At 36.0% G+C, this 72089-nt stretch overlaps 2 protein-coding genes and 2 pseudogenes across 2 annotated transcripts in view; 3 read left to right on the forward strand and 1 right to left on the reverse strand.

The window, feature by feature from the left end:
• Positions 1-15735: 15735 nt before the first annotated feature.
• On the forward strand, positions 15736-16623 carry LOC149175812 (uncharacterized). The gene has a single exon (XM_089421252.1). The coding sequence runs from the start codon at positions 15736-15738 to the stop codon at positions 16621-16623; it is 888 nt and encodes a 295-aa protein (XP_089277378.1).
• A 9871-nt stretch (positions 16624-26494) lies between these two features.
• LOC149175813 (putative xyloglucan endotransglucosylase/hydrolase protein 6) lies at positions 26495-41572 on the forward strand (annotated as a pseudogene).
• Positions 41573-42178: 606 nt separating this feature from the next.
• Positions 42179-44206, forward strand: LOC149175814 (putative xyloglucan endotransglucosylase/hydrolase protein 6; annotated as a pseudogene).
• Positions 44207-71761: 27555 nt separating this feature from the next.
• Positions 71762-72089, reverse strand: part of LOC149175815 (putative flavin-containing monooxygenase 1) — a 3475-nt gene continuing 3147 nt past the window's right edge. Inside the window, exon 5 of the mRNA XM_089421254.1 lies at positions 71762-72089. This exon is cut by the window's right edge and continues 62 nt beyond it. Within this exon, the coding sequence (XP_089277380.1) occupies positions 71812-72089 (278 nt within the window). The 3' untranslated portion in view covers positions 71762-71811.

Below are 72089 nucleotides of genomic sequence, written 5' to 3' on the forward strand. Positions count from 1 at the left end.
GATGGCTTCTTTTGTCCTATGTCTTCAATTCCAAAAACATCATCAAATAAAAAGGAAACAATATATTTGTCTTCCCTTCCATGTAAATCAACAAAAACATCCATACATTCTTGAACATCTTCAAACATGACATCCATATTGTGTGTATCAAAACTGATGTTTGCTTATCAAACAATTCTGATTTGACCTTTGGTAATTTTGCTTGAGGACTGTCATCTTGATTATGAACACTAACAAATCCTATACAAACAACTTTATGCATATCATCCATGTCATTTTGATGATCCTCAAATAGAATAGGTAAAACTTGTATATTCAACTCTTCATGTAGCTTGAGTTTACCTAAAAGTTAACTTTCATGCACTTTAATCAGGAGAACTTCATTATGATTTTCAACAAAAAAAAAGTTCTTATCTAGGTAGACAAATTTCATCACATGTTACCTCATTGTTCAAAATTTTCATGCATGTATTTTCAATAACCTGATCTTCAAGAGTTTCTTCTTGACATAAAATCTCAGAAAAGGAATGGGTTGAAAAACAATTTGAATGATTTGGCTCATATCTTTGACTGCATATAGACTGACAACGCTACAAATTCTCATAAATTTCATGTAATATGAATTGACTCTCAAATTGTTGATCCATTTCATCTTCAACTAAAGAAGAGACATCTGCTTGTTGGAAAACTTCTTGATCATCATGACAACTACCTTGAGAAGAAAATTCATAAAGTGCCTCTAACATCTTCTCACCATCCATACATTCTACATCATCATCAATACTTTCAAGATATTGAATGAAACCCTTACAAAATTTACAATAGTCTTGAAACAGTCGTAAGGAAGGATGAGACTTCCCATAATGCCCAAAGAATATTCTATGGAAATCTTTAAGAGAACACAAGCTTCCTGATTGCAACCCTTCATACCATACTCTAGATTTGTCTTCTAGGGTAGCCATAAACATCTTCATGAGACAATCCTCAGGAAACTCAACCCTTAGTCTACATACATGCATATGAAATCTAACCAAATGCAGAACAACATCATCTTTATTTTCATATTTGAACATGGGAAGATGGGTTCACCAATCAACATGAGGCATAGGATTTGGAAAACCATATATATGATATTGATCCATAGGATCATACCTGGCATTTCTTCTTGCAGTAGAACTCATCTTGGAACTTCTTCAAGCTACTGATCTTCAAGCAGCAAAGTCACCATGAAGCTTTTATTTTCTGGATCTTTTGAGATTGGAGTCACCAGGGTAATATCACAACCTTCAGAAAACTCTGCTTTCCTGGTACCCTCAGGAATTAGAATGAAGAGACTCAAAGAAAATCTGGGAAATGGAGATTTTTGGCTCCCGGCAGACGCACAAAAATGTTATCACTAGGTTAGAACGGGTTGGGTTGTGTCAACCTTCAACGCAGCATAACTATTTTAAACCACTTTGACTGGAAGTTACCCTTTCCAATCTGAGAGGGCTCTCTCAGAACACTTATCAAGTTCACTTTAATCAACTTAAAACTACAAATTGCTAACTCTGATTTATTTTTATGTAGTTTTACAGGTGAAGGAGAATGTGATGGCTGCCACCATTGGGAATGGAGTTAAATAAAATAAAATCATTGGAAAACAACAGTGTTTAATGGAAACTGAGGCATTTCTAGCTTTAAAACTGATGGCAAATAAACATTCATAGTCATACATAGAAAATGAAGGAAGTTGGAGCACTTGACATGAATTCCAAGTAATCAAAATACTATGAACACTGATAGAAACATAGAAAACACAATAAGAACACATAAAGCCATAACATGAGTCTCAGGTATAAAAATAGAGTTGTTGCAATATATATTAGCCAGATCAAAAGTTTACATAGAGTCAGCTTGTCACATTATCGATCCACCCTCTTAGAGTCAAAAAAATACAATTATATAGAGTAAGACCACCATCATATCATTAATTACAAAAATCTGCCACTTGGGGCTAAATTCGATCAATTAGTTTAGAGACCTTATCCTACATGACACCTATTGAGAAATCTTAGGGATTTCAGTTTTGCACAATTTGAATACAAGTAGGACTCTTCCAACATTAATGAACTCAACCAAATTATGTTGATAAATCTTATCGAACCCAACTAATTTTCTAAATGCATTGCAGCTGATGATGTGTCTCATGCCACGTGGATGTTGACTTGGTTAACTTTCTGACATGTCTCCCTGAAAATTAGGAGTTGATTTGGACACTTTCATGGCCTGTAATCCATCTAGTTGCCTCGTTTTTTGATGTCCAAAAACTTCCAAAACGTAGAAAAACAGAGTTTTGAGAGTTTTGTAGTAAACTTCTGTAGCAATTTCAAAAAACACCGTTCTGCTACCCCTCTACTCTTTCTGCAAGTTTTGAGGTTTTACTTGATGTTTTTAAGCTAAATACATGCCCTTAGAACTCCCTTTCCTGTGTTTTTAGTTTTCCTTATGCTCTATGAAAAGCTACATCAATTTCGTAGCAAAAGATTGGCTTTACTAGGGGAAGTTGCTACGAAACTATGCATTTCTGAGTTTTTTGGTTTTTTATGGTTTCTTGTGCCTCCTTATTACTTGTAATACCTTTTTCAACTATACATAAGGCTGAATTTACTGGTTAAACATAGTAAAGACAAAATTTTAGGTATTCACAATGCTTAAGGGTTGCCTCCTGTTACTTCAGCTATGAGCTTGAGGTTCTTTTTGGAAAGCTTACTTTTGATGAGCTCTACTTGTGCTTGCAAGTCTTTGACTTGAGTTTGCAACTTCCTTTTGTCACCTTGCAGCCACTTGTTCCTTCTATACATGTGCTTCAACATCTTTTGCAGTGGTATAATTCTCTTTGTCTTTTTCCTGTCCTTTTCTACAATTTCCTCATCGAAATCTAGCTGCTCCAACACCTGCTTCTTCATTTCTTCAACTTCCAATTTGGCCTCTATTAACTCTTCTCTAGCCTCCCTTAACTGTTCTTGTAATACTTCTTCTTGGCTTTTCTCTTGCATAGTTTCTTTTCCATGTATTTTCTTTACTGACTCTCTTTTTTCTAAAGGTACTTCTGGCATCTTTTCAACTTGTTGCATTGCTCTTGCGGATCTTGTCATAAGTTTCCTTGGCCTAAAGATGAAACCATGTTCTTCTTGTGGGAATTCTAGCTTCTTAACCCTCTTTCTCTTCTCATGAATTTCTATTTATGTCATTTCTACAACCATTACATCTGGGCTTTCTTCAAGCTCAATGGCTTCTAGGATGTCAGTTAGTTTACCTTTCCCTTTGCTTTGCTCTTTACTCTATCTTTTGGTCATCCTTCTCTCAGTGCTTGTAGAAGCCTTTACTATAGGTTTCTCTGCCTCTAGTCATTGCTCTGCCTCTAGGAGTTATTGATGGAGCCTTTTGAGTTTTCCTAGAGGGGGTGGCAGTATCTAGTTCATAGCCACTTAAAAACAAGAAAGTAAGCCAAGATTTATTCAACCTATTAAGATCTTCTACCACGAGCAGTTTAATGAGGCCATGTTGAAAAACAGATGTGTCACTTGCATTAGGTTTTGCTTGGAACTTGTCTACCATCTTTCCCAAACTTCTAAACAGATAAAATGGAATGGCTAGAGGTTGCTTACCAGTGAAATGAAGTAGCAATCTGAAAGGATACTGATACATCATGTTAAATCTACGTTCACATGTGAAGTACTTATGGATGACCATTAAGAGCTTGGAAAAAAATTCTTTAAGGCAAGTTCTGGGACTACCTGCAGTCATATCAATCCCTTTGTGTTCCTCCTTAAGAAATTTATCACAGTTTTGTAGCTTGATCTTCTAGACTTTTAACCACATTTCTCCTGACCTAGGGATTTCTATAGCATGGGCTATGGTGTCAGAAGACACTGCAAAATTTAATATGGCTACTTTAGTTCCTCTCCCAGTGAAATTTACAGCAATGTCTTTGGCAATCTTCCCATGGTAACCCTGTAGCTTTTGGTAAAAGCGTAGGCATCCCATGTTGGCAAATGCTTGAACAAAAGTAGGGTATTCTTCCAGAAATTTTATGTCCATGGGCTCATAATGCACTATTGAACCTCATTTATACTATTTTCTGTGTGCCATGGATTCAAAACGTGGGGCTGCTCCATGTCACCTTCTTTCCACCTACAAATTAACCTAGAGATAGCTAGACAGCAGTGGACTCTAACCTAGAGACAGTAAGACCTGCGTGAGAGCTAGACCTGTGTGAGAGATAGCAAACCAACTCCTATCACAACATGGAGCTTATGGAAGCAAATCTAAATACAAATAAATGAGTTAGCAACAAGAAGCTACACGATGCCAATATGTAGGGAAAATGGATAAAAGACTGATAAAGTGCATCCGTGACCCACCGTAAGACTGACCAATCACGCTTTTCAAACAAAAAGGACCATTACTCCACCGTTTAGCACAGTTGTATACTTCAGCGCAATTTCATAGCAGGACAGGTGTTTGGAAAGGTGGATCCGCTATGAAATTGTTAGGAACTTCCATAGCAAACCTTCAGTTTCCCTAACTCGATTTTCTAAAGAATTTTGTAAAAGTTCTTAAATGCTAATTATGAATGAATAAGTCTAAGACACATGAAATTTTGAAATTGAACCTTCATGACTAACCCTTTTTGAACTTATATGGACCCCACATCATGACATGATGACCAAAATCACTATGATCATGAACTTTATTTTGAGAAAATTTGAAAACCCTAGCTAATTTGATCAATAGACTTCACAAATTATTCCTAAGTGTTTTCATGGATAACAGTGGCTCCAATGGGGATGTTGCACCCCTGTGGTGCAACAAAGAACAAGCAGCTTCAATGCCTGAAGATTGGGTTGATCCCAATTTGAAGACTACATTCAAACCTGCTCACCAAACTGAAAAGCAAACTGCAAACCGACTGGAAACCAACTACTATTGTTGCAATATGATATCAAACTGTTGTACAAATTGAAACTGACAACTACAAAATGTAGCTTAAAGCTAAAGGAAATGCTTGCCCAACAAGCTTATTTATGTACCAATAACCCTACTCTAACATCTCAAAATCCACCTTCTTAATTCAAGCAATATGAAACCTCCAGTATAACCAGTCAAAGAGCTGATCCAACACCTGGGATCCTTGACTGTTCTTAAGTGGACCATCTATTGGCAACTTAGAATAAAAACTGAATCCATAACCTGAACTTATAAATGAAAGAAACTCCGACTTCACTGATGCCTGAAATAGACTTACCAAATGATCTTGGTAATCATAAAGTCACCTTTTTCATGATGAGTAAAATGATGAGGGTTGAATTCATTCGTAACGGATGGCTTCTTTTGTCCTATGTCTTCAATTCCAAAAACATCATCAAATAAAAAGGCAACAATAGATTTGTCTTCCCTTCCATGTAAATCAACAAAAACATCCATACATTCTTGAACATCTTCAAACATGACATCCATATTGTGTGTATCAAAAATAATATTTTTCTTATTGAACAATTTTGATTTGACCTCTGGTAATTTTGCTTGAGGACTGTCATCTTGATTCTGAACACTAACAACTCCTATACAAACAAATTTATGCATATCATCCATGTCATTTTGATGATCCTCAAATAGAATAGGTAAAACCTTTATATTCAACTTTTCATATAGCTCAAGTTTACCTAAAAGTGAACTTTCATGCACTATAACTGGGACAACATCATTATGATTTTCAACGGAAAAATGTTCTTGTCTAGGTAGACAACTTTCATCACATGTTACCTCACTATTCAAAATTTTCATGCATGTATTTTCAACAACATGATCTTGAGGAGTTTCTTCTTGACATAAAATCTCAGAAAAGGAATGGGTTGAAAAATAATTTGAATGATTTGGCTCATACCTTTGACTGCATATAGATTGACAAGGCTGCAAATTCTCATAAATTTCATGTAATATGACTTGACTGTCAAATTGTTGATCCATTTCATATTCAACTAAAGAAGAGACATCTTCTTGTTGGAAAACCTCTTGATCATCATGACAACTAGCTTGAGAAGAAAATTCATAAAGTGCCTCTAACATCTCCTCATCATCCATACATTCTACATCATTATCAATACTTTCAATATATTGAATGAAACCTTTACAAAAATTACAACAGCCTTGAAATAATGGTAAGGAACATAGAATATTCTATGGAAATATTTAAGAGAACACAAGCTTCCTAATTGCAACCCTTCATACCATACTCTATATTTGTTTTCTAGGGTAGCTATAAACATCTTTATGAGATAATCCTCAAGAAACTCAACCCTTAGTCTACATACATGCATATGATATCTAACCAAATGCGGAACAACATCATATGATGGGTTAACCAATCAACACAAGGCATGGGATTTGGAAAACCATAGATATGAGATCGATCCATAGGAGCATACCTATCATTTCTTCTTGCAGTAGAACTCATCTTGGAACTTCTTCAAGCTACTGATCTTCAAGCAGTGGAGTCGCCATGAATATTTTACCTTTTGGATCTTTTGAGAATGGAGTCACCAAGGTAATATCACAACCTTCAAAAAACTTTGCTTTCCTATTACCCTCGAGAATAAAAATGAAGAGACTCAAAGAAAATCTAGGAAATGGAGCTTTTTGGCTCCTGGCAGATGCACCAAAATGTTATCACTAGGTTAGAACAGGTTGAGTTGTGTCAACCTTTAACCCACCATAACTATTTCAAACCACTTTGATTGGAAGTTAGCCCTTCCAATTTGAGAGGGCTCTCTCAAAAAACTTATAAATTTCACTTTAATCAACTAAAACTACATATGGCTAACTCTGATTTCCTTTTTTGTAGTTTTACAGATGAAGGAGAATGTGATGGCTACCACCATTGGGCATTGAGACAAATAAATGAAAATCATTGGCAAACAACAGTGTTTAATGGAAACTGAGGCATTTCTAGCTTTAAAACTAGTGTCAAATAAACATTCACAATCATACATAGCAAATGAAGGAAGTTGGAGCACTTGACATGAATTCCAAGTAATCAAAATATTATGAACACTTATGGCAACATAGAAAACATGATAAGAACACATAAAGCCATAACATGAGTCTCAGGTATAAGAACAGAGTTGTTGCAATATATATTAGCTAGATCAAAATTTTACAGAGATTCAACTTCTCACATTATCAATCCACCCTCTTAGAGTCAAAAAATTACACGTATATAGAGTAACACCACCATCATATCATTAATTACAAAAATCTACCACTTGGGACTAGATTCGATCAATCAATTTAGAGACCTTATTCTACTTGACCTCTATTGAAAAATCTTAGAGATTTTGGTCTTGCACAATTTAAATACAAATAGGACTCTTCCAAATTAACGAACTCAACCATTGTTGACTTCCTAATACCGATACATGATGTTGTTCCAAAAGACTCAATCATGTGTGTCGTGGACGTAATTCTCGACATTGCCGTATAGAAAAGGTACCCTCTTTTGGAAATGGCGTAAATGTTGTCTAAGTTATTGCATGGGAAACGTTGAAGTTTGAACTGATGTGGAATTTAAAAGAATTCAATCAAAGTTCGGAGGGACCATGAAAACTTATTCCACGTTACTCTAAATAAAATATATTAGAGAGTTCTTGTACCAAAAAATATATGTAAATGATTTCAATTGTAATAATCAAAGTATGATTCGAATGAAGTGTGTTTTGATTCAGAGACCAACTTATTCAAAATTTGTGATTATAAAATAGTATATAAGGTTACGAGGATTTTGGTTTAAATATTTTAATAATTAAAGTGTATCTTGGATGAGTTAATGGAGAAATTATGTAATAATAAAATTTTGTTTTGAAATAATATAGGTAAATGATTTCAATTTCAATCGAAGTATGATTCCAATGGAGTGCATCTTAATTGTGAGACTAATGTATTTAAAAATATATATATAATAAAAGTTTTTTTGAAATAGTTTATGATTATTAAAGAATATAATTTTTATTAATGTTTGGTTGTTGAGGTCTAGTTGGTTGAAAGATATTTTCCAACTAGTCAGTTTTCTATATTAGACTCTGGTTTCAACCAATTAATTAGTCTTCTAGATCAGAGTCTAGTTTCAACTAATTAATTGCATGTTTATGATAATTTTCATATCTTGAGACATAGTTTTGATGTATTAATATTTGTAACATTATTGTTGTTAATGTGAAGTACTCTCAACTTATTTTGGTATCGAAGAAAACCTAGGCATACTCCCTCACGACAAAGCCCAGGGACATGGTAAGAGTAGATTTCTTGCAGTGATATTTGTTGTGATTATACATTTGTTCATCGCCATTTGTTGCTTGGAGCAAGGATCATAATCGTCTAGAGGAGCCACCATTTGAAGACACTACTAAAAAAGGTTTCCAAATCAAAGATTGAGTCAGATAAAGCGCAAAGTGAAGTGTTGTTGCATTCACTAGGTAATTTTTTGTGGATGCACTACTACGGATAAAGCCATGAAGGGAATTATTGTTCATGAGATAGAAAAGCAAGATACATTACATTATATTAGGGGAAGTAAGTCTTGGACTGAGCACGATAACAAATAATGATGTCGTGGGCTAGAACTATGTGTAGGAAGAAGCAAAAAAAAATGAAAAGGATAGAGTATAGCTTTCCTTAGGGAGCTAAGATTCATAGGTACCATGAAATGATATATGTCATTCTTTATTAGATGCTTGAGGTGTTTTCATGTCCATGTAAGTTTCCAATGCACAACCTTGATGGGTATGCATCATGCACCCTTTCCAATTGTAAATTGCATGAAAAGGAGAACAATTGTTGGAGAATCAACTTAAAATAACAATTATTTGTGTGTGGGAGGCTCAACATCAAGCTCAATGAGTGGATTTCAATTTTGGGGGGCTCGAGAGGCCCAATGGGAGTTTTCATTGTTGAATATGTTATAGAAATTATTGGTTGGAAAGGACTTGGATAAAGAGGATAGATGGCACAAGTAAGCTAATTTTGTAAGTTTTAATGCTGGTCCATAGAGAAGTCTACCTTCATCTCTATTAGAAAAATTATCTCAAGTACCTAGTAAGTATGGGCTTGGGTGAGCCACATTAATTGCGGAGCTTGTTGAAGCATTCACTAGACCAATGTCTCACATAATAAATGGTTATATATTCTCAAGATAGGGATCCCCTATTCCAAAGGTTGTGCCATTTTCACATCTTGTTTGAGTATTTCAAAGAGAGAAAAGGGCATGCATCTAATAAATGCTTTGAAAACTCTCTTATGGTGAGACTTTATTTTTTTGTAATTTTCAACTTTTAGAATCCTTGCAGTTTGTATAAGAGGCATATTGAGTCTGTTCAACTCAATATATGAGTGTGATTTTGTTAAAATTGACCTCTCTAACAACTACCTCGTGAAGAAGAGAAACTCCAAGACAAAGATTGAATGAAGATGAAACATCGAGATGCCAATGACATGAATAAATATAGAGCAGGAAGATCATATTCTCGTCATACATGTGTGATATTATCTCTTGTGTTATGCAGATTCAGCAGAAAGGGTGCAACAATAGAGAATAATGGTTGTGGTAGCAGTAGATATGGTGGATGAGATTGTGTGGTAAGTTGAATAATAACATACTCATAATCAAATTATATTGTAAGCCACACATTGTAATTGTAAGCAAGTCTATGATGTTTTGTACGGGTCCTTGAAAAGTTTGTAATAGTACGTACCTGAGTCAATTGTGATGTAATCTTGATAAGGCGTGTGTATCCTTCTGAAGTTCATGGTGATCTTAAAACAACATTGTAAGTGTAAGCTTTTGGTAAGCTAGAAATCATTTTCTAGTGCAGGTTTGCAGTAAGCCAAAAACCACTTTGTAGTTCAGGTTTGCAGTAAGCAAGAAACCACTTGTGAGAGGGAAGTGGGCAAGGAATCATGTAACTTAGTTGAGTTTCAGTCGACAAAACTCAGAGCATGGTTTAGGGTCTGTTATGCTCCAATACCAATAGGTGTCATATTTCATGATTGACTTGATGAGCTCTGTAATATGTTCATTCCTTTCCTTGTTGCAAAGGTATTCCATATTATCAAAAAATGTAAAAAATGTAAAGAGGGTATGCCCTAAAAGAAAAATCAAAGGGTAAAAAAAGAATAAAATGGTCAAAAAAGTGAAAGAAATGAACTCCAAACAAAAATAGACCAGTAAAGTGTGCAAGTCCAAAATGCCACTACTTTTTATTTTCTGTAATAAGCATTATGTGCAGCTTGTTAATTTATGCCACAATTGATGAATAGCCCAAACAGCTTAATCTTGGCTAGTTCATATTTGAATTTCCTGTTTTAGAAATAGAGAATAAGATCTGACCAAACTGTTTAACCTTGGCAAATAAGTAGATAGGTAGAGTAAATAAAAAGGAGCTCAACAATTTAATCTGAGCCCTTGGATGAAATAAGTGCAAACTTAGGTAGGCTTACTATGCAAAGAAAAGAAAAGTTAATAAGGGTTTGCCAGTCCAAATGCACCCAAATAAAGAAGAAAAAAATGCTAGGCCAAAGTAGGAAAGGTAGGTAGATGGTGTTGCAGAATGATACTTGTGATAGATTTTGTCTCTAAATGTGTTAATCTTTATCTCTATCACAAGTGCCAGGCGGACCTTATACTTGATGCAACTCAAGCGAGGCAAGGTTAAATAACTAACTCGCCTTCATACTTTTCGCTAATCATTCACTAATTTCCTCAAAGTATTAAGATCTGTTCTTAATATCCCTCACAACCACTCATTCCATTTCATAACATTTGCCTGAGTAAAACCCTGTTGTACTTAGGAAAATGGCCACTTTTCTCATATAAACCCCATTCCCACTTTAGCCTAAGTTTAAAATATATATAAAGTGTTTTAATTTGGCGCTTTTCGTTTTTGAAATCATATTAATTTTAAAACAACTATTATATAAATCCCATATAAAAAATTACCCTCCCCCGTATCACTTATGTTATATACAAAACCCCGATATTTTATTTAACCCCGCCGTGGTCGAATACGACCATAGTCACAGTATTAAACAGGAATTAATAGGTTTGTTTGAAATCTATTAAGAACCTTCCCGCACGCGCAAAGGAATTAATTCACCCCCAGTTGATTAATAACCACCCTATGAACCAATAGAATTAACCCCGAAATGATTAAATCAAGTTTAAATGCGCCGGGCCCACAGCAGTTAAACCCTCACCATGTCCTCTGCCCGTCTGCCATTCGATCCCCGCTCATTCATCCAACGGTCCACATCAATATCGCGACCCCCCTAAATGCCACGCTTTAACTCGTGATCAGCCGGTGGTTTTGTCCCTGTACTCCCGCCACGTGTCGACCGCTCTGTGTGCTCGCTCCCTCCCGTCCAATACCACCTAACCCCCAAAAGCGGTGCGGGGTAAACCGCTTACCACCTACTGCTGACGTCATCCGCTGATGTCAGGTCTGGTACTGCTGACGTCATCTGCCCACTGATGTCATCCACCTAATGAAATTCAAAATGTCCCACCAAACCTTAGTTTTGTCAAAAAAAACGGATAAAGTGCCATTTTCATTGTTATACACTGCAGATTGCGCTCTCATACAGAACAACGCCCAAGTCCAGTTTTCAAATGCCGCCCGACCACAAAAACTATAGCATAAGCTCCGAGCTGGCATTCAACTTGCCATTGCACAATTTCTTCCTCTTTAATGCAGTTTAAACCAAACCAAGGGACTCCCAAGCTTACAAAAGAGAGAAATAAAGGTAGATACAAGGAGATTGCTACCCTAACCAGTGGACCTTCAAAGACACAAATTTCCAGAGGAAAGATGACCAGACAAAGCTTTTTACTAGAGCAGGATGAACAGGGGTCAAAACAGGTCGAAGAGTATTAGAGCAGTTGAAGAGTATCAGTAAAGACAAGGTAGCCAACACAGAGTTACCGAAGAAGACAGCTGACAGCCGAATTCTAGGGCCTGCCTCCAGCACATTCAACAAAAACAGGACCAACACAACATCAGTTTATCTTTTCCCTATTTTCAAGGCTAGCTATTTCTATTTACTTGTGAGCTATTTTTAGTCATCCTAGATATTATCTCACTCTGTTATGAGATATTTGTTTTACAATTTTGAGCATAAATACCCCCTCCATTGGAGTATTGAGTGTGGATTCCTAGACTTTGCTGTAATATTGAATTTTTGGAATAAAGAGTTGTTGGAATCAACTGTTGCATGGCTTACTGGATGAAGAATTGAAGCAGTGAACTTGTCACAGACTTCTTAAATCAACCACTGGATCAATAATTCCTCTATATCTTGTGTTTTAAAGTTTTCTTAGTTTATTATATCATCTATGTTTCACAATCTGAATGATAAAGAAAAGATTTAATTTCAAAATATGCTTGATTGCACTCTGTTTTCAAGTCATTATTGTTCTCTGTTTTTTCTTCAGAATTAGGATAAACAGTGAAATCTTAATTGCTCCTGTTTCATAATTCTTTCATGTTGATTATTTGCTAAAGAATACTTAACTTCTCCTTATCAGCAATCATCCAATTTCCCTCTTTAAATAGGTTGAAGGATTCTCAATCTGTTTCAAGTCTTTATTTGTTCCCTGTTTGACCACCTTACTCTGTGAAACCATCCTCTGTTAAGAAACCAAATCTAGAAAGCCATTTTCTTTGACTCCATTAGCCCAATGGCCTGAACTACTCTATCTTACCTCTCTGCTCTATTGAATCTCACCACCCAAACTCAAAAAAAAACCCTTGAACTTCATAACTAGCCTAATACCTTTAAAAACAAAGCTAAATCATAAAGAGAGAGCCCTCTCTGGATACAGATTGGCTAGATTTTGTATCTAAAAGATTGGTCTATGGTTACCTCGGCCTCCTTTCCCTTTCTTACAACTTTTGGGAAAACCTAAGTGATAACAAGGTCAACCAAGAAAACTTAGTGCATGGTTAAAGGTTATTTGAGAAAACCCAGAGCATGGTTGAGGGTTAGCCGAGATAACCCAAAGCATGGTTGAGGGTAAGCTGCGAAAACCAAGAGCATTATTATGGGTATTCCAAGGAAACATGGAGTGATGATGGTGCAAGGGTAATTAAAGGTACATGTACAGGTACATGTATGCAGATATATGGTTGAATGAACTATGTACACGAAGGACATCCTAATAGACTTATAGTTGCAGTGGTTAGGTACCCATGCATTTTGGTGGATGGTTGTTCCTTTATATGGACGATGACATTTTTATATAATGGTTGTAAATACAAGGTTGGACAATAGAAATAATTTGTTGATCAAGATTAAGACAAGTAGTCATTAAGGTGGATTGTTATCTAAAATATAACACCTACTTTTCTTTTTTGTGCTCATTAATTCTAACAATCAATTTCTATTAGTTAGGAGGTTATTGAGGCCTAATTAGTTGAGAGATTCTCTCCAACTAGTTATTGTCCTAGATTGAAGTATGATTGATATATTCCTTCAACCAATTGATTGCATGTCCAAGATAATTTTCCTATATTAAAACATAATTTAATGCATTAATATTTTTTACATTATTAATATTAATGTAGAGTTCTCTCAACTTATTTATTAAAATAAATAAATTCAAATTTTATAATAATCAAATTATGTAAATTAATAAAAAATTTGTTTAATAATCAAATCATGTTTTAAATAAATTATAAGAGAATTTATTTAAATTTGTAATTGAAAATATTTATGATTTCAATTAAAATGAATTTGAAATAAAAATGTTAAAAATTCATCTAAAATTTCTCAAGAATTTTTCTTTTAATTTAAATAAATTTAATAATATATAATTTAAAAAAGTCATTTTATTATCTTAAAAATTATTTATTTTTTATATAATATTTAAATTATATTTAAATAACGACAAACTTACATTTAAATAACATCAAAAATTAAAACCCTCACCCAAGATGTGCTCTTTCAAAACCATGTTATTATCTACCACCCTTTTTGTGAGATTTAAAGCCTAACACGGAAAGCAACCTCTCGTTTAAAGATATATAGTATATATTTTCTTTAAAATATATATTTATGTTTATTATTATAAGAAGTAAGTATAATCTATATATATATATATAAAATATGGTAGGATGCAAAACGTCTAGGTGTATTCCAACTGTTTTGCGGAAATTATAATTTTTCAACCGGCAACAATTTTTTTTAATGAATACATTTCAGTGAATTCTCTCTTTTGGAATATATAAAGATATATTATTTTTTTTAATAGTATATCTATTTTTGATTAAAATAATAATAATAATAATAATAATAATAATAATAATATTTATTTTAATTGAATCGATAATCTTTTTAATTTTCCTACCCTTAAATTACCATGATATCAAAGTTGGGATAGAAATTTGTGAACACCTTTTACTAGTTTAGATTTTCCTACCACCAACAAATCCTTGAACCATTTACTAGTTTAGATTTTCCTACCACCAACAAAACCTTGAACCATTGTCTCATGCAAATTTATGTACTACCTAGATATCAATGAATTCTATTTTATTATTTATTTCAATATTAACTCTGAATTTTAAAGAGAAATAGGGATTACTATTAAAGTATAATACAATTCCAACACCATCTCTATGAATTTGTTGAAGATGGATGCTCTAAGAATTTTGATAGTTTTTTAGAGATTTTTTTTTTTTTTTAATAGGTAAATCCAAATTTATAAACTATTAAAGTGGGAGACTTGGGAGACTTGCTCTTCATTAGAGGGATTTTGAGGTTAAAAATAAGCTTAAAAAATGTAAACAAAAGTAATTTTAAAAGAACTAATAAGATTTAAGATAATAACATCACTCCTTAAGTGTAAATATTTTTTGAGAGAAAGGAAGAAAACTATTTTTCTTAATTGTATTTTCAACTTATCTCTTTTTAGTTTTGCTCAAATGTCAAGAGTAGATACCTAGTGGATATGGATTTAAATCCCTCATCCAATGATCACCCACTCTACATAATTTTTTTAATTTTATTTTCAACTAACTACTTTTCTTAATTGTATTTTCAACTTATCTCCTTATAGATTTACGCAAATGTCAAGTGTAGATACCTAGTGGATGTGGATTATCCACTATACATAATTTTAATAGAACCACACTAGAAAAATATATAAAAATACATGAAAAACATATTTCTTTACAATAAACATGTTCTTTGGATGTGTTTTCAAAACATTTGTTGTGGGTTACACAAAAGTATGTAGAGTTTGTACTTGTTGGATACATAATTTGATTCTATTTCCAACATATGCCTACACCTGACATTTGAATAAACCCATAAAAAAAAAATTTGTTTAATAAAAAAAATATTTAAAAATTCATCTCTTATTTTATTATTTTAATTATTATTTCATTATTTTTCATATATATATATATATAGATACAATTATTAAAAATATATATATATATTTTATTCAAAACAATAAAAATAATATAATTTAAAATAAACATTTAAATTATATATAAAATAATAATAATAATAATTTGAATACTAATAATAGTAATAATTTCAAGGTTAAGAAACTTGCTTAGGATACTTTTGAGCTCTGCAACTAAACCTAATGGCCAGGCGACCATGAGGTAAAACGGCGGGGAGAAACCAAGACAGACAATGGTGCAGAAACCAGAGAGCAACAACAAAAGACAAGCGTGGAAACCGAGAGTAACAGTCATGACGGAAGAGGTCAGGAGGGGAGAGATCCCCTCCTACCGAGACGCCATGGCAGGCGAAGGACAAAACAACCAGCCGGCAGCAGAAAAGCAGAACGCAGGCCCTGTCCTAGGGGCGACCTGGCAGGCAAGCAGAAGGGGCAAATGTCTGCCATGTGTAGAGGAGAAACCACGGTTCGTAATCCTGCCAAATAAACTGGAAAGGTATAGAAGCTACATGAAGGATCACGCCATGATCTGCAAGTTCGTTGGATTCTGGCCGTCTGAAAAAGACCTCACCAGATGGATTCAGCAAAAATGGCAGCCCCTAGGACACATCGAGCTGAAGCTGGGAGAAAAAGGCTTCTTTACGGTAATCTTCTCTAACCTGCAAGACAAAGAAAGAGTGTTTGAGAATGGCCCTTATTTTTACTATAATGCTAGTCTATTCATGAGATATTGGGAAGAATGCTATAACCCCGATAAGGAAAAAATTTTAGCAGCACCGGTATGGGTTAGATTATTTGGCTTACCAATGGACTTCTGGGACCCGGAAATTCTGGAAGGGATAGGAAACACGATAGGGAGTTTTGTGAAAATAGCGGAAACTACAAAGAAAGGAAGGTATACTTCGTATGCTAGGATATGTGTATACATGAACATTGCTAACCCAATCCTAGATACAGTAGAGTTAGAGTACCACGAAGAAGTTTGGCAGCAAACCCTGGACTATGAACATATACCTTTTAGATGCCGCAGATGTCATGAATATGGACACCTGGTCAAAGAGTGCCCCCTAACAACGGAAGAAGAAGAGAGAAAAAGTAAGCAGCTAAAAAAAAACAAATAGATCAGGAAGGATTTCAGGAGGTAAAGAGTAGAAGAAGACCAACAAAAGAAAACTCAGACGAAGGTAAAAAGGTACAGCAAACACACCTAGGTAAATCAAATAGCTTCGAAATCCTCCAAGAAGAAGGGGAAGATGAGGATCAAACCATGGAATACTAGGAAGACAAAGAGAAAGACACCAGCTCCAGTAGCAAAAGGACCGGCACCAACAGAAAAGCACCTAGTGATATCCCAGAAAAAGGCAAAGAACAGGAAGAACAGAAAGAAAACATGGAGACAGAAATGGAGATAAACAGGGGGGAAGACCTAAGCATAGAAGAAGAAGTCCTAAGAAAGTTACTAAATGAATGGAGAAACTTGGATGAGCGATTTATCCCCGAGGATCAAAAAAGACTCTATGCAGAAACATTCCAGCAATATCAAGCCAAACAGGGAAAAGGCAAAACAGTGATTGAAGAACATCAAGAGAGTCAGAAGGATAGTCGACCAGACCAACAAGGAAAAGTAAAAGGAGGAAAAAACAAGGACAGAAAAACATTAAGGATTCCATCCAGCTAATGGGGGAAATGTTAGTGAACACAGGGAGAGTTGTTCCGCTTTCGGCGGTGTTCCAAAACCTCAATCAAACCCCCCAATGATAATGACATCCTGGAATATAAGAGGTTTGAATAGTAAAGGGAAGCAGAGACACCTAGCAGAACGGCTGAGAAAAGACAAACCACAGATTATGCTGCTCCAGGAAACCAAAATCTCAGGCCAGAAGATGGAGGAAATTTTAAATAAAATTAAACCTAAATATGAGCAAGTAACCCTAGATGCTAAAGGAAGTGCGGGAGGGATAGCAGTCATCTGGAACCTAGCAGAAGTCATAACAAACTGGTGGATAGGACTGCCCAGAATCCTTACAAGAAAGTTTAGAATCATAGGGCAAAGTGAATGGTTTCTATTTTTAGCAGTCTATGGGCCCCACACCCCAGTAGATCGAGGTAGATTCCTCACTCATATGCAAAAGCTTGGGAATATGCATCAGGAACAGATGTGGATCATTGCAGGAGACTTCAATATGACAACATCCAAAGAAGAGAAGAAAGGAGGAATACAGAGAGAGGACTCGGAGATGGAGAGATTCAGAGATTTGCAAATGGAATTAAGGGTGGTGGAAATTCCAACTATAAATGGAAAATTTACCTGGAATAACAAAAGAGGCGGGAACAAACAAATAACATCAAGATTAGACAGATTGCTAGCCTCTGAACAATTAATAGGAAAGGATATCTTCTATGAAGCTTCCATTCTCCCATCTATAGGGTCAGACCATTGGCCTATTAAACTGGAGATTGCTATGAATCCTCAGAATAAAAAAAGGCCATTCCGGTTCGAGGCCTTTTGGCTAAGAGATCCAAACTTCATAGACAAAATGAAAACTTGGTGGCAGGAGAGTAAAAACGGCATGGAAGGTAGAAACAAAATGCATACATTCCAAATTAGACTAAAAGACCTAAAAGGAAAAATAAAGAAATGGAACAGAGAGGAATTTGGTAACATTCAAAAAGAGAAAGAAATCCTACAGACAAGAATGGAGAGAATCCAACAACAAATCATAGAGGGAGGAAGAAGTGCGGAGCTGGCAGAGGAGGAAGGGAGGGTGATTACCCAAATCGAGGAAAGAAGAAAGCAAGAAGAAATTCTATGGAAACAAAAATCACGAGTCCAATGGCTGAAAGAAGGGGAGAAAAATTCAAAATTCTTTCATAAAGCAATGTTGAACCACATACAACATAATAGAATCTTTTCACTCAAGGACAGTCAAGGGAACCAGGTACTTCAACAAGAAGAAATGGAGAAGTTACTGGTAGATTACTTCAAAGGGATCTTGACAGAACCTAATATACAAAGGGAGGAGGAAATTACTAATGTGTGCCAATATATTCCCAAAAAAGTGACCAGAGATCAAAATCTGGCTCTAATCAGGGTGATCACGAAAGAAAAAGTGGAGGAAGTAGTCAAAAAAATGGCGAAGAATAAGGCCCCAGGGCCTGACGGATTTACTATAGAATTTTACCAAGCCTCCTGGAGCTTCATGAGCCAGGACCTTGTGGAACTCGTGGAAGAATCAAGATGTATGAAGCACATGCACCCAGCCCTAAACACCACCTTCCTTGCTCTATTTCCGAAAATGGAGAACTCGGAAGAACCCCAGGGCTTCAGACCAATAGCTCTATGTAATGTAGTATACAAAATACTGGCTACAATAATGGTAAATAGACTTAAACCAATCTTGCTAGACCTCATAGCTCAGGAGCAAACTGGATTTGTTAAAGGAAGACAGATAACGGATGGTATAGTAGTTGCTCAAGAGGTAATACACTCACTGAAAAACTCCAGAAACAAAGGCATGCTAATAAAACTGGATCTGGCGAAGGCTTATGATCGTCTTAGTTGGGAATACCTGGGGGGTATCCTAAAGGCTCATGGCTTTGATGAGAGATGGGTGAAATGGATAATGTCAATGGTAAGTACCCTGGTGATGTCAATTATGCTAAATGGAACCCCTTCGGAAGCCTTTAACCCTACGAGAGGGCTTAGACAGGGAGATCCCCTCTCCTTGTTTCTATTCATTCTAGCAGCAAAAGGTCTGGGCGGGCTGGTGAAAGCGCGCCGGGCCAATGAATAGATAAAGTGACTGCAAATTTGGGGTAACGAAATCCCTATAACATATCAGCAATTCGTAGATGATGTCATGATCTACGGACAGGCCACTCTCAAGGAAGCCCAACAGATCCTAAAAATTCTCTCAGAGTTCACAAAAGCCTCAGGGACAGAGATCAACAATAAGAAATCAGAAATCTTCTTCTTTAACACCCAGGTAGAATCCCAAAGATTCTTGGCTAGAAAAATGGGATTACGAGTAGGAAGTTTCCCAGCAAAGTATCTTGGCATAATGCTCAATGAGTATCAGTACAGAGTAGTGAATTGGGGACCTCTCATAGGCAAGATAAGAAAGAAGATAGATAATTGGACATTTCGGTCTCTGAATACCCCTAGCCAGATAATCCTACTAAAAGCAGTATTGCAATCCATCCCTATATACCATATGTCTAGCCAAGCTGTCCCTAAATCTATTTGTCAAAAATTAGTAGCCATGTTTAAGAAATTTTTATGGCAAGGAACAAGTAAAACTCGAAAATGGGCATTGCTCTCGTGGGAATGGCTCAGCAAACCAATCAAAGATGGAGGCTTAGGTCTGCATGACCCTTATACCCTCAACCAAGTGATGGGAGCAAAACTATGGTGGAGGTGGACACAGGGCGAACAGGACCTATGGAAGAAAATTTGGGAGAAGAAATACGAGGCAACAGAGAAACCAGAAGATAGGATGAGAAGCCAAGCAGAGGAAAAAGGATTAGCAATATGGAATTTGGCTAGGAACAATAAAGATCTGATAAGAGATTATAGCTTTTGGGAAGTAAGAGAGGGGGACACAGCCAAGTTCTGGGAGGAATCCTAGCAACAGCGAGAAAAGCATCTCCATAAAGAAGCCCTCCAAGAAATCCATGAATTTACCTCCCGAACAGAGGGGGAATTGATTGGAAACTTCTGGAAGACAAGCATAGGGGAATACTAGTGAAATTGGAAGCAAAAGGATGGCTGGGTAGCAGCCCCAGAGACAGCAAGTTGGGGGGATTACAACAAAGAAATGGCATCCAGGAAAGTTGCGGTTAAAACAGGGAAGGACATACTCCGATGGGGAACCCGAATAAAAGGCACGTTCTCTATAGTAGAAGGTTATCATTTAAAGGCAGGGCATAATCGACAAACAGAATCAAAAAAATGGAAAAAACAGCTGGAAAATTAAGACTTGGCCTAAAGTAACCTTCTCCCTATGGATTTTACATCATGGACGGGCACTAACCTGGGATCAAATACGGAAAAAAGGCATGCAGGGACTCTCACGATGCGCGCTATGCCACGAATAGGAGGAGACGATGGAGCACCTAACAAACATCTGCACTATCAGTAGCAACCTATGGAGAAATCACCAACAAATGTTTGAAATATGTCATAGAAACTACCATAATATAAAAAATACTCTGGAGAATTGGCCAAGAAAACCTTACTAGAACCAGATCTTAAACCGCGCATGGACAATGTCTGTAGGGTTCATGCTTTGGAACATTTGGAAGGAAAGAAATAGCGTGATATTCAAAGAAGAAAGCAGAACCCCGGCCGAAATATGGAAGCAAACAATACAAAATATCAGAGAAACTATTTTAACAGAAAGGTGGAGTGATGAAGACTGGAAGATTAACCAAACAGAGGAGAAAATTTTGCAGCACCTACAGTTAAAACAAAGCATGATAGACAGAACAAAAAGTAAACCTCAAACTAGATAGGTCAAGGAGATTAGCACTTACAGGCATCCACCACAAGGTTTTGCCAAGCTAAACTTTGACGGGGCAGTAAGAGGTAACCCGGGAGAAGCAGGAATAGGGGGGCTACTCAGGAATGATGGAGGAACCACTCTAAGAATTTTTGCAATGGATTGTGGAGAAGCAACAAACAATGAAGCGGAGTTACATGCGCTAAAACGTGGACTCAAAATTGCCATCTGGGAAAAGTACCAGAACCTTCAAATTGAAGGTGATTCGAAACTGGTAGTCGACATGGTAAAACAACTGCAAAACAAGACACCAGCGGAAAATATTAGTAGGAGATGGAGAACAGCATGGTTAACCAGTGAAATAGGGAAATTGATAAACAGAATAGACTATCTTATTCCCACACATGTAAGGCGAACAGGCAACAGACCAGCAGACTGGCTAGCTAATTAGGGAAGCCGAAATAGGGGAAGGTCGATGGACCTTGGAGGAATAGAGCTCCCTCACCCGGAGGAGAAGGCACAGCTGCAGAAACTCCTAGAAGTCGATAATGGTGGCAATAGCGATCTAGAGAGGAATGTTCAGGAAAAGGCAGCAAGTGGCAGATGCGGGGAAAGTACACAACCGGTGGAGACAGATAGGACACACGCGAGAAATGAAAGGAGTAAATGGAAAAAAGGGCAGCTGATGGAGCAGGGCAGGGACGGATCACATCCCGAGAAGTCAGCAGAGGCGCAATCAAGGAATGAGATGGTGGAGGGTAGGTGTGAGGATGGGCAAAGGGTCAGAGAAGGGATGGCAAGTGGCAGCAAAAGGACAAAAAGTATATGGCTAGAGCAGCCGGGAGGACGTAGGAGTGATGGGGAGTAAAGGTGGATAGAACGGTCGAGGCACATCCCGAGAAGAGGACTCGGGAAAGAGTGCCGGGAAAGAAACAAGGACAGGTGGAGGTCAGAAGGGACAGAAGGATAGGAATAAACCAAAGAGGGCCTGAGGTGGCATAAGTTACTTGCATGCAGCAGAGCACGAAGCTGGTTGGAACGAAGAAAGGTGGTAGACAAGAGCAGCGAATAGACAAAGGATTCGACAACGGCGAGGTAAGGTGATATGTAGTCTCATTCCCTCGCTCGTTCTTTTACACTGTAGCTAGAAGTAGAAGTCTAAGTAAATTTCCTACGAGGACCATGAGGCTTAGATCTGAAGGTAGACATAGCCTGTATGTAGGAGCCCTCAGACCCGAGCAGAAATGTAAACCCTTGACCAGAGGAGCAAGCCAGAAAGCCCTAGCTCTGAGGAAATATTCTGGTCATCCGGAGAAACATTATAAAGGTCTCCTGAGGAAAGGAAAGACCAAACCCAGGATAGTTCTCAGAGTGGGGAAGGAAGGAATCTCAGGAAGGAGAGATAACCCTGTAAATAGCTGGACCCAAGCACCAAATAATTCTGTAGAAAAGGCCAGAGGAAGAATGAGTAGGAAATCCCTGGAAAAAAGGAGAGAAAGCCACCCCCTTCGACAGTCGGGGAGAGAAGATGACCTGTACAGACCCTCAGAAAGCTAACAACATAGGCAGCAAGGGGTACCCATAGCCATTTCGAGTGAAGAAAATGAAATGGGCCGAATCATAGGCCGGCCCTCGGTGCGTGCTACACCTTCACACCCTTCTCACATCCTGGGAAACCAGAATCCTGGCAAGGAAAGGATGGTAAGTAACTGGATCAAAACTCAAATTCTAAACCGTGTTACTGACTTATGTTATCATGTCTTGATAGGTAAGAAATATTTAGTAAAGTGCAGCATTCAGTCCAGAAAGAACATGGCCCCACGAAAAGCGAAACGGGTTCCAAAACAGGAAGAGGGAACCAGTAAAAATCCGAAAAGGAGAGGCAGAAAATCAGAGGCAGAACACATGATGAGCATTATAGATGCTTACATGGCGGGGAACCCACCTGAAATTTGGGAGCAGATAAATGGTTGGGAGAGAGAGTTGAGATCAATCAGCTTGAACTAGGAGGTCCCTAGGGGAGAATGGGAGGCCATGGTGCCGGACCTCGGTAACTCGCACAACCGCAACTCCCTCTTCAATAAAACGATCCAACAACACTGGATCATGAAGCATGTGGTAGCCAGAGCCATGAACATGAACCGGGCTATCTGGGAAGAAGAAGAGGAGGAAATACGGCAGTGGAACGAGCAGCTACAGAACCAGAACCAGGGAGAAATGGAAAACCTGAAGTTTGTGCTTCTTAAGGAAATTGCAGTTGTACAAATTTAGGCCTCCCACAACAACCTCATCTTGGGGAGAATTGAACAGATGCTGAGGGAAATGAAATGGATAATGGAGCAGAGAAGCGAGATTCCTGGATCAAGCGCCAAGGCGCCTGCCCCGATAATCTCCTCGGATGAGGACTGATGCAGTATGTTAAGTCTGTTAGTTTGTTTTAATCGATAAACTAAAATCTGATGTATTACCTTAGAATAAAAGCTAGGATAATGAGTAGAGCTCAGAAGAGCAGACATGTTAGAAACATAGAGATGAACATTTTCAAATTTTGGGCTGGATTTAATGTAGACAGGTGGTTGCCTGGTTTCCTTCGGGTAGGTTAACCACCTAGGACATATGATGGATGTAAATTTTGAATATGCAATATAGATAGCAGCTCTGCCAAAGTTAACAAAAAAAAAAAAATAGTAATAATTTCAAATAATGTTATATAGTCACGTTAAATTGAAAACTAAATATTTTAATTATTATATATCGTAATTTTAAATTTTAAATTTTTTTAACATTATGATAAGTATTATATATAATTGTTGATATGGGTTTTGTGCACCTTAGTTAACAAGTGAGAAACAATCCAAACCATAATTTTCCAAATAGCCCTACTTATATGGCATGGTCATACTCGACTGGCTGTAAGGATATGTTAGCCTTTGGATTCCTCTTGCGAATAAGAACATCAGGGGAAAACTAATCATAACTTATACAACTTAAGTAAAACTAAAACTATTGTTAGATGTACCTAAAACTATAGGTTAAATAATTAAATAGAATGTATAGATTAATAAATACTAAAAGTACAGTAAATCTAGACTATTAATTATACAAGGAAAATATAAGTTATAAAAATATTATACATAATTCTAGTAATTGTTAGCAAAAGAATACATTAAAATCTGTACAAACAAAATTAAAATACATCAAAGTAAAAATCAAAACAAAATGTAACTGGTATAAAATAATTGAAATGTTATTATCTATAGAGACAATAAAAAATGTAATCCCTGATTTTATTTTATATATGAAATTAAAAATTAAAATTAAAATCAAAATGAGAAAGTAATTCCTAAAGTAAAGGAAAACGCAGATAACTGCTAAAATGCAAGTTTCTTATTTTTTGAACAAATGTGGATCAAACTATATAGGTTCTTATTATTAACATCAAGAATTAATGCAAAAGAATATAATTAATGCACACTACTTCCTATTGCTCGGCCGAAATATAGAGAGTTATTGTAACAATTTCATAAAAAGAATAATCATTCAATTAATTTCTTATGAATTAAATAAATAAAAAAATAATCAAAACGAACATATAAACTTAGAAATTACTATAGCATAAACATTAATTCAATTCCTATGCAAGAGATGACATTATTTGTGTTCTAAATTTTTGGAACAAAACTGTAGGATCCCAGACCAAACGGATGCCCAGATCAATTATTTTTGTTCCAGTCGGCTCCCGAGAGGCTCAAAAGTCAAAGAGGGCTCAGGAAAGGCTCAAAAATCAAATTTTTTGGATTATAGTGAAACCAAGTTCAGATCGAAGGGCTCTTCGGGCTCATTCCAATGGTGTAAACACCACTGAAATTTGAGTTTGTATGAGAAATTTATTGCAGTTTGAAGTTTGTACCAAAAAAAAAAAGCCAACTAGAGGGTGCCACATGGCACTTCCATAGGCTACCACATGGCAACCCAATCAGCAGCCCATGTGGAGCACATCAGGTGATGTGTAAATATCACAAGTCGACATATGGCATGTAGGTGACAGAAGTGGCATAGGATGTGGACCAATAAGAGCCTGCCACATGGCCCAATCACATGGTGCCACATGGCACAACACATTAGGCCCAAGTGGCCTTGGCATGGCGCAACCTCCAATTTTGTATTATTCTCATGGTTTGGGGAGTCGTTACAATATGGTGATACGTATATTATATATTATATGGTTTGAAAACTATATTAAAGCTAAAATTGAGCTTTAAAACCATATTAAAACCAAAATTGGGAGTCCATGGGTTTTGAACCCAAAACCTCCCTAACAACAAGTAACTTAATATGACTGTGCCAACCAAAAACTTTGTCTTATTCACCCTCACACTTTGAAATAAAATTTCACTCAAATGGTTCAAAGGGGACTGTGGAGAATACATAAGAGATGAGGGCACACGCAAACTAATGAAAACATGAATATCAAGAAGATTCTAGGAATATTGTGAGAGCATATGTTAGGGAATATTTCAAAGAATATTCTCTATGAGGAATATTTAACAAATATTTGAGATTCTCTAGAGGGAAATTTTTGAAGGTGTCATAATTATGCCGACTTTATACTCACTTTTCTCAGTTTTTCGTAAGGAACGCAATGGTGTGATCATATTTTTTGCATGAACAACATAAATCCAGCTACCCCGCAAAAGAGAATCTTTGAGGAATATTTGAGATTCCTGAGGAGCCAAAATTTGACAGAGTCAGAAGGGGGCTGAGTTTATAATTAGATTTCATGATTTTTCACCAAGAATTCAACTGTGTAACCCATTTCTTCAGCAGAGGTGTGCATTTTTAGGTCATCCCCAGAGGTGGAGGTATCAAATGCATTGATGTCATGTCTTCTTTTGATTCTCGCTAAGATGATGATTTGATGTTGAAATCCTTGTTTTCCATTTTGTTGGAGGATCCTTGTATGCCACTTCATGTGAGAGTTTGATATTTTTTCATGCTGAAGGAAATATTATATGAGTGAGAGTTCTTATAGGAGAACGTCTCGTGGAGAGACATGCCACTCTAGTTAAGGGATTTCATCCTTGTATTTGAGAAAGAATACATTATGTACTCATCATCAACTTGCGACAATCAATGAAGCGGCCCCCCCACCCTTGACACTGGGCTCGGAGACATAACCCACACTAGGTGAAGTCCGCTAAACGTTGTGTGTGTTCTTCGATTTGATGGTTGTCTTTATGTTTCCTCTTCTTTAAAGTATGCACATGTGGTTTTTCATACTCTTTCACATGCAATTATGCTAACATCACAGAAATAAAATATCTTGGTTAATTTTGGTAGCTAAAATAATTCATATCAAGTTTGGTATCAAAGCCATCTTCTTGTTGATGTGAATTGTGAGTGTGAATAATAACCAATTATTGAACATGCAATGAAAAATAAAAGGGAGGATCACAGAGATCTCTACGAGGCCTTTTACATGATGGCAAGAATGGTAGATATAATGTATGAAAATTACGAGGAGAAAATGGCAAAAGAGGAACAAGAGAAAAAGAGAGCAGAGGAAAATGCTCCATCTCCATATTTAGGAGAATATTCTTCTTCTTCATCTTCTTCTCATCGTTCAAATGAAGAGATTAACGAAATCTTTCAAGTAGATAATGTTGAAATGAGGAGACTTCTACAAGAAGAAAAAGGGGAGAAGCATAGATTGCAACTTCAATTACGCACCACAAACGAGGCCTTGGAAAAGATGAAGTGCAACAAAGGCTTACTGAAGCCATCATCACCTACTTCAGAATCAACAACTAAGGTAAACAATTTTGATAGTTCTTCACTTTCATTTTCACATGATGTCATTTATGTTGGAAGCCTTGAGGTACCCATTTCAGGATTGGGGCGCATTGAAAGAGAATGCTCTAAGGTAGCAGAGGCAAGGGGCTCTTTAGGCAAACAATCCAAGCCATTTCCTAAATCATCAAGGAAAGAGAATGATGGGAACACATCACAATCTTCCCATGATAGTGTGCATTGTAGAGGAAGAGCTGAGTTAAGCTCTCATCACCAGGGTTGCACTAGTGACAACCAAGCGAGGTATAAAAAGTCTTGTTATTCTAATGTTCCTTTTGATTACAAGTGGATTGTTAATGATGAGCAGAAGTCATAGCATAGGAAACCATGTAGTTTTTGTGGCTTTTATAACCATGTTGTTTCTAAGTGTTGGAAAAAAATGGTAGCAAGAAAGAGGACAAGATGTGAAAGGCCTTCTCCACATCAGGGAAGGAAGAAGGTTAAGAAGGTATGGAGGAAGAAGAAATTTTTGTAGTCATTGCAACAAATGTGGACATTAGAGAGCCACATATTGGAGGCTCCATCCAAATCAGCATCTCAAGAAGGACAAATTTCATGTGCAAGAACCAGCCAATGAGGTTGTTTAACAAATGAATCAGCTACAGGGAGGTGATCCATTCACTTTGTTGAGTAAGAGATGGTTTTATTACATATAGTAGCTTGTCATGGCCGCATTTTGTAAATCACATGTTATCAAATTATTGTAAAAGTGATGATGTGTTTTCCATCACTAATGAAAGCAACATGATGATGTTTTTGGCCTTTTCGTTGATAGTTGGTGTATTGGTTTATGTTATAATCTTGATGTAAAATTGACCAAAGAGTGTTTTATAAACTCTTGTAAAGTATGGAGTTGTTTGGGTCATGATTGGTCATGTAATTGAACATGTATTTTGTAAATATGTACTACAGGTTTGTAAAGATTACAGGTGTCGGTTCATCACTTATATTTCTGAAGAAAAATGTGAAGGAGAAATAAGTGTGGCATGTTAAGGCACTTGTTGTGCAGACAAGGGAGTACAACAGATCGCAAATCATGTTAATGCATTTGGAGGACCAAAAGCTCCTCAGTGAGGAGAAATGATCTAGGTGGCTCAAGAGAGACTCAAAAATCAAACAGGGCTTAGGAAAGGCTCAAAAATCAAAGTTTTTGGATTATAGTGAAACCATGGTTCAATCAAAGATCTCTTCTTCCTAATTCCAATGGTGTAGATGACATTGAAATTTAAGTATGTATGAGAAATTTATTGTAGTTTGAAGTTTGTACCAAACAAAACAAAAAAAAGTCAAAACTCAACTAGAGGTTGCTATGTGGCACTCCTATAGGCTACCACATGGCAGCCCAATCAGCAGACCAGGTGGACCACATCAGGTGATCTGGAAATATCACAAGTCGACACATGGCATGTAGGTGACAGAATTGGCATAGGATGTGGACCAATGATAGCCTGCTACATTTCCCAATCACACGGTGTCACATGGCACCTCAAATTAGGCCCAAGTGGCCTTGGCATGGTGAAACCTCCATTTTTGTCTTATTCCCATGGTTTGGGGAGTCATTACAATATGGTCATACATATACCATATATTATATGGTTTGAAAACTATATTAAAACTAAAATTGAGCTTTAAAACCATATTAAAACCAAAATTGGGAGTCCATAGTTTTTTAACACAAAAGATCCCTAACAACAAGTAAATTAATATGACTATGCCAACGATTGTGCCAACAACAAACTTTTTATTATTCACCCTCACACTTTGAAATAAAATTCCATTCAAATGGTTCAAAGGGGACCATGGAGAATACATGAGAGATGAGGGCACAAGAAGGCCAATGAAGTCATGAATATCAATGATCCAAATTTAAACAGGAACACAACAAATTATATATATAACCATAAATACAGAGATGCAACAGAATAAACACTTCATTTCAGTAATATCAAATACTGAAATATACTTACAAAAATAATGTAAATAAGACTAGCTCGGGTGATGCTAGCTTATCTCTGAGAAGAGATGTGGCAGCTACATGCCTCTGAACCCTGTTACAATGAGGCTTGAAGGACTATTTATTATTGAGAAACAATGGAAATCCCTAAACATCTAAAATCTAACCCTAAGAGATGAAACACCAAATTGTTGGCCCTGTTGGGGTAAGTTGGTACATCAACTTCCCGGGGTTGTAACTTTGGCATATGATCTTCGTTTGACGCACATGGTACATCATTAGAAAGATCTATCCAAGGATTACAACTACTAACAACAGATAACAAGTCGAAAACTCATTTCCGTCGTTGGTGGTTTTCCAAAAAAAAGTCGTTTAGGGCCTCAAAACGACTTCAGAAGTTTAGGTCCCAAAAAACTGCCAAAAAGAGTAAATTGTGCTACAATTAAGGAAACTAAAAAACTGAAAGAAACAATGGTGGGAATCCAAGTGGAATAGGCAGGTAGCCACCAATATCCACCTAGATCATTCCTCTCCCCTTAGTAAGAAATGATCCCCATTGCATTGAGTTCCTCCATGAGATGAGGAAACTTCTATTGAACTTGGTCCCTAGTGAGCTACTTGCCCTGGTGAAGGAGTTGGCCTACTTTGACAACTTGATATAGTTGAATCCTTTGTTTTTAGTTGTTCTTGATCTGTGGTTCCATGATCCGATCAGTTGTGGCTTGTTCCATGTAGTCTGGATTTAACTCTATTGATGTGAGTTGTTCTGCAATGTCGGATGTGTCCAACAATGGTGGAAAGTAGGGTCAAAGGCGGTCCACATTGAACACTGGGTGCAGAAAAAGGAATGGTGGGATATTGAGCTCGAAGGGATATTGAGGTGGCCCATATCAGAGCAAGCGAAGCTTGCGGTGGGACCGAACAAGGCGCTCCTTCTACAAATGTAGCCAAACTTTGTCACCCACATGGAACTTGTGTGGCACCCAATCCTAATCATGTCGCTGCTTGTACTTAGCATTGGCTCTGTCCAAGATGTCATGGACCTATTGGCGGATGTGCTGAATTTTCTTAATGAACTTGTTTGCTTTGTCGGCTTCGGACTGGACATGAGTTGAATTTGCCCGACTAGTTTCAAATGGTATGGCCACATCAATGGGACATAGTGGCTGGAATCCCAAGCCCACTTGGAAAGGGTTGTGGCCATTCGAGCTGTGGAGAGCCCAGTTATAGTTGTACTAGACATAGGGGAGGCTCTCATCCCATGTTCATGGATGCTTTGATTTGTACATGCGCAGAATGTGTACGATCATCTTGTTGACGACCTCAGTCTGGCCATCAGTTTGGGGATGGAAAGTTGTGGACTTAGTGAGCTTGGTGTCCAGCATCGACCAGAGACTGGACCAAAATGTACTGAGGAACCTGTTGTCATGATCTGAGATGATAGACTGTGGGATCTCAAATTGTACCCACACTCGTTCAAAGAATATTTTAACAGTGTCTTTTGTTGTGATATTCTTCTTGCAGGCCACCATAATGGCCATCTTCGAGAATCTATCGATGACCACAAAAATACAGTCGTTCCCATGCTTAGTAGAAGGAAGGCCCGACATGTAATCCATGGAGATGGATTCCCAAGGTCGACTAGGGGTAGGCAGCAGAGTATAGAGGCCTTGCCTTTTGATGGTTGGTTTGGAAATGGTGCAGGCAGTGCATGATTTGATGTACTTCCCGACATCATGTCGAAGATTCAACCAGTACAAATACTTCTGAAGTAATATGAATGTTTTCTCGACCCCGAAATGTCCAGTGACCCAATTGTAGTGCGCTTCCCCAATCATCTTGGCACACTCGCTTGAAGGAACACAAAGGTGTCCTAAGTGGCATAGCAGTGCATCCTGGTAGTGAAAATATGGCACTTGTTGACCCTCCAAGAGCGTCTGGTATGTGTGTTTGAATTTTGGGTTGCTTTTGTAGAGAAGTGGCCAATCAAAAGGCTCGTGCCCACAAGAGTTGAGCACGGTGGTTAACGACATGATTAGAGGTCAGATGAGGTAGTCTACAATGTTATTGGTGCTTCCCTTCCTATACTTGATATTCAAATGGAATTTTTGCAGGTATGTGGACCACTTCTGATGACGATCATTTTGTAACTTCCATTGCATCTATATGAACTACAGGGGTCGGTGGTCTATGTGGATGACCATTTCCTTCCCCAAAATGTAATGCTTCTATTGTCGACAGACTTGCACAATGGAATACATCTCTTTTTCATAAGTGGGATACTTTCTGACTATGTCTGAAAATGTCTCACTTTGATACGCCATTGGATGCCCCTGTTGAGTAAGGAATACCCCAATAGCAGAGTTAGAGGCATCTGTATCAATCTCAAATGGTTGTTGCAAGTTTGGTAATGTGAGCACTGGTGCAGAGCAGAGGCGATGTTTCAACTCTACGAATGCCTTCTATTGAGATTCATACCAAAATAATTTCTTTCACTCCTCCCTTGGTGACTTGACTCAAGGGCCAAGTGATATGGGAGAACCCCAACAAGAACCTGTGGTAAAAATTGGAAAGACCCAGAAAGCTACAGAGCTCTATCAAAATGGTTGGGGTTGGCCAATCCTGAACGAATTGGGTCTTAGATGCATCCACATGCATCCCAGATATTGAACCTGAGTCATGCCAAAAGTGCATTTCTCCAAATTGGCACACAACTTATGTTTCCGCAATGTTTGGAGAACTTGCCGGATGTGGTGAAGTTTCTCTTCCCAAATCTGGCTCAAGATTAGGATGTCATCCAAGTATACCACTACAAATGAGTTGGTGAATGGCTGCAAGATGTCATCCATCAGCCTCATGAAGGTTCCAAGAGCATTCGTCAAGCTGAAAGGAAAAACTAGCCACTCGAAAAGGCCCTCCTTGGCTTTGAAGGTAGTCTTCCACACATCGAAGGCTTCAATTGGTACCTGGTGATATCCAGACTTCAAGTCGATCTTTCTGAAATATTTTCCCCCCTTGAGTTGGTTCAGAAGGTCATCAATCCATGGGATCATGTACCTATTCTGGATAGTGATCTTGTTTAGCGCCCGATAGTCAATACAGAGTCTCCAAGTGTACCAATATGATCGGGCTCCCACAGGGCGATGAACTTGGCCAGATGTGACCTTTCTGTAGTAGCTCCTGAATCTGCCTCTTGATTTCGTCGTTCTCTAAAATAGAGCATTGATAGATGGGTTCATTTGGAAATGGCGCACCTGGGGTCATATCGATGGAGTGCTTGACCTGCCAGTGTAGAGGCACCCCTGCGGGGGAGGTGAAGATGTCCTCGTACTCCTCCATGACCTTGTCCATCTATTGTTTTCGTTCAGAGGGGTCGTGTCTAGAGATCGTGGCCACCATCTTCTTCTTTCGCTGTGGGCGTATCATCAGGAAAACAAATTTTCCGATTTTGGAAATGAGCTTACTGCATTGTTTTGCAGTAACCAAAGAGATGGCGGTGCACGATGCTACCTCCGGTATCCTATACAATTTATTTCCCAAGGTAACAATAACTGCGCGAGGCCTTGACTCATACACAGCATGTTACTTCCACAAGTATGGTTGGCTTAATAATACATCACAAACATCAAGAGGAGCAACGTCACATAATACTTCATTCGTGAAGGGCTTGATGTTGTATGGAAGGCGACACTAATGGTTGACGTGAAGATCCTATCCTTAGTGAAGCCACCTGATGGTGTATGGTTGTGGGTGTGATGTGGTTGGTAAGCCCAGCTGCTTCATGACCTCTGCTGAAATGAGGTTCTTTTAGCTCCCACTGTTGACAATGAACTATAGCGGAGAACCCTTTACCCACATCTGGGAGTGGAAGAGGCGCTCCTCCTCCTCTGGATCTTCGAATTCCTCCTTCTAGATCTTCATGGTGGTAACAGTGGCATTGGGCTCCGCATCAATAATATGCTTCCAATTTTCATTCCCCTTGTCGGGTTCTAACTCGGAGTCAGAACATGAATCTGATTCAGAAGCCTTCAGCTTGGCCACCAATGACTGCTTGGCCCGACACTCACTTGTGTTGTGAGTGGAGCTCTTATGGAACTCACACCACTTTCTTGTGTCCTTCTTCATCTTCGTGGTGTTGTTCTTTGCTTGTGGCTTTGGTGGGTTTTCCTGGGCCGCCCTACCTTGGATTTTTCCTTTGTTCTGCAGTTTGGGGGCACCTTTTTCTTTCTTCAAATTCGCAAATCCAAAGTCTCGCTTTTTCTATTTAAGCTTCTACTCGATCTTGACAGCGTATCGGTACATTGTGCTAAGTGAGGAGATGTCCAAAAAATCCATCTCATCCTGTATGTACCTGTGTAGGAAGTCGCGGTACTTGAGTACCAAATGTTTCTCAGAATCCTTGATACCCAACTTCGTGCGAAGGGTATGAAAAACATTGGTAAAATATGGCACGTCTTGGTCCCTTCCCTGCCGCAACATGTTCCACTTTATGTATTTATCCTCATAGCTCCTGACAAGGTAGTACTACTCCTTGATGGCATCCTGGAACGAATTCCAAATGGGTGCGACTAAAAACAGAAAATTATCCTTTTAGCATATTTAACCATTTATCTACGGCGTATGCATTTATTTGGCCCTCAAATATGGGAATGCCAAAGTTTACTTGTACCTTAAAAGGAGTAGCGCCTCCAGAGTGGTTGTTGGATGTGGATGCGCCACCGGTGGGCAACCATTAAAGGATCTAAGCAACGTTATCCATCATCGCATTCCTTTGTTTCTCAAGGCCTCCTGGACCAATATTTTGATACCACTGATATGGATTTAAACAAGAATGCAAAAAATTATAGATATAACCATAAATATAGAGATGTAGTAGAATTTAAACTTCATTTCATTAATATCAAATACTAAAATATGCTTACAAACCGAATGGAAATAAGATTGGCTTAGGCGATGGTAGCTTATCTCTGTAAAGAGATGTGGCGGCTACATGCCTCTCAACCCTATTACAATGAGGCTTGAAGGCCTATTTATTATTGAGAAACAATGGAAAACCATAAACATCCAAAAACCTAACCCTAAGAGATGAAACGCCAAACTATGGGCCCTGTTGGGGTAAGTTGGTACATCAACTTCCTGGGGTCGTAACTTTGGCATACGATCTTCATTTGACGCACACAATACCTTGTTAGAAATATCTATCTAAGGATTACAATTGTTGATAGTGAATACCAATTTGAAAATAAAAATTGTATTCTTCGTCTGTGGTTTTCCCAAAAAACGTCGTTTAGGGCCTCAAAACGGCTCCGGAAGTTCAATACCCGAAAAACCACCAAAAATAGTAAATTGTGCTACAATTATGGAAACTAAAAAACTGAAAGAAACAATGGTGGGAGTCCAAGTGGAATAGGCTGGTGGTCACCAATATCCACCTCGATCAATCAAGAAGATTCTAGGAATATTGTTAGAGCATATGTTAGGGAATATTTCAAAAAATATTCTCTATGAGGAATCTTTGAGATTCCCTAAAGGGTAATTTTTGAAGGTGTCAGAACTATGTCAACTTTATACTCACTTGTCTCAGTTTTTCGTAAGGAACGTGATCATGGTGTCATCATACTTTTGTTTGAGCAACAGAATTTCATCTAGCCCGCGAAATAAAATCTTTGAGGAATCTTTGAGATTCCCAAGGAGCCCAAATTTGACCAATTCAGAAGGGGGTCGAGTTTAAAATTAGATTTCATGATTTTTTGCCAGGAATTCAACTATGGGGGTTATTTCTTCAACAGAGGTATGTATTTTCAGGTTGTCCCCAGAAGTGGAGGTATAATATGCATCAATGCCATGTCTTCTTTTGATTCTTACTGAGATGGTGATTTTATGTTGAGATCTTTGTTTGACATTTTGTTGGAGGATCCTTGTATGCCACTTCATGTGAGAGTTTTATATTTTAACATATTGAAGGAGAGATTATATGAGTGAGATCTCTTATAGGAGAACATCTCATGGAGAGACATGCCACTCTAGTTAAGGGAGCTCATCCTTGTATTTGACAAAGAATACATTATGTACCCATCAACTTGCGACAATCAAAGAAGCAACTTCCCCACTCTTGACACCGAACATGGAGACGTAACCCACACTGGGTGAAGTCCGTTATCAAGTTGTATGTGTTCTTTGATTTTATTTTTCCCTTTATGTTTCCTCTTCCTTAAAGTATGCACATGTAATTTTTCATAATCTTTCACCTGCATTTTTGCTAACATCACAGAAGTAAAAGATTTTGGTTCTGGTAGTTGAGAGAATTTGGATCAATCGTCCTTAGAACACAATCCACTAGAGAGTGATATTGATCGTATAAGAACATATACAAATTGAACCAATGTAAGACAAAAGAGAAATGAAATAAATTGCTAATCGTTTATGGAATAAAACCACACAAAAAATAAGTGTTATCTATTGAATTCTGAGAAATCAAATTACATAGAATCTAGTAGATGATAAATAACAATGACTTTGAAATGATTAAAGGCACAATAAGTATTTGCTTGAGTAAAACAAAGTCTTATAAATTATAATGTAATTTAAAAATAGTCCATAGTCACTTATAATTTAAAAACATTTCTTTTCTCCAGAATTTCCCTCTCTAATAGTATAGGTACCTCCTCTTACTGTAGAAAATTCATAGTTTTTATATAGGTCAAGGGACCTCATTGTATCCAAAAAAAATTTGTAAAAAGTCTTTAATTGTCTAATACAAAGATAATTCAAATTTCCTTCTTGGCCCACTAGTTGAATTGTAAAAAGTAAAAGAATACAAATGATTGATAGGGCATCCATGCATAGCTCACAACAAGTACAGGCCAATTGAGCATATCCATATTCCTAGGATCCAAAACTAACATTAAACAATCATGAAGGACATGTTTCAATAAACAAGCCATAATTAAACATTGTATTGATAATAAGATAGGGTTGCTACAGAATCAAAATATTTGTAGAAACTCCTTTTTAATTTACTTCAAAAATATCGATGATAGATAACAATAAAATCATTACTTATTAGGACCAGAGTCATCCATATAAGAATATATAACTACTTTGACCTTCGATGACTTGATGATAATATGTGTATCTTTAGCCTGAGATTTATTTTCAGTGTTGAGGAATTTGTGTTCCTTGTTTGTTTCCCTAGCTCAACATGAAGCCCCGAGTTGTTCATTTTCCTTTACTTATTCATTAATATGACCATTAATACGTGGCATAGTAAATAGGAACTATTGATGCCAATATACATCCAGTAAAGTGGGATCTGAATTATGACTATAAGGATTCCTTTCGGTGTTGTTGTTGACATCATTCTTAAATTTACCACGTTCTATAGAATCCTCAACTTGAAGTTTGGTTTTCATGGTTGAAGGTTCAAGTGAAATGTCCAGGTCAATAAACACTTCCTTTGCAAGAGCATTCATATGCTCGTTCTGTCTTGCTTGAGCAATTTTCCTCTAAATTTGTTAAATTTTAACGTTAGACTAAGGATTTTATTCTGCATGACTGATCTCTTCCTAATGTGTAGGTTTTATAGGTATAGGTTCGAGCCGCAGACTAACTGTAGAGAATTTCTTTTCCTTTTCATCCCTAAATTCTTGTTTTAATTCCATATAACGAATAGTGGTACCTTTGGCCATGCTTCTAGTTAAATGAATAAGAGTAGGTTTGAGGGTCTCACTTCTAATATTGTCTGAAACATAGGGTTCTATTTAATGAAATGATTCTTCATAATCATTTTATAATGAATGATCAGATGGTTATTGAACAAGACTATCCAAAGGAGTGTTAAGTGTGGAGAGACTTGGGGAATCAGAATCTTCAGGGAGTTTAGGTTTATCAAAACCATTTTGCTCAAGGAAACAGGCCCAATAATCCCCTTCCTTCACCAATTGGTGTCTAACCATAATACAAATAAGACTTTGGTGAAAGAATAATATTTTAGACTTCTTGTGGTGTGACTGGTACGTACAGGCCATTTTAGTTAAGTTTTTATACAAATAAAAGGGAAAATTAAGCTTATCGCCAATAAATGCCATTAACAACCTTATAAGACAAATAAAAACCAAACTATATCACCCTTCACAAGTAACATATTAACATATTAAAAGCTTTAAGTTCTGCCATTTTGGTTTCAGAGGAGAAATAGGCATACATTTCACATGATATACATAGTCTTTATTGGCGAGAAGTTTCTTCCATGGAATCTCGTGTACTTCACATTTTTTGTACCATGTCTCTCCTTCGATGGGGATATGTGTAGTGTATGCAATGACATCAACATCTAAAACAATCTCGAGATCACCCACTTGGTATTTCCTCACTATCACCATCCATATTACAATGGGGTTCTCGAACATTTATATGCTCTTTCTCTACTTCACATGTAGAGGCTTCAACTTCTCACTCTGCAATATTTTCTATGTCTTTTTCATCCACATTTGAGTGGGATTCTCCAAGCTATGTTTTCCTCCTAGAGTATTTCTCATTTACTCTCAGACCTCGAGTTGACTTTTTATTGATTCTTCAACAAACTATAACAAAATTTGTTGCTTTATGTCACTTTCCTTTATACCAAATTCTACTTCCAAGGTATTTCATGCTTCCTAGGAAGATCTAGCTTTTTCTACCTTGCATAAGGACATCTCATTCAATGCATGTTTTATAAGATCCAATACTAAGGCATCACATACTTCATCATATGGGTTATTAGACCGATACTCAATCAACTTATTGTAATAGTTTTTCTAGATTCATCCCATCCATATTTTGAAGAACGACATTTTGAACCCTCAACTGAGGTTCACCATTAGGATAAAAGTATGTACTCAATCAAATCTTTACATTGAAGAAAATTTTTCATTTTGACAGTTCCCAAAAATTGAAATTTTTACCATTAAATTTTGGAAGTGTTACCATATCTATCTTGATCCATTCATCCTTGAATTGTTCTACTTCATCTACTTTTCTTTTATATGCCCCGCCTATGGCAAGAACCTATATGAGCTCTTCGAAATACTTTGGCTCTTCCTTTCGATTTTTTTTCTCGGTTTGCTTCAGTCTTGCTTTGTGACCCATGGTTGTTGTCTTTATTTTGTCTTATGTCTTCTTTCCTTATTGTGTCAGCCTTCTAGAAATGAAAATCGCTACACTTGATTATCTTTAAAACTAAACATTTTAACCTTCACTTTAACGGTGTCTCCCAACAACTACTACCAAGTTTACTAAGCTCTTTTATGTAGATCCTTATGGATGCTCATGGCTACAACTTACGATGGAGACTCCATCTTTGGTCAGTGGTGGTGGATCTTTCCTCTTGATATGGTGGTGTCTTTGTAGGCTACTCACCCTAATATTTTAGTAGTTGGGTTTACAAACTCTCAATGAGCTCTAGTTTCTACTTATGGACCAATGGATGCAAACTTTGATTTGCGAGCTTCTCACAATAACCAAGGATCTTAGTGGAAGTAGCTCATGACCTTCTTAACTCCTTTGGTTCTTTGAAACCTTGATAAACCTTGCTCTGATACCACTTGTTATTTAGAGGCAGAGATAAACATGAAAACACAAGACAAATAAGTACACAAGTTTCTATTTGAATAAATAAGTTCTATTCATTAATTATTTTCTCATATACATCCACCGAGTTGTTGTTATTCTCTCTTCTTACTTCACATTACAATGACCCAACCATGAGTATATAAGCACTAAAATTTCTAAATATGGAATCATGCAAACTCTAACTTTCTTTTCCTCATGCAAACTATGACTTGACGCTTTAACTAAAATTTTCTAACTTCACTTTAACATAAATTGACATTTTTATTTTCCTTAACTTAGATTTTCTTGACAAGGCATTAACTTTTTAACTCTGACTCACTTGACTTCTAATATTAGACTTAACTTGCTTTCCTTCACTTAACTTAACTCTTCATACATTGCATGCATACAAGAGTACTTACTATTTCTATCAAGTGAAACGATTTTGATCTATGACAAAGTTGTGATCGATGGCAGTAAATCAAATAGGAAAATTGGGGATAGGTTTGTACTAATTGTGTGCTCTTATAATTTTTAAATTTCTATACGAGACTAGAGTTCACTTGGTTGTAACACATTTGAATATTTGCCAATTGTTAGGCTAGTTGGGTTGTTTATTCTATAAGATTAATTTCATTTATATCATTTGCATAATTGTTATGTTAAGGCATAATTGTATGGAATGATTATCTACATACTTCGAAAGTGTTAAACTTATTAACTTTAATAATCGTGAAATATAAAATGTGAGGTGTAGTATGGAATCACGTAGTTTCAGAGTGAGAAAATCGATGAGATGAAACGACTCACGATGCACAACAAACCTATAGTCATGGGCCATCTAGGTGCATTAAGTCACCCTTCGATGTGGGTCACTATAAGGGTATGAAAATGGTTTTTTAGGTTAAATTAAATTTTATGTTGGAGTTACTCTTGCAACCTCCTTCATAATCTATTTATATTTATCTCTATTAAGTGAGGAATATAAATCACATTATCGTTATTTCCCTAGTTTGAAATGATATCAATTACTAATATTACTTGGTTTCTTAATAATACACTCATGATTTTCTAATTACTAGATGAAAATCTTTACCAAAATCTTAATACCTAACTATAAATTAATATCAAAAATACTAAACTGCATTTTGTATTTATTTATTTTTACAATATTAGTAGAAAGTTTTTTTACAATAAGAAAATATTTAAATACTAAAATATTATCTAATAAATAATTAAATTATTGTTATTACGTTGATAGTCATCCCCCTATCAGAATCAGCAAGTTAATCATTTTCTTAATTAATCTTTTTGATCAAATGGCCTGAATTGAAAGATGCTAGTATATTCTTGTAGTTGTCACTAAATCAATGAATGAAATTCGCTACAGTAACTTTCTTGCATGTCTAGAACACATGTTTAGACCATACTTAAATTAATTTTTTACAAAGCATGATTAAAAATTTACTGTGCCTCTTGTTGATAACCACGTATGTAGGATTAAGAAAAAATGAAATAAAAAAATTAGTGTCGAACACCCGTCTTTCATAGTGCCTTTGAAAGTGGTCTCTTTGCATTCTGAAACATATGCATGGTTGAAGCATAAGGACACGTTTTGATCCATTACAATGACGGTTGAAGAATTTATGCCTGACAATCATCCATAACCATGACAATGAGGTATGTAGGCATAAATTTGAGTAATAAGGACATGTTTCATGCATTACAATGACAGTTGAAGCATTGATGCCCGACAATCATCAATAACAACGACAATGAGGTATGTAGGCATCGATCGATGAAACATTTCTTTAATTTAGTTAAGTACAATCGAAATATGAAACATTCTGCCTATTCGTATTCTCCTCCACTAGGGGTTTTGAGTTTTTAGCTACATTACAAAAGTTTGAACCTCATAGTATGGCTCATTCGATATATTATAATCAAACGCTCCATGCATGCATGCATTTCTTTGTTAGCACTTAAGGTTGTTGGAATTGTTAAAGGCTAACTGAAATATTGGCTTCTCTCGGCTTCTATCTGGTAAAAAAGGTGGCAAATCTCATTATGTTTTTAATTATTTCCAAGCTCTCGCGGATGTCTCTGATAATTTGGTGTAGTTCATGTCTGATTGAATTATTTCCTACTATTTTTTCATGTTTCAGCATTGGAGAAATGCGTGGTCAAGTGATTTGATGATTTGATTAGAAATATCATCCCAACAATGCCCAGTCAATCCTATCTTGGGACGAGAATTTAAGAAGAAATTATTTGACTATCGTTGAAATTAATTACTCTTGTTTGATATTGGGACTACTATTGTTTTATGGGTTTTGCATTAAGTGTTAGAAGAAATCTATAAAGCTCATTCCCGGTGATTCTGCAGGAACGGTTACTGCTTTCTATGTAAGATCTTGTTGTTTATATAAGTTGATAATAAGTGAAAAGAAACCTTTTAATTCATCAATCCTTCATAAATTATGTGCTTCCAGATGAACTCTGACACTGATACAGTCCGAGATGAATTGGACTTCGAGTTCTTGGGGAACAAATATGGACAACCATATACAGTCCCAACCAATATATACACTCATGGCAAGGGTAATAGAGAGCAGAGAATGAACCTCTGGTTCGATCCTTCTTTAGCGTTTCACTCCTACTCTATTATATGGAACCACTATCATGTCGTGTAAGTCTAAATTCAAAAGGTTTTTCAGATTGATTGGTTTATTATAAATTCTGCAACTTGGTATGGAGCTCATGGTAATAGCTAATATATACTACAGATTCTTTGTGGACGACACCCCTATTAGGGTATTCAAGAACAAGGAAGCGCAAGGGATCCTTTACCCTAAGTCTCAGCCATTGGGAATCTATTCAACCCTGTGGGAAGCCGATGACTGGGCTATAAGAGGAGGGTTGGAGAAGATCGACTGGAGCAAAGCACCCTTCTCTACATATTATAGCGATTTCGACATTAAAGGATGCTCAGTGCCTGGTAACAAATTGTGTGCTTCGAACCCTAAGAACTGGTGGGAAGGTCTGGCTAATAGATAGCTCAGTCCTTCAGAAACAAAGAGATACGAGTGGATGAGAAGGAATCACGTGATATATGATTATTGCACCGACAGGTCCAGGTACCCTGTCACACCTCTAGAATGTGCTCCTGGTGTTTGAGTTCGCTCTCAAATAGTGCCCCATTGCTATGCAAGACCATTGAAGAAAATTATACATGGTATGGTGTAAGTATGGTATTGTGAATATTGAACTTAATAACTCGGTGGATTGAACTGGTTGCACTACGTCAGAAGCAGTGAGGAAAGAATTCATATTGCTAATACTATGTAAAAGCTTTAGGATAATTACGCATGATAATAGCCTGTAAGATTACTACGTGCTTACTGCTTGCATGTCTATCACAAGCAACTGTTAACTATTTATATGGGAGTGTATGCATCATTGTCTAATAAGCAAAGTTGGAAAGTGTCTGATTTCATAATAATATCATGTATTTAGCCTTTTTTTAGATGGATAGAATTTTTTTGAGATGCAAATTATTTATATACTATTTGTATTTTAAAATATTTGATATTTTTGGGGTTAATATTGATTTATAAGAGTTTTTCCTCTAAATTGTATTTTTTTGTATCTCACGAGAATTTTATGGTTTTATATATAAATTACAATGGTGGAAGTTCATTTTTAAAGTTGACCGATCGGGATCGGGGTCTGGCAGAGCCAAGAGCTTTGAGAAGGGCCGATGGGCACAGACCCGAAACGGTTATGCGCAGGAGCCTAAAAAATTTTGAAGTTCGCCAGTTCAAATCGCATATCGGTCGCGGAAGTGGAGGGTTGCAAAGAGAACCGAGGATGTCCCGATCCCCGACAGCGATAAAGGAGGAACCTCGAACAGTGAGCCAAGATTGTGCTATGGCAATTCTCATTATAAATGGATCAAAAGAACCCAACACTATCGGAGCTAAGAGCTTTAAGAAGGACCGATGGGCGTGGACCCGAAATGAGCATGCACAGGAGCATAAAATATTTGAAGTTCATCAGACAATATCGCATATCGGGTCGCGAAAGTGGAGTGCTACAAAGAAAGCTAAGGAGGTGCCGATCCCCGATACTGATAAAGGTGGAACCTCAAACAATGAGCCAAGACTGTACTATGGCAGTAAGGAGTGTTTTGCGGAAATCCCCATCATAATGGTTTATAAGAATTCAACACTGAGTTATTTTAATAGATTATAATATTGAAAAATTATGGCTCTTTTAATTTAATAAATTTATTCAAAACAAATCAAATAATATATACAAATAACTATCAAATTAAATGTTATATTTTGATTTAATTCAACATTTTTTATTTTTTTACAAAAACTATTAATCTATACACATTCAAAAAATATAAATAATCATTATAATTTCATAAAAGTATATATATGTAATAATTGTATTTTTAAATATTTATTATATGTAATTATCATTTTTAAATTGTTTCTCTATAGTTAAAGTGGTTTTCGGGCCACCTCAATCCCCTAAGCATATTTTTATGGACTGCACCAGATGCCACTCACCAATCAACACATAGTTGCGGGGAGGAGAGAGGAAACCACCTTTATCGGGCGGGTTTTCCTCGCGCTACTTTTCCGCCTAATATTCTTAACAGCCATAGGATCTAATATAAGCAGATCAATGGCTTGGGTTTGTCGTGCAAGTTGGATGATCAAGTAAATTTAATTAGTGACTTTTTAAAATCAAAATTAATATATAGACAGTTCCAAGCGTGGTCAAGAGATTTGATGATTTGATTAGAAATATCATCCCAGCAACGCCCAGTCAATCCTATTTTGGGACGAGAATTTAAGAAGAAATTATTTGACTGCCGTTGAAATTAATTACTCTTGTTCGATCTTGGGACTACTATTTTTTTTATGGGTTTTGCATGAAGTGTTAGAAGAAATCTATAAAGTTCGTTCCCGGTGATTCCGCAGAAACAGTCACTGCTTTCTATGTAAGATTTTATTGTTTGTATAAGCTGATAATAAGTGAAAAGAAACCCTTTAATTCATTGATCCTTCATAAATTATGTGCTTGCATATGAACTCTGACATTGATACAGTCCGAGATGAATTGGACTTCGAGATCTTGGGGAACATATTTGGACAACCATTGGGAACAGATTTGGACAACCATATACAGTCCAAACCAATATATACACTCATGGCAAGGGTAACAGAGAGCAGAGAATGAACCTTTTGTTCGATCCTTCTTTAGCATTTCACTCCTACTCTATTATATGGAACCACTATCATGTCGTGTAAGTCTAAATTCAAAAGGTTTTTCAGATTGATTGGTTTATTATAAATTCTGAAACTCAGTATGGAGCTCATGGTAATAGCTAATATATACTGTAGATTCTTTGTGGACGACACCCCTATTAGGGTATTCAAGAGCAAGGAAGTGCAAGGGATCCTTTACCCTAAGTCTCAGCCATTGGGAATCTATTCAACTCTGTGGGAAGCTAATGACTAGGCTACAAGAGGAGGGTTGGAGAAGATCGACTGGAGCAAAGCGCCCTTCTCTGCATATTATAGTGATTTCAACATTGAAGGATGCGCAGTGCCTAGTAATAAATTGTGTGCTTCGAACCCTAAGAACTGGTGGGAAGGTCTGGCTTATAGACAGCTCAGTCCTTCAAAAACAGAGAGATACGAGTGGGTGAGAAGGAATCACGTGATATATGATTATTGCACCAACAGGTCCAGGTACCCTATCATGCCTCCAGAATGCGCTCCCGGTGTTTGAGTTCGCTATCAAATAGTGCCCTATTGCTATGCAAGACCATTGAAGAAAATTATACATGGTATGGTGTAAGTATGGTATTGTGAATATTGAACTTAATAATTCGGTGGATTGAACTAGTTGCACTACGTCAGAAGCAGTGAGGAAAGAATTCATATTGGTAATACTACGTAAAATCTTTAGGATAATTACACATGATAATAGCCTGTAAGATTACTACGTGCTTACTGCTCGCATGTCTGTCACAAGCAACTGTTAACTGTTTATATGGGAGTGTATGCATCACTGTCTAAGAAACAAAGTTGGAAAGTGTCTGATTTCATAATAATATCATGTATTTAGCCTTTTTTATGTTGGAAATTTCTGATAATTTCGAACAAAACAGAGGAAGCAAAGTTCCTCAACTCAACACAAAGAAATGAGAGAAATCTGGACAAAGAAGATATGGAGAAAATCTCTGTTTTTATTAACCATAAAAATGACAATAAAAATTACAAACTTCTTTAGAACTACAGTTCTGGAATAACTAAAAACTCCATACTCTGTTTTTACAAACTCTGTTTTTTAACACAGATTCGTGTTTCAGCATCTAGCAGACAGTTGCTAAAACACCAGTTTCAGCCACACAGTCTGTTGCTGAAACACACAGACAGTTGTTGAAACAGCCTGTAGAATGCATTGCTGCTCCAAAACACAGCGACTCTGTTTTCTTGCTGTTTTCTCTGCTCTGCCTTCTTCTCTGTCTTTTTTTATTTCTCAAACTCTCTAACATTCTTCTAACATAAAAAAGAACTGTTGTTCATTACATTTATATGTTAAAAACATATTTGACTTTAAACAATAAAATAATAAAAATATCTTCTAAAGCTTATCTACGTATTGAATGCAGCAAGCGGTGATGCCTTTTGAAGAAATGAAGTCGGCTGTTGCAGGGGAATTTAATTCTAAAAATTTAATGCACATTAATGTGCAAAATATCAAGCACGACTTTGAGGCATCCAACAGTCTGGAATATCTACAGCAAATCGGATTTCTGTCCAGCTGTTTATGTTGCAGTTGGAATTAAATTCCAACACTCCCCCTTAATTTCAACTATTGGGTTTTTCTGCATACCCAGGCATTTCCTGAAATGATCAAAACTTTTCTTTCCCAATGGTTTTGTCAAGATGTCAGCTAACTGATCCTCTGTTCTGCAGTGCTGCAAAACAATCTCACCATTGTTAACCAATTCACGTATGAAGTGAAATTTGGTGTCTATGTGCTTTGTCCTTTTATGAAAAACAGAGTTTTTAGACAATGTTATTGCTGAGCTATTGTCACAGTAAATGGTTGTGCCCTTTTCTTGTTCATGACACAAATCTCTGAGAACTCTTCTCAGCCACACTGCTTGGCATGCTGCTGCTGTTGCTGCCACATACTCTGCCTCTGCTGTTGACAAAGACACAACTAGTTGCTTCTTGGAAGCCCATGAGATGGCTCTTGATCCCATATGAAACACATATCCCGATGTGTTTTTCCTATCATCAACACTTCCAGCCCAATCACTGTCAGTGTAACCTGTCGACATGAAACTTTCAGAAGAGGAGTATAAAATACCAAACCCCTTCGTTCCATTCACATACCTTAGAATCCTCTTGGCTGCCTGCCAACAAGTCTATTTTGGTCTTTCCATAAATCTAGAGATTAAACTCACAGCGTGCATAATGTCCGTCCTAGTTGCAGTCAAGTACATAAGGCTGCCAACTATGCTCTTGTACAATTTTGGATCAAAATCCTTGTTGCTGTCTTCTTTGGTCAATTTCAACCCCATTACAGTTGGAGCCACAGCTGCCTTGCTGTTCTGCATGTTAAATCTCTTCAACACTGCTTCTACATATTTAACTTGAGAAATGAAAACACCATTTTCACTTTGGTCTACTTCAATTCCAAGAAAATATCGTCATTCTCCTTTATGTAGAGTGTGGGTTCACCATCACACTTATCGAACCCATTCTCAATCAGATAAGAATCTATTCTGCTGTACCATGCTCTTGGAGCTTACTTCAGCCCATAAAGAGCCTTCTTCAGTTTGCAGACTTTATGCTCTTGGCCTTCAACTTCATAGCCTGGAGGTTGTTCAACATAAACCTCTTCTTTTAACACTCCATTCAGGAATGCAGATTTAACATCCATTTGATAAATCTTCCATTTGTGTTGTGCCGCAATAGACAACACTGTTCTGACTGTTTTCGTCCTTGCTACTGGTGCAAAGGTTTCATCATAGTCTTTGTCTTGTTGCTGCTTGTAGCCTTTCACAACAAGTCTTGCTTTGTGCCTTTCAATCTTGCCTTCAGCATTGCTTTTGGTCTTATAGACCCACTTAACTCCAATGGCATCTTTGCCTTCAGGGAGGTCCACTAACTCCCATGTTTTACTCTTCTCAATTGCACCAATTTCTTCATTCATTGCTTCAATCCATTTATCTTCATTTACAGCATCTTCAAAATGAACTGGGTCATGAACATGACAATACAAAGCGAATAATGAATTTAGACCGGTATTGTTACTTACCTCTCCTTGTTCATAAATCTCATTCAGATTTCTGAATCTTGGTCTTCTTGGTGTGCTTGGAGTTCCATCCAAACTTGAGGGTATTTATGATCCCTATGGTGTGCTTGGAGAAGCACTTCCTTGACTTCTTAAGGCTGTTCGAATTCCAACTTGTGGTGTGGTTTGTTGTACTTGCTGTGGTGGAGGAGGAGCCACCAAGGAAGGATTATTTGCTATTGTCCCTTCCTCTTCTTCTTCGTGAGACACAATTGTCTTCACATTCACTGTCTTCTCTAAGCTTCCATCCCAAGCTTCATCTTCAATGAACTGCACATCTCTGCTTACTATCAATTTCTTGGTGGATGGATTATAGAGTTTGTATGCTTTTGACTCTTCACAATAGCCAATAAAGACACACTTCTCCCCCTTATTGTCAAGCTTCTTCCTTAGCTGATCTGGTACATGTGCATACGCTACACAACTGAATACTCTCATGTGAGTGACAGTTTGTTTTTGACCACTCCATGCTTCTTCTGGTATTTTGTTCATGACAGCTTTAGTTGGGCATCTATTCAAGATGTAAACTGCGCAAATGACGGCTTCTACGCAATACTCATGCGGCAAGTGTTTTGCCTTCAGCATACTTCTGACCATGTCAAGAATGGTCCTATTCTTCCTTTCGGCAACACTGTTTTGCTGAAGTGTATACCTCGCGGTGAACTGCTTTTGTATGCCATTCTCTCTGCAAAAACGCAGAAAGTCTTTGGAGATGTACTCTCCTCCTTTATCTGTTCTGAGCACTTTGATATAATGCTCACACTGCTTCTCAACAAGAGTTTTGAAGTGGCGGAATTTCTAAACACTTCACTCTTCTGTTTCAGCATATACACCCATGTCTTTTTGGTGTAATCATCAATGAAAGTTAAAACATATTTATTTCCAGCAAATGATGGTATTTGCATCGGTCCACACACATCAGAGTGAACAATTTCCAAGGGTGCTTTTGCCCTTATACTCTTTCTTGTTGGAAAGCTTTCTTTGTGTTGCTTGCCCAAGATGCAGCCTTCATAAACGCTGTCCAGTTTCTCGATCAATGGCAATCTCTTTACCATTCCCTTTCTGTGCAACAAATTCAAGCCTCCGAAATTGAGATGTCCAAAACTCAAGTGCCACAACCAATTCTTATCTTTCACTTGTTTCTGAAAGACTTCTTGTGTTACAGCTGCAATAATTCTTCCTTCCTTCAAATCTGCCCTGAGTTTGAGAGGAAACATTCTATTGCTGGTCATCTGCACCTGTGTAATGATCTTCTTACTTGGAGGTATGTCTCTGATTATACACATATCATCTTTGAAGAACACATTGTAACCTTTGTTAATGAGTTGTCCAATGCTCAAAAGATTACATTTCAGACCAGGTACATAATATACCTCTGGCACAATCATCTGTTCTCCATTTCTTGCTCGGATACTGACTCTGCCCTTACCCTTGACAGATATCTTACTATCAATTCCTGTTGTTACCTCAGATTTCACATTTTCATCCAGATCGGCAAACATTGCAATATTTCCAGTCATGTGATTACTACAACCTGAGTCTAAGAACCAAAAATCTTCTTGTTTGTCTTGTGCAATGTTACATGTTAACAGCACAATCTTTGGATTCTTATCTTTTTCATTTGCAAAATTAGCATTCTGCCTACTATTCATGTCATTTTGTTTTTTCCTACATTCATTGGCGTAGTGCCCATATTTCTTACAATAATGACATTGGACTTGGGATTTGTCATACCTTTGTCCATGAGCTTGCTGTTTGCTTGAACCTTCATCTTGGTTCTAATTGCAGCTCCTTCCGCTTATGCTTGCAGGATTATTTCTGCCTTTGTTTTGGCTTCTTCCATGACCTCTATTATTTGCTTTGCCTCAACCTTTTCTTTGGCCAAAAGACATGTGAGTCTTGAATGCTTGCTCAAAAGAGGAATCTGTTCCTCTACTCAGTCTGTGTTCATGAGACATAAGAGAAGCACTCAGTTCATCTACTGTGAACTGTGAGAGATCCTTTGTTTCTTCTATTGCTACCACAATAGATTCAAACCTTGAGGGTAAAATTCTCAAGATCTTCTCTACAATCCTTCTTTCTTCAAGAATCTCACCATGAGATTTTATCTGGGTTATCAACCCAATAACCTGAGTGAAGAATGAATCTATTGTATCAGATTCCTTCATGCTGAGTGTTTCAAAGTCTCTCCTCAACATCTGCAACTTTGCAGTCTTCACCTTCTCCATGCCTTGATAGGCAGTTTTGAGAATATCCCATGCCTTCTTGGATTTTATTGCTGCTGCAATCCGTGGAAAAACACTTTCATGTACTGATTGGAAGAGAAAAAAGAGGGCTTTGGCATCCTTCTTCCTGTCGCTCTTCAACTAGTCTCTTTCTGCTACTGTCAAAGCAGCCAATGTTGTTGCATCTGCAGGTTCAGCATAGCCAGTTTCAACCAGCTCCCATATTCCTTGAGAAGCAAACAATGCTTTCATTGTTATGGACCAATAACTGTGATTTTTCCCATTAAACTGTGGCAGTTGGGAATTTGTCAAACTAGTTCCAGCATCTACCATCTTAACATGTATAAGTAAAGAAGAGATACTGACTGTATAATTAAAAACAAGCAAAAAACTTTCTCTGCTGGAGAAAATCTGCTCAATAAGCTTCTTACAGCTCCTACAGTGAAAAAACAAACTCTGTTTTTGACTCACTGAGTGCCTAGACTAGCTCTGATACCATGTTGGAAATTTCTGATAATTTCGAACAAAACAGAGGAAGCAAAGTTCCTCAACTCAACACAAAGAAATGAGAGAAATCTGGACAAAGAAGATATGGAGAAAAGCTCTGTTTTTATTAACCATAAAAATGACAATAAAAATTACAAACTTCTTCAGAACTACAGTTCTGGAATAACTAAAAACTCCATACTCTGTTTTTACAAACTCTGTTTTTTAACACAGATTCGTGTTTCAGCATCTAGTAGACAGTTGCTGAAACACCAGTTTCAGCCACACAGTCTGTTGCTGAAACACACAGACAGTTGCTGAAACAGCCTGTAGAATGCATTGCTACTCCAAAACACAGCGACTCTATTTTCTTGTTGTTTTCTCTACTCTGCTTTCTTCTCTGTCTTTTTTTTTTTTCTCAAATTCTCTAACATTCTTCTAACATAAAAAAGAACTGTTGTTCATTACATTTATATGTTAAAAACATATTTGACTTTAAACGATAAAATAATAAAAATATCCTCTAAAGCTTATCTACGTATTGAATGCAGCAAGCAGTGATGCCTTTTGAAGAAATGAAGTCGGTTGTTGCAGGGGAATTTAATTCTGAAAATTTAATGCACATTAATGTGAAAAATATCAAGCACGACTTTGAGGCATCCAACAGTCTGGAAAATCTACAGCAAATCGGATTTCTGTCCAGCTGTTTATGTTGCAGTTGGAATTAAATTCCAACATTTTAAATGGATCGAATTTTTTTGAGATGCAAATTATTTATATACTGTTTGTATTTTAAAAGATTTGATATTTTTGGGGTTAATATTGATTTATAAAAGTGTTTTCTCTAAATTGTATTTTTTTTTGTATCTCATGAGAATTTCGTGATTTTATATATAAATTACAATGGTGGAAGTTCATTTTTAAGATTTGATATTTTTGAGGTTAATGTTTTTTTTTTCAAAAGGTGGAAAAACCTATCAAACTCAGTTTGTCAAACCAACAGTGAGGACAGCCATCTCTGGCTGCTATCCGCGAATGTCAGTTGACACATCACTGTTATCAAGGAAAACCACGCCACCTGTAATAACCCGCTGGTGGTCCGTAAGGGAGCAGGCTTTCACTCTTGCCAGATGCCTTTGGGTCTTGGGCCGTTAACCTGTTTCCTTACGTCCGAGGAAGACGAGCTCTTAGCCAAGCAGAAGCAGTTTTAGGGCATACTCCAGGCCCATTTTTGAGGTTAATGTTGATTTATAAGAGTGTTTTCTCTAAATTGTATTTTTTTTTTTTTTTTTATCTCAGGAGAATTTTGTGGTTTTATATATAAATTACAATGGTGGAAGTCCATTTTTAAAGTTGACCAATCGGAATCAGGGAGAGCCAAGAGCTTTAAGAAGGGCCGATTGGCACGGACCCGAAACGGTTATGCGCAGGAACCTAAAATTTTTTGAAGCTCACCAGTTCAAAGCGCATATCAATCGCGGAAGTGGAGGGTTGCAAAGAGAACCGAGGATGTCCTGATCCCCGACAACGATAAAGGAGGAACCTCGAACAGTGAGCCAAGATTGTGCTATGGCAATTCTCATTATAAATGGATCAAAAGAACCCAACATTGTCGTAGCTAAGAGCTTTAAGAAGGACCGATGGGCGCAGACACGAAATGAGCATGCACTGGAGCATAAAATATTTGATTTCCGTCAGACAATATCGTATATCAGGTCGCGGAAGTGGAGTGCTACAAAGAAAGCCGAGGAGGTGCCGATCCCCGATACCTCTAATCTTGAAAAAAATTTGATTCATATTTTCAATACATTCTCATCTCACGGAGTTTTTTATCTAATCTCGCACAGGTTTTGATCTCGCTGAGGTTCTGGCGTATTGCTCTCACAGAGGTTCTGATGTCGCCGAGGCTCTGGCATATTGATGATTTGATGATTCGATTAGAAATATCATCCTAGCAACGCCTAGTCAATCCTATATTGGGACGAGAATTTAAGAAGAGATTATTTGACTGTCGTTGAAATTAATTACTCTTGTTCGATCTTGGGACTACTATTGTTTTATGGGTTTTGCATTAAGTGTTAGAAGAAATCTCAAATAGAAATAAAAATATTTTTCTTTCAGCAAAATGAAACGCATTGTTAAATATACATTAGATATAGATTTAAATTAAGTGTAATAAGAAATATGAAATGGAAACTAAAAAAATGATATTTTGTTTAAATATATATCAGATATCGTTTTAAATTAAGTGTAAGAGGAAATTTGGAATAGAAATAAAAATATTTTTCATTTAACAAAATGAAATGTTGTTTAAATATTGCTTTAAATTTACCGTAAAAGAAAATTGGAATGAAACGTTCGACTTTAGATATTATAGGGTAGGAGTTATTTTAATAGATTATAATATTGAAAAATTATGGCTTTTTTAATATTAAGTTATGTGGCGTATTAATTTAATCTTTGTAACAATGGATACGTTGTATTTTTAAATTTTTATTATATAAAAATTGTTTCGCTATAGTTAAAGTGGTTTTAGGCGACTTCAATCCCCTAAGTGGTTTTTTAGGGAATGCACCCCATGCTACTCACCAATCAACACATAGCTGTGGGGAGGAGAGAGGAAACCACCTTTATCGGGCGGGTTTTCCTCGTGCTACTTTTCCGCCCGATATTCTTAAGAGTCGTAGGATTTAATATAAGTAGATCAACAGCTCAAATTTGTCGTGCAAGTTGGATGATTAGGTAAATTTAATTAGTGACTTTTTAAAATCAAAATTAATATATAGATAGTTCCAAGCGTGGTCAAGAGATTTGATGATTTGATTAGGGTGTAGTCTTTAGTGAGACTTTTTGGAAGCTTTTCCGGTGGGTTTTTCCGGTCACATTTCTCTAAAATCTGGTAGCAATTTATTGAAATCGCAAGGTTGATAGGTAATTTCTGCACAATCAAAGCGTCCTAGGGGTTTTTCAGGGTGCTGAATCCAAATATGCAGTTAAAAAACCATTTTAAATAATACAAATCGAGATTTAACCTCAATTTTTTTCGCCGGATTCCATCACCAGAATCTCCAAAAAATCGCACTAAAGACAACTCCTTTGATTAGAAATATCATCCGAGCAACACCTAGTCAATCCTATCTTGGGACGAGAATTTAAGAAGAAAGTATTTGACTACCGTTGAAATTAATTACTCTTGTTCGATCTTGGGAATACTATTGTTTTATGGGTTTTGCATTAAGTGTTAAAAGACATCTCAGATAGAAATAAAAATATTTTTCTTTCAGCGAAATGAAACGCATTGTTAAATATACATTAGATATAGATTTAAATTAAGTGTAATAAGAAATGTGAAATGGAAACTAAAAAATGGTATTTTGTTTAAATATATATCAGGTATCGTTTTAAATTAAGTGTAAGAAGAAATTTGGAATAGAAATAAAATTATTTTTCATTTAACAAAATGAATTGTTGTTTAAACACTGTTTTAAATTTACAGTAAAAAAAAATTGGAATGAAACGTTGAATAGTTGTAATAATTTTAAGCACACAAAATCATATGCAAGAAGTTCGATGTTATATTGTAATTCACATTCATTAATTTCATATAATTATTTTTTCTAAGAATAAAAACAAATATGAAATTAAATGTTGTATTTTAATTTACAATTTGTACTTTAAGGATGGAGCTACAGGAGCGCGCGGGCCTAGGGTAAGATAGCTAGGGTTTGCTGAAGAGTCGCAGGCAGTCGCTGTTACCGGTCTGTCGTTCCACCATAACGGATTAACGGAGTCGATCACGCGCCGTTTAATAGCCGTCGTTGTTTATCTCACCTATTGGCCATCATGGAAGGCCACATGGAGGCGGATCTTGTGGATTATACTGAGGATCCTTTGGAGGACCAAATTATATTTGGTAACCCAAATTACGTTGCGCCGGTTACTGCCTCCCTAACTGTTTCGGAACCTTATTCCCTCGACACCTCGCCTGTGGTCGCGCTTCCTAGTCCGCACATTAACCGCCTTGACTCTGCCATCACTCCAGCGTCGCCGCCTGGCCTTGAATCCCCTCCCCTATCCCCTGGTACGGCCCAGCTTCTCACTTCTTTTTCCCCTCATATTCTGTCATTCGATCAGCCCCCACTTTTGCCCTCTGATCTCCTAACTTCAGCAGTGGACCCCCCGGTGGTGGGATCACAAACCCTACTGGTTTCTGGGATTCGACCTTCTGGATGTTTTGGTACCCCGGCTGTAAATGTTAAGCCCCCGAAGCCCATTCCCCCTGAAGGCGTAAAAAACCCCTTTGTCGATTACCCGTCGGCGCCCCGCACAAAGAAGAGGAAATCCAGGTGTATCAAAGCGACGACCAAAGATATCACTATCACCTTTGGCAACCCATCTGCATTAGGGGAAGCGGTGACCATGGCTCGAACGGTCTTGGTAGGACATGTGCGGGAACGTGCCTACATAGAAAGTCGACTGACGCAATGGGTAAAGGAAATCTGGGGAGCCCTACTCAAAGAACTTCCGGAGGTTCATGTTCTCCCCCGAGGGTGTTTCTCCCTCCATTTCACAAAGGAGGACTACACGGACTTAGTCCTGGCAAAATGCTGGCACATCGAAACGGCACCAGGTCTGATAAAGAGGTGGAGTCCCCTCTTTGACCCAGAGCGTGAACAGATTGGAGGAGGACCCTTGTGGGTGAGATTGCCTGGATTGCCACTACAGTATTGGAGTGAGGAAGCACTCATCAAGATAGGAAATGCTTTGGGCACGTATCTGGATCATGATCACACGTATGTAGAATCAAAGAAGCGAACCCTAGCTCGTGTGCTGGTTCACTTGGATACACGTGAAGGATTGGAGGAAAAGATCACACTGCAATGGGGAAAACACAACAGGACCCAAATTCTCGATTACAAGGGTGTACCGTTCTGCTGCAATCGTTGTCATCAAGTGGGACACCTATTTAAGGACTGTCCGCTAAACAAAAGCCCAGAGGCTTCTCCAAAGATCACTCCCACTTCATCTAGAGGAGCATCCCCGGTTATCCTTCGTCCATCTCAGGGGACTGCATCAGCACAGGGCTCTCCAGTGAAGGCAAGGATGAAGGGACCAGGCTCGTCTTCGCCTCCTATGACTAGGGCTTGGGCCGCAGCTGCAGCCGCACAGGCCTCGGGTACTGTTCTAAACTCTTCCTCCTTATCTCTTGGTATCTCCACAGCTTTCGTTACATCAAATGCATCTTGCACTATGGCTCACTGCACTATCTCGCCTCCTCCTCTGAGTGCCTGCACTACTCCTCCAACCTTGCCGCCCTCATCCTCCTCCTCCTCGCTGTCATCTTCCTCGAAGACTACCTCCCACCCTTATTCTCTTCGTCCTCGTACCCACCTTACGGTCTCTTCGGGATCTCAGGTCGGTCTGGGTATTGTCCCCCTGGGACTGGGACCTCTGACCTCCAGAGGTAGAAAATCTGATCTTTCCAAAGCCATCTGGCGGGCTGGAGCGGAGGTCGCATCTGGTCGTCAATCCACTATTGATGGGGTCCTTAGAGCAGCCTTAACCCCCCGGAGTGGTCCACCATGAAATGCTTATCATTCAATTGTCGGGGCCTGCCTAGTGCCCCCAAGAAACTAGCCCTTCGGAGGCTCTTCGAGGTTGAACTGCCTGACATTATTCTCCTTCAAGAGACTCTTGGATCGACCGAGGCCATCACACAATGCTTACTCACACTGGCACCAAGATGGAAGTTCTTGGCTATTGATGCCACGGGTCGATCTGGGGCACTGGTGCTCGGATACAACCCTAAGACAATCAGGATTGATTCATCCTGGGGAGGACAAGGATTCATGGGAATGGACATTTTCACAGTAGAACTCGGACAAGCTCTCCGTATTGTGAATGTATATGGTCCCTGCCACCATAGGGAGCCCTTCTGGAGGCAACTCCTTAATCTTACATTAATGGCATCTGACCACACCATTATGGGGGGAGATCTAAATTTTTCTCTGGGCTTCCGTGAATCTTGGGGTTCTATGGCATAGGTGGATATCATGACAGAGTTCATGAGAAATACCCTGGAACAGACAAACTTTGTGGATATCCCCATGCAGAAGCCCATGCCTACGTGGAGGAACAGAAGGGTGGGAGCAGCAGCATTGGCGCGCAGACTGGACAGATTTCTGCTAAAAGGCCCCCTGCTTCACCACTTACATCACTATAAACAATGGGTTGGATCGAGGGGAATATCAGATCACTCCCCAATATTATTGGAGATCCTCAGGCCTCAACATAAGCCAAAATCCCCCTTCAAATTCAACCATATCTGGCTCCAGGACCAAGACTTCATGAAATTGGTCACAGATTACTGGATGGCACACCCCATCGACAGAGAAGCATCACTGGCCAAGGGATTCTGTAAAAACCTTTCTGAGCTGAAGCATATAGTCATCAATTGGTCCAAGGAGAAGAACACCAAGGAAACCGCCCAGCTCTCATCTGTTGAAGAAGAGTTGAGATCTCTACTAGATGAGCGAAACTTAGGATTCATCACGGGCGAAGACAAGACTCGACTGATCGAGTTGGAAAACCAGAGGACTAATTTGCTCAGACAAAGAGAGGAATCCCTCAGACTGCGCAGCAGAGCAATATGGCTGAAAGCCGGGGATGAAAACTCAAGGTTTTTTCACAACTATGCAAAGGGAAGGAAAGTGGCAAATACTATCTGGAATCTACCCCTACCTGAAAGGGGCCTTGCAGACTCTTTCAACAAGCTCTCCCAGCTTGGAACATCACATTTTAGAAGCTTGTACAGAAGTCCACCAGGTTCAAATTTTGCAGAGATCATTAATGTGGCCACTCACTTCCCTAGATGTGTAAACGAGGAAGACTCGACTGATCTCACGTTCCCGGTCACTATGGAGGAACTGGAAAGCACACTCAAATGGTTCAAGAAGGATAAGAGTCCCGGGCTGGACGGTTGGACTATCGAATTCTATTTAGCCTTCTATGATCTGCTGAGACAGGACCTGCTCAAAGTGATAAAGGAAAGTAGAACATCTGGGTGCTTATATCATGCTATAAACTCTACATTCATTGCTCTCATTCCTAAAGCTGACTCCCCATCCTCCTTTGATGAGTTTCACCCCATTTCACTGTGTAATGTTCTTTACAAGATTATATCAAAGATTATTGCCAACCGGCTTAAACCCATTCTTTCAAAACACATTTCTCCTCAGCAATTTGCTTTCCTGGAAGATAGACAGATACATGAAGCCATTGGATCCGCCCAGGAAGCCCTACACTCCATCTGGTCCAAACATCTTAAATGCATTCTCCTGAAAATTGATCTATCAAAAGCTTTCGACCGAGTCAGCTGGCTATACATTAAGATGCTCCTTATTCATCTGGGCTTCCCTCTTCCTCTCATAAACTGGATCATGGCTTGTATCTCTACTCCCTCGTTCAGCATCCTGATTAATGGTTCGGCCTCCCATTTCTTTCACTCTGAAAGGGGGCTTCGACAGGGTTGCCCCCTTTCACCTCTCTTATTCCTATTGGTCATGGAAGGACTGAGTCGCTTAATCAACTCAGCTAAAAGGGAAGGATCTCTCAGAGGCCTCAAGATCACGGATGAGTACTACCTCACACACCTGCTGTTCGTGGATGATGTACTCATCCTATTGGATGGTAGCATCAGAGATTCATTGACATTTTCTCGCATTCTATAGCTTTTCTCACAGGCCACAGGCATGATTGTTAATCAAGAAAAATCTACCATAACTCTGGCCCGTACCTCGGTCAATGAATCTCAAACGGCTCGGCAGGCTTTCCCTTACATCATTCAGCCATTGGACAGGGGTCTAAAGTATTTGGGTTTCTGGTTAAAGCCCACTAGCCAGAAGATTGCAGATTGGGTCTGGCTGGTAACAAAATTGGAAAAAAGACTATCCTGTTGGAGTCACAGATACCTCTCCAGGGCAGGACGATTAATACTCATCAAATCTGTGTTGGAAGCAACTCCGGTTTTCTGGATGGCCCTCGCCTGGATACCAAGACACATTCTGGCTCGCCTACAGCAATTATGCAACAGATATCTCTGGGCAGGAAGTCAAGACAAACGTATCTTTGCCTGGATCGGTTGGCAGAAGATAGCACTCCCAAAGAAGTGGGGAGGATGGGGATTAAAAGATCTCCCACTTTTCGCACAAGCATTGGCAGCAAAAATGAGCTGGGCACTGTTAACTAGCCAAAGCTTATGGACCCGTCTCTCATTCCACAAATATATATGGCCCCTTGGCATTATGGAATGGATCAGACTCCCTAATTGGAACAGAGCTGGTATATCATCTATATGGAAAGCATTACTATACTCACTGCCCATGATCAGAGACAACTTGGTTTGGAAAATCAGAGACGGTACCCTGGCCAGGATCGGAATCGACCCATGGTCTGGTAGTGGAGGAAGGCATACTCTACCTCAAGAATTGGTTGGATACTTGCTCGCGATATCAAAGTGATTGCCCAAATTGCAGACAGAGAAAATTCAAATATTTTTCAATAGGCCTGGAGGATAGCACAACGATTAAATCTCCCACAAAGGTGGCATCAGGAATGGCAGACTTACAAAGAGGCCCTGATCGAATCTCACATCAGAATCATCGAGGGGCCGGATGAACTCATATGGAATCTGGCTGATAGTGGTTATTATTCTCCAAAGGCTGGCTACACCCTTCTTATCAGTCACAAAAAACCTGAGGTCATCTCGAACTGGTGGCATAGCATTTGGAAACTCACAGCATCTCCGCGCTCAAAACTCTTCTTCTGGTGTATCCTGAGCAACAAAGTGCCCACAGGCGAGCATCTAACGCACAGAGCACTATATGGACCAACTTGGTGTGTGCTATGCAAAGGAGCTTCCGAATCCACAGAGCACCTTTTTATGCGTTGCAGGAAGATACAAGAACTGTGGACAGCTCTTAAAAACACCATTTCTTACATCGGAAATTGGGAGGGTACAGACTTGACAGAGGCTTGGATAGATTGGGAGATGCGGCACAAAGGATCGAAGATTATCAATCTCCCAATTCTAGTTAACTGGCACATATGGAAAGCGAGAAACCGCAATATATTCGATGATAAACCTATACACTGGCCAATGGTGGAGGCAGGAATTATTGCAGCATTTAGAGAACTACTAGATCCCCCGCCCCCTAAACTGCGCCACCCTCATCCACCCCCCCGAATTGATCAAAACACTCCATGGGCTTACTTTGATGGGGCCGCAAACCGGCAGAGCTGTGGGGGCGGATTTATCATATACAAAAACGAGCATCATTACTACAAAGTAAAAGCAGGACTGGGAATTGGAACAAACAACTTTGCAGAGCTCATTACACTTCGTCATTTACTACATTTTGCTTTGAGTCATCATTGCACTTGCATAAACATTTTCGGGGATTCAAAAATCATCATAAATTGGTTCAACGGCATATCTGTTTGTCACATTCACACACTCAGCATTATTTTGAATGAAGTTTTTGAACTCAAAGCAGCTTTTAACAACATCACATGTTCACACATCTACAGGGAACATAACGAAAGTGCTGACAAACTATCCAAGGAGGCCACGTTGATGGACAGAGGCGTATGGGAGATCACAGAGGTTCAAGGCCAACATGAGTACAAGTACTACCATCGACCATACAATGATCTGAGATATCAAAATGCACCTGGTTAATAAATTATCTGGAGAATATCTTGTTTATGACAGAGATGTTTTTTGAAATCACCTTATTTTTTGAACAGTTAGGTAAAGCCGGAAGGCAATTGTAAACAGTTTTATATATAGCACTAGCAGATTGCCCTGTGTGGTATATCCGATCTGATGTTTATGTACAGAATCCTTTTTGTAACTAAAAGGCACAGTGTGTAAAGTGACCTCAGCATATGCGTACAGCATCTACAATATGTAATTTTCCATATAATGAAAATTACGGATTTTTCCAGTGGAAAAAAAAATTGTACTTTAATTTTATTGCATAAATGTTGTATTTTAATTTACAATTTGTACTTTAATTTTATTGCATATGTTTGTTAATTATAATTTGATTTGTTTGTCTTCATATACATGTAATAATTTTATACATATATAAGACTTATATATTGTATTTATATTCAACTTAATAAAAAAATAATAATAATATACATTTCAAAAATACACAACTATGAGATTAAATGTGGTTATTTAATTTATATTTTGATTTCAATAAATTTGAATTTTTATTATACTTTTAACATAATTAATATTATATTTATTCGATATTAGTATTCAATTTAATTAATATAGGACTTTTTTCATGTTTTATTAATAAATATATATTTTAATATTTTGTAATATAAATCTAATAATTGTATTTTTATTTTGTATTACATGTCTTTTGTTTGTATATTGTTGATAGGTATGTTTTTTATATAATAATGTTTTATGTGTTTAATAATGTTATACATACACCACATTTTATGTAATAAATTGAATGTTGCATCTTAATTTATATAAATGTTTAATTTAATAAATTTATTTAAAACAAATCAAATAATATATACAAATAACTATCAAATTAAATGTTACATTTTGATTTAGTTCAACTTTTTTTATTTTTTTACAAAAACTATTAATCAATATACATTCAAAAAATATAAATAATCATTATAATTTCATAAAATTATATATAATAAAATGTACAAATTTTATATTTTACGAGAAGTAAATTAAATGTTGTATCCACTTTATAATGATATTCGGTTGAAAATAATGATATTCGATTGCAAATAATATATATATACACACACATAAACAATTTGAATATAGTAAACACTAAATAAGTATAAAACATTATGTTTTAACAAAAAAAAATTATCAATATTATTAATCATACATTTTTTCTCCATAAGGGAAAAGCCATCCATTTTATTCAATAAGAAAGGACTACATGCTAATAATCTTATAACATATAGAGTTGTGAAGTTAGTAGATCACAAAAGTGTATAGCTCTCTATAGTAAAAAAAATAAAAATAATATAACAGTGCTTTAAAAAATATAAGTGACTATCAATATCACAATATATTTCAAAAATACATGACACTCAAAATAATCTAATTAATAATATTTTTTTTACAAACCTCATCAAACACTTTACATTCTAATAACACATTACAAATATTCATCCTTACATAAAATAAATATCATTAATTGAAACAAATATACACTTTAAAAATTAATTTATTGGAAAATGTTTTATAATGATGGAAGTTTAAATGTTTAATTATTTTTGTGTTGTATAATGTATTTATTTTTTTGTTTTATTATGGAATTTCAATGAAAATAAGAATAGCACAATACTTTTAAAATATATAAGTTACTAGCAATATCGCAATATATTTCAAAAATACACAACACTCACAATATTATAATTAATGATAAATTCTTACTATCTCATCAAACATTATGCATTTTAAAAACACATCATAAATATCCCTCCTTAACATAAAACAAACATATTTAATTCAAATAAACACACAACCATTGTCAATCATAGCCAAACATCGTCAACCATGATTGAATGTCGCATTGTGACAAGAATTTTCTCAGCGTCAAAATAAACCATGTTTATTTTAGTATTTGTAGTATTTATATTTGGGTTTATAATATTAGTCCCATGCTTGAATGTCACATTTTGACAAAGATTGTCTCACCATGAAAATAAAACATGTTTAATTTAGTGTTTGTAATGTTTATATTTGGGTTTACGAATATTGGGTTTATAATATTAGTCCCTTGGGCTTAATATTATTCCCTTGGGTTCATATTCTCTTGGAGTTTTAGTATTACTCCCTTCGGTTTATTATTCATTTAGATTTATAATTAGTGTTTGCAGTATTGATATTTGCCTTTACGCGATGTGAAGTTTATAATATTAGTCCCGTGGGTTTAATATTATTTTTTTGCCTTCATAATCCCTTGGGTTTTAGTATTTATCCCTTGGGTTTATTATTCATTTGGGTTTATAATATTAATCCCTTGGGTTTATTATTCCCTTTGGTTGATAATATAAATCATGGTAAACCATTCTCAATCATAGCCAAACATTGTCAACCATGGTTGAATGTCGCATTGTGACAAGAATTTTCTCAGCGTCAAAATAAACAATGTTTATTTTAGTATTTGTAGTATTTATATTTGGGTTTACCAATGTTGGTTTTATAATATTAGTCCCTTGGTTGAATGTCACATTTTGACAAAGATTGACACACCATGAAAATAAACCATGTTTATTTTAGTGTTTGTAGTGTTTATATTTGGGTTTAACAATGTTGGGTTTATAATATTAGTCCCTTGGGTTTAATATTATTTCCTTGGGTTCATAATCCCTTGGGGTTTTAGTATTAATCCCTTAGTTTTATTATTCCTTTGGGTTTATAATATCAATCCCTTGGGTTTATTATTCCCTTAGGTTTATAATATCAATCATGGTCAACCATGGTTGATTCTCACATTCTGACAAGGATTGTCTCACCATGAAAATAAATCATGTTTATTTTGATGTTTGTAGTATTTACATTTGGGTTTACGATTGTTGGGTCTATAGTATTAGGCCCTTCGGTTTAATATTATTCCATTGGGTTCATAATCCCTTGGGCTTTTAGTATTAATCCCTTGGGTTTATTGTTCATTGGGGTTTTAGTATTAATCCCTTGGGTTTATTGTTCATTTGGGTTTATAATATCAATCCCTTGGGTTCATTATTCTGTTTGGTTTATAATATCAATCATTGTAAACCATTGTCAATCATAGCCAAACATGGTCAATCATGGTTGAATGTCGCATTGTGACAAGAATTGTCTCACCATCAAAATAAACCATGTTTATTTTAGTGTTTGTAGTATTTATATTTGGGTTTACCAATGTTGGGTTTATAATATTAGTCCCATGCTTGAATGTCACATTTTGACAAAGATTGTCTCACCATGAAAATAAAACATGTTTAATTTAGTGTTTGTAATGTTTATATTTGGGTTTACGAATATTGGGTTTATAATATTAGTCCCTTGGGCTTAATATTGTTCCCTTGGGTTCATATTCCCTTGGGGTTTTAGTATTACTCCCTTCGGTTTATTATTCATTTGGGTTTATAATTAGTGTTTGTAGTATTGATATTTGCCTTTACTCGATGTGAAGTTTATAATATTAGTCCCATGGGTTTAATATTATTCCCTTGCCTTCATAATCCCTTGGGTTTTAGTATTTATCCCTTGGGTTTATTATTCATTTGGGTTTATAATATCAATCCCTTGGGTTTATTATTCCCTTTGGTTGATAATACAAATCATGGTAAACCATTCTCAATCATAGCCAAACATAGTCAACCATGGTTGAATGTCGCATTGTGACAAGAATTTTCTCAGTGTCAAAATAAACCATGTTTATTTTAGTATTTGTAGTATTTATATTTGGGTTTACCAATGTTGGTTTTATAATATTAGTCCCTTGGTTGAATGTCGCATTTTGACAAAGATTGACTCACCATGAAAATAAACCATGTTTATTTTAGTGTTTGTAGTGTTTATATTTGGGTTTAACAATGTTGGGTTTATAATATTAGTCCCTTGGGTTTAATATTATTTCCTTGGGTTCATAATCCCTTGGGGTTTTAGTATTAATCGTTTGGGTTTATTATTAACTTGGGTTTATAATATCAATCACAGTCATCTTTATAATATCAATCCCTTAGGTTTATAATATCGATCATGGTCAACCATTGTCAATCATAGACAACCATGGTCAACCATGGTTGAATGTCACATCGTGACAAGGATTGTCTCACCATGAAAATAAAGCATGTTTATTTTAGTCTTTCTAAAATTTATATTAGGGTTTACCAATGGTGGGTTTATAATATTAGTCCATTGGGTTTAATATTATTTCCTTAGGTCAATAATCCCTTGGGGTTTTAGTATTAATCCTTTGGGTTTATTATTAACTTGGGTTTATAATATCAATCATGGTCATCTTTATTAATCTCTTGTATTTGTAATATCAATCCCTTGCACTTCTTGATCCCTTAGGTTTTTAATATTTATCTGTTGGGTTCAATAATTCCTTGGGTTTATAATATTAAACCATTGGGTTTATTAGTTCCTCGGGTTTATAATATTAGTCCCTTTTGTTTATCTTAGGTTTTTGATGAAAAGAGATCTTGGGGGTTAACCAAAATCCATTTCCTTAAAAAAATATCGATCTTGAGGCCTGTGGGTTATGGCCCACTAAGCCTATCAGAAGCATTTCTTTAGGCCTTGAGCCTTTCAACTGTGGACTTACATTAAATCGGAGCCATATAACTTTATCGGGGCTTTTATACTATCGGAAGCATTACATATAGGCCTTTAAGCCTTAAAACCCCTTTAACCATTCATCTATCGGAATACGGGAAATACACGGGAAAACCATGAAAACCCGCTCTGAACCCTTAGTTCGGACTTCAAAATTCATACACCCGCATCTATAAAGATGATCAGGTCTGCTCTTCCGACCTTTCCATAGCTCCAATTGCCAACACCTGACTTCCGATTCCTCTGATCACCGATTTATCGCTATCGGCGTATCGGCGTTCCGCCACATCGCGCTATCACAACATTCATAAACTGTTAGTCCTTGACCTCCAGATATGCGATCGTCGATCACATCTGGACCATCGATCTGGACTCTCGATCCGACAGTCCATGATGCATCGCATTATCGCAATCGGTCTTTTCAATGGTCGGACCCCATTCACTCCAAAGTGTCGATCCGACCAAACTTCCGGACCTGATAAGGGTATAGGGAAACTTTTATAAGTTTTCAAGTCCACTTTACAGATCCGCTAAGTGTTTTTGCGTGATTTCTCAGTGTATTTTGATCGGGGTAAAGAGTATTGGGGTATGCGATAAGAGTGGACCCGAAGATTTATTAAGCGCGGCTTATATGAATTGATGTCCGTTATGTTAATCGCATATCGGAGGAGATGGAGTCATGTGTTAAAATGACCATGGGAATGGAAAGTTGTGATAGCGATAAAGGTGATCCTCGTTAAGTGTGCCAAGACCGTACCAAAAGCGGAAAAGGTATGGTTTGCATGTATTTTCCTTTGTAAATGGGTTATAAGGGAAATAGCGCTGATAAAGGGTTTTCATGTGTTAATTATATATAACAAATGGTTCATAAAGGAAAAGGTTATATATACGGGGTTAAGAGTCATAAACAAAGGTTATGAAGGGTTTTAAGGCGCCGATAGGAAGGTTTAATGAAAGACTTCAATAAAGTCTTATATGAAGGCTCAAAGGTTGATTAAAGTTCCGATAGGAGGTTTTAGCGAGGTGATTGGGTTCTAATATAAAGGAACTGATAAAAGAGGGCCTTAACCATTTGTGGGTGATGTTTTGACTCCTTTGAGAGTTAAATACCTGGGACTGATGTGTTTATGCATTTTTATGCATACTATGGGTATGTGCGGGGGTATCCCTGCATCAGTTTTATATACCTTGGGTTATACTATTAATCATTTTGGTTTTTTAGGTTTTTAGTATTAATCCCTTGTTGTTATTAGTTCCTTAGGTTTATATTATCAATCCCTTGGATTTATTAATCTAAGGGTTCATATTCTTAGCATATAATATTATTGATAGAGTTTATAATATTAACGAGTGTTTAATATAGATTCTTTGCGTTTATAGTATTAATCATAGGTTTTATATTATTATGAGTTTATATTATTATAATAAAATTCATATAATAATCATAAATATATAAATATATAAGAATATAGTTGCTATTATTTGTATAGTTATTAATTATCATAAATAATAATATTGATTATATTATTATTATAATACTTATTATATTTGTATATTATTATAATAATATAATATTATTATAATATTATAATCAAATATAAATATTATTATTATTATTATTATTATTATGATAATACAATATAATTGTTATTATAATAATACAATATAATTGTTATTATATTTTTTATAATTTTATATTATTAAATTTTTAAATAATATAATGATAATCTAATATTATTATGAGTTATTGTTATTATTAATTAATATATATTAGGAGTTTATATAATTATTATAATATTAATATAGTATTTATACAGTAATACATATAAATAATCTGGTTGTTAATATTTATATAGTTATTAATAATCCTAAATATTAATAATAATTAACCCTATGTATACAAACCCTAAGATAAATATTAAAAATACTAAAGCCTAAGTAGTATTATAATAATAATAATAATAATAATAAGAGTTTGTATTATTATAATAATATTAATATAATAATCATAAAGATATAATTATATAAGAATAAAGTTGCTATTATTTGTATAGTTATTAATTATCATAAATAATAAATAAGTGGTGTTCTTATTATAATAGTATATTATAATAATATTGGTTATATTATTATTATAATAATAATTATATTTGTGTATTATTATAATAATATAATAATATTATTATATTATTATATCATTATAATTGAATAATATTAATAACTATATAAATATTAACAACCACATTATTTCTATATATTATTATATAAATATTATATTAAAATTACTAAAGCCTAAGTAGTATAATAATAATAATAACAGTTTGTATTATTATAATAATATTGATATAATAATCATAAATATATAATTAAATAAGAATAAAGTTTCTATTATTTGTATAGTTATTAATTAACATAAATAGTAAATAATTGGTCTTTATTGTTCTTATTATAATAATATTGTTTATATTATTATTATTATAATAATTATATTTGTGTATTATTATAATAATATAATAATAATATAATGTTATTATAATATTATAATCGAATATTATTAATAGCTATATAAATATTAACAACCACATTATTTTTATATATTATTATATAAATATTATAATAATAATATAAACTCCTAATAATATTATAATAATATTGATTATATTATTACGATAATATGGTAATTATATTTGTATATTATTATAATAATATAATATTATTATAATATTATAATCAAATATTAATATTATTATTGTTATTATTATTGTTGTTATTATATGTTATTATTATAATAATAATACAATATAATTGTTATTATTTTTTTATAATTTTAAATTATTAGATTTTTTAAATAATATATTGATAATGTAATATTATTATGAGTTAGTGTTATTATTAATTAATATATATTAGAAGTTTATATAATTATTATAATATTAATATAATATTTATACAGTAACATATAAATAATCTGGTTGTTAATATTTATGTAGTTATTAATAATTTTATATATTTATTTATATAGCTATTAATAATCCTAAATATGTTTGATAATATTTATATAGTTATTAATAATCCTAAATATTACTAATAATTAATCCTATGTATACAAATCCTAAGATAAGTATTAAAAATACTAAAGTCTAAGAATAATAACAAGAACAATAATAATAATAATTTGTATTAATAAAAAAATAATAATAATAGTAGTAGTTTGTATTAATATAATAATATTAATATAATAATCATAAATATATAATTATATAATAATATAGTTGTTATTATTTGTATAGTTATTAATTATCATAAATAATAAATAATTTGTCTTTAGTGTTCTTATTATAATAATATTGATTATATTATTATTATTCTAATAATTATATTTGTATATTATTATAATAATATAATAATAATTTAATATTATTATATTATTATAATCGAATACTATATAAATATTAACCACCAGATTATTTCTATATATTATTATATAAATATTATATTAATATTATCATAATAATAATAATAATATAAACTCCTAATAATATTATAATAATATTGATTAGATTATTATGATAATATGGTAATTATATTTGTATATTATGGTTAAGGTCCACCGAGACCAAACTTTGGTCTATCGGACCTAAAGAAACAAATTATTTAGTTTTATTTAAGATTTTATTCCTATGCTCAAAGAGCTTGGAGAGAAGCCTCCCGAGCTCACTATAATTTTGACATCGCAAAAGGCTAGGAAGGTCAGTATTGTGACAAAGATTATGAAACTGAGATCTAATGTAGTTGTATGCGGGGCACTCTAAGAGGAAGTGGTTTTCATCCTCGATGTCCCTATTCTCACAGAGATGGCAGATCCTATATAAATAATCTGGTTGTTAATATTTATATAGTTATTAATAATCCTATATAGTTATTAATAATCCTAAATACCGATAATAATTATTAATGTAGTTGATATAAGCCTATCAGCCTATATCAACCACATTGGAATATGTGGTTGTATATATGCTTCATATACACCTATCCGCATATATCAACTGTATTGGTAAATATGGTTGTGCTAGTTTATCTCTTTGATATATTTGTTAAATAGTGAAAAGAAAATTGAAATGTGAGTATAAGACATATGCAAGAATCAAATTTCTCACTTTTTATTTGGAAAGAAAAAATGAAGGTTTAAAATGCATATAGGGATGAATTTGTATTTATTTTTTTTAGATTTCTTTATGTATAGTTTTGAAATATATATATATATATATATATATATATATATATATATATATAACAATTGATAAAATATTTAATTATTTTTATAGTTATATTGTATCTAATTTCTTACAAATTTATATCAAAGTTTTAGTTGAAGTAATTAAAAAAAAATCACAATTGACAATCACCTTGTTACTAAGTATTATGTAAAATCATGAGATTCAAAGTTCAAAATTCTGTGAGTTACGCCAACCAAAAAATAATAATCTGTATCTATTTATTTATTATATTTTTAGAATGTGGTATGTGAGTTAGGCCAACCAAAAAATAATAATGTTTATCTATTTATTTATTATATTTTTAGAATATAGTATGAATATTGTAATTGTTTCGAAATCAAATTATCTTTAATTTATTACCTTTATGTAAATTTTAATATAATTTTCAAATAAATATACATTAAATTAAATACTTCAAAATTAGTTTAAAATATTCTAACTTTTCAAAATGTTATATTTTAATTTTATATTAAAACGTTAATATAATTATAGTATTCTAATTTCATATTTAATTAAAAAGAATTAATAAAAAAAAAAATTGATATGATTAAATTTAATGTGGTTTGAATATCTATTTTAAAAAATTAAAAATATAATTATCACCTTTCCACTCATGGAATCTTTGTGCAAAGTTCCTCAATGCAATGACAAATAAGTTGTCTCTAATAGTATAGCAGAGATTGAAATGACATAAGAGGAATTGATGTTTGGGAAATCTTGTCGCCTTCTTCACATTCAGCTACCCCACAAAAAGAAGACCCCAACAAATTGTTGTTTTTATATAAGATAACATGAATGGTAAGTGAAATAGGAACAATAGTAGCCAATTGTTGGTTTTATGTAAGATAACATGAATGGTAAGTGAAATAGGAACAATAGTAGCCTGCAAGCTTGAGGACTTAGTAGTAGAGTCAATTTTGCAGGGGTTAGATAATATTGTTTTAAATTGGTATGGTTTTGTCTTAATTGTTAACTATCTTAAATTGTTTTCGTTAATTGTTAACTATCTTAAATTATTTTCGTCTTAGTTGTCATTGTAAAATAAGAAAGCTATTTTTGTTTTATAGTATTTTTGTCTCAAATTGTTTCAATTAATACTAAATTTTAATATAAAATAACTAAAATAAAAAATGACTTTTTAAGACAAACATCTCTTTTGTTATAAAAAAAATGTCTTAAAAGTATCTTTCATATAGTAGTGTGATAAAGTTGGAAGTAATGCTTCCATGTCATATGTAATTATCATTGTAAGTCCCTAAACTTAAGTCTAAAACCTATTAATTTCTATGTAATGAATTGAAGTCATAATCTAGATGCGATTGTGTTATATCTTTGATATAATTATATATATATAACTAACTATTGTGATCAATAAAAATATTATAATATTTTATGATAAATAAAAATATTATAATATTTTATGATCAATAAAAATATTATAATATCATTTGTTGTGGGCATAATCACTCCTCCTCATCTCTCGATTTCTATCAGAAAAGGGTTCGCAGACCTACTGCCATTTAAAAATCCCTAGTTGTGCCTTTTGCACAGCCGCAATTCCCCGCAATTTGAATAGTCGATGGAAAGAACCATTCATAAAGAGCCCTAGCCGTAGTGAGCACGGAGCGGCCGCTGCTGTTGTCCCTTGAGCTGCTCTGCCAGAAAGAGCAACCATATCAAGATTAACGGAATCATTGCTCGGTTAAAAGTTTTTCTCTCGCTATAGTCATCTACTAACTGTTGAGAACAGTCGTTTTCCTCCGGTTGTTTGGAGTGTTGTTGCCCCAATAAATTGTGCTGCTTAATTATGTATCTTTTAATTAATTAAAACCCTATGAGAATATTTTCGCCCCTCAGCAAAATTATTTCGCTAGCTACCTCATAGCCATGCAGTTAAAGTGACTACCTCACATATACTATGCATAACATGAAACAACCCTACTTGGAAGGCAGGCCGACTAGTCTGTAGCTTTGTTAAAGAGATGTTTCTTTCCACAGGCATCCAATTTCTTGTTTTGGTTCAAACACCAATCATCCCTACTCTTGTGATACACGCCCCTTTAATCCACTCACTGCAGTTTGTTAGCATTTAACCAAACTACAGTCTACCCACTGCAGTTTGTTAGCATTTAACCAAACTACAAACCCATAGTGCCAATAAGCCTGAATCGTGAAGGACCCGGTGTCATCAATGCATCAACACTAGCTTTGTGATTAAGGAGTCTAGCGATAGGTTTTGATTTTTTTGTTCAGTCATGTTTATTGTGTCTAATGCTATTAGCCTACAGTTGTTATTTAGCTGTTCGTCGTGTTATTCTCTAGCTATTCCTTAACTGTTCATTAGGTGCTGATCTACATATATTGTGTTTTTATAAATGACTGGCTACAGGCGACAGCCAGCTTATGCCCTAATACATCCTAGTTTTACATAGTCTCAAATGTGTAAATCGATAAAAATGCCAAGGTTCCTAAAGAAATAAATCTATGATAGTAATTTTGTAAAATTGTAAACTAACTTTTCTTATTAATAGTCTCAAATATGTAAATCGATAAAAATGCCAAGGTTCCTAAAGAAATAAATCTATGATAGTAATTTTGTAAAATTGTAAACTTTTCTTATTAATAGATATCCAGCCTGAAATTTACCCCCAAAAAAGAAAAAGAACCCTGCTTTGACTTTTTCTCTCTGTGTATATGTAGCAGATTACCAAGCCTGGCTGCTGCACTCGGAGTAACATTCGAGTAACCACAAGCCTGGCTGTTGCACTCGGAGTAACATTCGAGTAACCACAGAAATTTTTACTCTCGACGTTAACCTTCTATCGCATCCACGTTTCAGTCTCAAAATGTTACATTCGAGAATCACAGATTCCAACTCTCGACGTTATCATTGTGTCGCATCCACGTTAGCTCGTGGCATCCACATTTTTCAGTCTCATATGTCTCTTTAAATTTTAGTACAATTATACACCATAATTGTAAAGTAAATTTGTCTTTTTGAAACAATCCAAATCAATAATTTAGCGTTCGTCCAAAGAAGAATCCTTAGTTTCACAGAACTCAATGCACAGTAACCTGCTGGTCATTTCAATTCTTACCAGTGTCAGGTGGGTCCAAGCCATTATGATCCTATTCAATTTTTCAACATAGTATAATGACATGGAACATTTTGATAAGGATTCAATGTGTATAAAGACCAAGTTGAGAAATCCAACACTTTTGATTCGTTTTGATGTAATCGCATTAGAATGCATCGATTAAGCTATCATTCCTTACAAGCTCAATACCCCGTCTGATATTTGTCTTTTCTATACATAGATGCATTTACTACCCTCTTGGACATGCTGCGCGAAGGAGTTTGACAAAGATTCAGTGTAAAGACCAAGTTCATAAATTGAGTGCTTTTGCAAGTGTGTACAATGCTAATTTTCATTTGATCATTCAATCACATACAGTTATATAGAAATGGGATCGTTCAAATTTCAAAGCAGCAGTTAAATAAGAAGAAATTGATTCACTTCTACCCTATTTAGAGATTTTCAACGACCGAAAACAGTCAAAAGCAAGTTAAGCAAACTTATTCCTACGTTAAATACACATGCACTTTCTGCAGACAGCCTTATATTTTCCTGGACACACTACTGTCTACAACTCTCGATAATCAAAATTACTGTAAGGAGAGAAAAGCTCGCAAAACCAATTCTTCTTTCTCATTGGATTCCGTCCCATGTCTCTGCAAAGGGTATCGTTGTCCCATATCTGAAAACTGTCGAGACAGATTTTCGAATACAAGGGTGTAAATTTCTTCATATGCTTGGAATGGCTATCGATATCTGCCTCCATATCCCTGATACTTGGAAGGACAAATTTTCCCGACAGAAAATGGGCTAGCCACTGAGTACGTATTTCAGTAGAATGCAGAT

Source organism: Pinus tabuliformis, chromosome 4_1 (genome assembly GCF_031772625.1).
Source record: "Pinus tabuliformis cultivar Carrire ecotype Pingquan chromosome 4_1, CPIR1, whole genome shotgun sequence".
Lineage (NCBI taxonomy): Eukaryota > Viridiplantae > Streptophyta > Pinopsida > Pinales > Pinaceae > Pinus > Pinus tabuliformis.

Excerpts from the sequence above, each read along its gene's own strand:
- LOC149175812 (XM_089421252.1), top strand. The coding sequence starts at position 15,736 with ATGGTGCAGAAACCAGAGAGCAACAACAAAAGACAAGCGTGGAAACCG.